The following is a 72089-nucleotide window of genomic DNA, read 5'->3' on the forward strand; positions in this document are numbered from 1 at the left end:
TCCACCCATTCCAGGAAGTGTTCAACATTTGACATTTCCTGTTTCACTATGAACTTGCCACAGAGTTCCCACAATATTCCATGGGATCTCGTCTGTCAATCCAGGAAGTGTCGATCCAGGAAGTGTTTGACATTTCCTGTTTCACTGTGGATTCCTGTTTGGGCCACAGTGTACCATGAGTGAGCTTCATGCTGCTGCGCAGTGCCTTGCTCATATCATCATTATTTTATTATTAATATTATTTTCTTCATCATCATAACAAAAGTTATCTTCACGATTACACGTCGAAGGGCCCCTTCACACATAGTGCAAATAAGTACAACTCAGGGCGAACCATGAAATCATCACGCCAATGGGGAGGCGTGCACGATGCCGTTGCAACAATTTGTACAGGCAGAACAGAGTGCAAGCAGCTGCGCCATGTGTAACCACACTATGTGTGAAGGGGCCCTTATTGCAATTCAGGTTATATGATTGATTTCACTGTCCATTCATGACTAGGACAGTAGAGCGCATTTGTTTTTATTTCTCCTCCCCTTTCCACGACAGCCAATCACAGCTCTTAGAGGACTGCATCATCCCTAGCAATGGTGTCAACCCCGTCTCCTCACAAAGATAGGACTGTCTTGCTCAGATTCATTGCCAGGAAATTTTAGTCTAAGTTTGGAGCTCTTTGAGAGTGCTTTGAGTTGCTTCGCGGATACGGGCCCAGTATTATAGAATTAAAAGCTACATTTAGGGTTGACATTAACCCTTTGGGGCCAGAGGGCATTTTTTGGACAGTTTACTCACCTGACATAAATGTTTTATTATTGCTGTTAACAGCTCTCCCTGCATCCCACAATCAAGTTTTATGTCTCTTTTTTTCAGGACAACCTGTTCTTTCATAATATATATGCTTTTGTTGTGTTTTATAAGTGTAATAAAGGTTTACAATCAGAAATAAAGGAAAAAGTAAAGCGGAAAATAATTTTCCACACACATTTATTCAAAACACACAGCAATCTATAATAAACAACTGTTTTGATGCTTTTTAAAGGTAATTTGAGGTTTTGTGTGAAAGACTGTACAGCAAAAAAGTTCAAACAAACACAATGCACATTTTGAACAATATATACAAAATGGTATGCGTTTTGTTTGTCTTCAACTCAAAGCAATTTCTGTCTGCTATTACACAAAGGTCACATCACAAATTTCTATTTCTACTGTGTTTTGGAGTCTTCTGTCTGACTCTGCAAGCAGCTTTCATTTCAGAATTTGGTTCCTTAAGCCCTGTTTACACATAGATGGTAAGAGCTCCTGGAAGCATCCCGGAAGAGTGTTTGGCACTTCCGGGCCGTCTTAGGGATCAAACGCCGTTGTTAACCCCGGCATTAGGGGGCGTGGCTTAGTTCCGACTTCACTGGGAATCATCAAAAAAATTATTCAACATGTCGAATAATTCCGGGAGCGCTCCCGGAGAATTCGCGTGATGACAGAGACAGGTTCAGGTTCAGGTAACTTTATACGACGCGAACAACAGCGTTTGATACTTTTTAATCGCCGTTTCAACCTGTCCCTTCCTGTAGTGCCGCAGTTTACACCACCGTTATTCGGCGGCCAGCGTATTATCCCTAATCAACAGCGTATAAAATGGAGATAGAGCCCACATCGGCGTACACAACAGCGTTTTAACCGGCGACAGAGGCAGACAAAACTGCGGCGCTAGCGGACAGTACGCCGTTCTAAACGCCACCTCCCTGTTAAAATGGCATTCCAAATGGCCGATAGGCAGCGGTCAGTATAAAAACGCTAGCACGCTGCATGCAGGTCTCTCTCGCGGCCAGCTCCAGATATTTTTGCAGAGAAGCTCCAGTATGCCTCCTAAAAGAAAGTTGGCAGTGGCAAGGACTTAAAGAAGAAGGAAACCAAGAGGTCTGGTTCAGAAGCAGAGGGGAGGCCTGTGGTGGAGACGGAGAAACATGTTGAGGAGGGGGAAAGGAAGGAGAAGAAAAGGCTGAGGATGATCTCCCTCCTCCTGCAGTGACAGAGGCATGTATTCCTGCTGCTTCAGCCTATTATACTCTGGGGGCGGTGCCTATATGCAAATGATCCTGGAGTAACGCAAGATTTGCCTGGATAAAAACCTGGGTATTAACCAATGGTACACAGGGCATTATCAGCGGCAGCAGAACACCGCCGTTCTCATGCGCATCTTAACCTGCGATTGTAAAGGATAGAACTGGATATTAACCCCCATTGCCTGATGTGTGCCGGATGCTACAGCGTCAAAATGCCGCTTTATTCGGCGGATTTAGCGGCGTTTTATCCGCCTATTTGCGGATAGTACGGCGGTCAAAACGCTGGCGAAATGCTCCACCCCTTTCCACCGCGAAAATAGCAGGAACTACCGCGAACTTCAGTCTACGTACTACCCGCCGACAAAACCGTCTACGTGTAAATGGGGCTTTACAGTCTGAGGAGCGGCCCCTCTCCCTCACCTCATTGATATGGTAAACAGTGCTTTATGCCAGAGGGAGCGAGCCACAGAGTAATCCAGTCACATTCAAATGCAAACTAGTGGAGCAATCCTGATAGTTACACACTCTGTTTGAGCACATGAGATTGTAATGCGAGGTTCTCCGTCTGCTTTCACTTTCGCTGTGCATAATGGCGCAGGGCACATTGGAGGAGTTAGGGGGCTATTCAAATGGGCCAACTAGTAAGATAAGATATCACTCCTGAAAACGATCTTTGTTTTATCATGTGAGGTAAATCTGCCCTACGATTGGATTTTGGAAAACCATGTGATGGTGAACCAATTCCGATTGGACACTCACATTTCGCACGTCATCACACAGCTTCTATGAGGAGTACAAAGATGGCTGACGGTGGATCAAAGGTCCGCAGAGTTAACTTTTCAGCAAAAAAAAGTAAGTTTCTATCTCATACCATTAAAAAGTTATTTATAATTTAGTAAAGCTTGGTCCCAGCCATCATATACGACGGCGTCGGCCACAGAGAGTTAAAATTGTAATAAATGTGGTGTTTTTTTAATGTTATAATTCAGATATGAAGCTTCATTTTCAACAGCAGAATCTAAACACACTCTTACAGGGATGATTTCAGCAGGGGTGGTGGCCAAGTGGTTTGTGCACTTGGCTTCAGTGCAGCAGGTTCCCAGCTCAAATCCCACCCCTGCCACATATCTCCATGTAATGTGGATTTGCATCAGGAAGGACACCGGCATAAAACCTGTGCCAGCCAAAAGGACTTATTTTACTTACAGGGATGATTTCAAAGAGCAAAAACACCCACCCCGTGTCAACCTAGGACGAAAGAAACATTCATATAAACAAAAAGAGCAGAGTTTTGCTTTTCTGAATGCTGCAGCAATGTTGAGCAGTGTTGCATCTTCACAGCAGCATGCTGCACTAAAATGTGTATTTGCAGCATCTACAACAGATTACCGGATTGCTGTTTCTACTACGCTGTCATTTTAACATTATCAACCAGAGAACGCTTCAGCGTTTGTCATGAGACTAATCACTCCTCTTTCTTGTATGATGACTTTGTATGTTAATGGCAGTTTCTGGATCATTTTTCTGCTTTCAGTTTGATGAAAAATAGCGTTTGAGGTACATTTAATATCCTTGTCTGCCTTGACGTGAAAAGACAACCCAACATTGCAACAATGCGGCATCTTGATGCAATAATCTCAAATTAAGTCATGAATAATGTATGAAAAGTCATGAAGAAGAATTAATAATTCAATAGATAAATAATTTACAAAATAATCAAATAAATAAATAATGACAGAGCATAAATAAAGCATCAGAATAAAGCTTTTCACCAGGCAGCCTGCATGCAAGAAGACCCGCACATATTATAGCCACAGAAAAAGCTCAGTGTGAGAATGATTTTCATATTATAAAACTAAGTTTGGCTTCAAGCTAAACAATATTATATGTCCCTTCAACTTTTCACCAATGTTGTATGTCATATTTGTATTTTTTGCCTCTGTACACCACCACAATGACTTTGGAAATCAATCAGTCACTTTCACTTTACACCTTTTTCAAGGGGTTTAACAAAAATATTTGGTTAACCACTCAAGAATTATGGCCATTTGGAAATATTGTGCATCCATTTTCACAGCCACATATCTATGAAATCCACAAACCAGTTTTGAATGAGGTTGGTTTTTAGCACCAACAGTATGGAATAGTTTACTACTAAAAGTTTGAGGTTTTTAAAACCAAACTGAAGACTTTACTGTTCTTGCCTGCCTACAGTCTATGATGGCTTGTCATTTTTACTTTGTTTTAAATCAGTAATATAAATATAATATAAATGATCAAGTTGTACATGTGGTGTTTTATTATAGAAAGTTCTAGGAATTTGATAATAAAACTGGGCTTTTTGACCATCAGATTATGACATGTTTAGCATAAGTCAAAACATTGCACATCATACATACCATCCCAACTACAAAGGATCATGTGGGGATTCATCTCTGCTGGAGGCCCTAGGCCAGGGGTGGGCAATCATGTGCCATGAAGGGCTGAAACACTGCAGTTTTTCCTTCTACCAATCACCTCAGCAGGTGATTTCATTAAAGATAAGGTGTCTCAGCAGGTGATTTCATTGACTATCAGGTGTTTATGTTCAGGGGAGAAGCTCATCAGCAACCCACCTGCTGAGGTGACTGGTTGCAAGGAAAACCCGCACTGTCTCGGCCCTCATTGCCCACCCCTGCCCTAGGCCAACGATGAAATGAAGCCCCTTGTAGAGATGTGTAAGAGATGTGAAAATACCATATTACACATCTGCTTTTAGCTTTGCAGTTGTGTTTGTGGCAATATGTAGACTTCACAAAATACTGACAAGAACAGCAACTATATGTTTTTACTTAATTTCCTGATATGTTTTTATTTTCAAATCTCACTTAGTCCAGTTATAAGGGAAGGGGTGGCAGGAGCCTATTGCAGTGGCCATTGGGCAAGAGCCGAAGTACCGACTGGACAGGCATGTAACTCATCATTTTAAGCTGTTTTAAGTCATAAAATTCTAAATTAACATTGCTTATTTTGTATGTCAGTAACATTGACTCAGAGAAAAACTTGAGCACTGCGCTCAGAGTGCAAACCTCTGACAACTCTAGTTTCCAATTCCACAAATTTTTACCTTGGAAAAAAATTTTCAAAAACATCACAGTCCTTTCAGATGTGACTTTTCATAAGCTATACATGAAAAGGACTTCTCAATGTTAAAATCAAATTTCCGCTAAATCCACAATATGGATCATACTTAGTCTATTCATTGAGAGTGCCAGTTTGCACCTCACTGTCACAAATTAGAGTGATTGTGGCACTTTTGATTGAGATATAATGCAAAAATGTTCACCAAATAGGATTTTCATTAATAAATTCCAGTGTCCGCAAAATGCATAGTCCGGACCATATCTGGTTCAGACTTTGTCAGGCGATAGTGAGTGCCAGTATGCACCTCACTATCAAATATGAGAGTGATTGGGGCATGTTTGATTAAGATATAATGTAAAATATACATTAAATGGGGTTTTTAATGTTAAATGGCCACAAAAACTGTAATCTGGATCAGATTCAGATCAAACTGGATACAGTCAATTGATACAGGATACCATCCTACATAATCAAATATGAAAGATATTTGACCTTTTTTGGCAGAGTTAGGAAATTTGGAAAAATTGGTTCAATGTTAAAGATAGAGCTTTTTCCAGTGTTCCAACATTTTTTCTGACTTTGATCTTGAAAACTTAATCAGCTCTTGCCAGGATATGAATCTTCAGTAAAAATTTCATAATGATATATGAAAAGTTGTTAAATGATCACCACAAGGTACTGTGTGTATAACCAAGTCAGACTTTTACATTCATACAACCCCAATTCCAATGAAGTTGAGATATTGTGTAAAATGTAAATAAAAACAGAATACGATTTGCAAATCCTCTTTAACCTATATTCAATTGAATACACCATAAACACAAGATATTTAATGCTCAAACTGATAAACTTTATTGTTTTTGTGCAAATATTTGCTCATTTTGAAAAGGATGCCTGCAACACGTTTCAAAAAAGCTGGGACAGTGGTATGTTTACCACTGTGTTACATCACCTTTCCATCTAACAACACTCAATAAGCGTTTGGGAACTGAGGACACTAATTGTGAGTGTCATGACTGGATATAAAAGGAGCATCCCCAAAAGGCTCAGCCCTTCACAAGCAAAGATGGGGCGAGGATCACCACTTTTTGAACAACTGCGTGAAAAAACTAGTCCAGCAGTTTAAGAGCAATGTTTTTCAACATTCAGTTGCAAGGAAATTAGGGATTCCATCATCTACCATTCATTATATAATCAGAAGATTCAGAGAATCTACACGAAAGCGACAAGGCCAAAAACCAACATTGAATGCCCGTGATCTTCAATTCCTCATGCGGCACTGCATTAAAAACCAACATCATTGTGTATAGAATCTTACCGCGTGGGCTCAGGAACACTTCAGAAAACCAATGTCAGTTAACACAGTTCGTCGCTACATCTACAAGTGCAAGTTAAAACTTTACCATGCAACGCGAAAGCCATACATCAACAACATCCAGAAACACCTTCGCCTTCTCTAGGCCCAAGCTCATTTGAAATGGACAGATGCAAAGTGGAAAGGTGTGCTGTGGTCTGATGAGTCCATATTTCAAATTGTTTTTGGAAATCATGGACGTCGTGTCCTCCGGACAAAAGAGGAAAAAGATTGTTACCAGCACAAAGTTCAAAAGCCAGCATCTGTGATGGTATGGGGGTGTGTTAGTGCCCATGGCATGGGCAACTTACACATCTGTGATGGCACCATCAATGCTGAATGGTACATACAGGTTTTGGAGCAACACATGCTGCCATCCAAGCAACATCTTTTTCAGTAAAAGAGTGTGGGTACTCAACTGGCCTGCTTGCAGTCCAGACCTGTTGCTCATTATAAAGCACAAAATACGACAACGGAGACCCTGGACTGTTGAACAACTGAAGTCGTACATCAAGCAAGAATGGGAAAGAATTCCACCTACAAAGCTTCAACAATTAGTGTCCTCAGTTCCCAAACGCTTATTGAGTGTTGTTAGAAGGAAAGGTGATGTAAAAAATGTGTTGCAAGCATCCATTTCAAAATGAGCAAATATTTGCACAGAAACAATCAAGTTTATCAGTTTGCATATTAAATATCTTGTCTTTGTGGTGTATTCAATTTAATATAGGTTGAAGAGGATTTGCAAATCATTGTATTCTGTTTTTATTTACGTTTTACACAACGTCCCAACTTCATTGGAATTGGGGTTGTATATCTAATTAGCTATCTCCCTTAAAGAAAATTGCTAATGTTTATCTTATTAGAAACCAGCATTTTGCTTAATGGCTAAAACAAAGTATTTTGGTCCATATCCAGAGTGTGAATTATACAGGGATGGTTGCCTAATATTAGTTAGATAGTGCTAGGTAAGGCAAATGTAAATGTTCAGTAGCTAAAGTTATTTAAACTACATTTTACCCTTTTTTGGGGGGAGGTAAGGGATTACAAGTCTTAATTGTGGTGTCAGATCCCCCATTATGCCACTTATAATATCACGCTCATTTTTTGATGGCGTCATGAAAAGTGATTTAATCTATTAGTTTGTGATACCATCCTGAAATGGAATAGATTTTTGTTATGGTGTCACAAAAAAAATTTCATGATGGTATCATGAAATTTGGGCTGACACAGACTGGGGGTGTTGGGGTTATTGTTAGGTTCAAAATTAGTGACTGAAGGGTGACTGTGTTACAAAAATGCAACACATTTCATGGCCGTATCAAAATAAAAAAAAAAAATGTGAGACTGAGCTGTTATGCCATCTAATTCAAAGCATGGCGTATCTCTACTGGTATTTATTATTTAAAGCATCAAAGGATAGGATTTAATGATGTCACAAGTCACCATGTTTGAAGTACTACACTCACAGATCTTTGCTTATAAGTCCAGCCATGTGCCCAACTTGCCTTAGCTCTATTGATGTTTACTTTGCCAGCCAGAGTTGGAGAAATACTGAGAAATTTAACTACAGGATTATGTGGTGAAGACTCCTTGGCCCGTGCTGCTCTCTGCCCATTGAAGACACTGGTTTCTCCGTGCCATCTGCCTATGCACCTTACCCTATCAAGAAACAATCAACAGAACCATCTGCGGCCTCGTCACCAGTTCTGTTATCCCTCCAAACCAAATAATGACAAATTGGGAAAGACAGGGTGAGTAAGTCACTGTTGTGTCGATCAGAGGATGGCATTGAACAAGGAAAGCTGTGAAAGTAAAGAATGTTTGACTTCTGGCTATAACTGAGCTTTTAAGACACTAGAAAAGCATTTCGTGGATTTAAAAAGTTTGTGAATAAAGAAGGGCACTGCAAAAAGTTTATATTGTGTTTTTTTGGAACTCATTTATTGGAACTGCTTCTGGTGATAATGATGGACATAAAAGTTAAAGCAGTGCAGGTATTGTTTGACTTTGGATATTCTTTTCAAACTACAGCTCAAAAATCCAACAGCTGCTCTCTCTCAAGCCATTAAAATTCATTCAGTCCTCGTGATTGCAAACAATGTGGATCCAAACAGGGAAAAAAAAGTGGTGGCAGACACAAAGATTAATTAAAAAAAGAAAATGCTGTACAATGGACACATGGATTGTTTCATTAGAAGCCAGTTGTGTGGCTGCAGAAATGCCAAGAAAATATGTATGAGGGTCTAGGATGGACAAGCGCTTAAGATAAATCAGTCAAAAAATGTGCAACAGACAAAACCAGGCAATGTGGAATGGAGGAGGCCCCTAATGAAGCCAGCTGGTCCCAGTCCAGACAAGCAGAGGAGGGGGGAGGATTGATAGAGGGAGAGACCCACGGGGGTGGGTGGAGAGAGAGAGAAAGAGAGAGGGTAAGGGAGTAAGACATGCAGGATGTATGGCCGCCCAGGCAGCTCTATTGTATCAGGAGCTACCAGTAGGTGTATTTCTTCCAAACTCTGAGGAAAAAACCTAAAGCCATGCCAAGCAGCGCGTCTGCTAATCATGAAGCAATTACTAGCCTAATAGATGTTTTTGTTATTTCACTTCTCATTGCTTCACAGCCGCCATGTTGGGAGGCAAATCATCAAAATGTAAAGAGGATTCACAACCCGCCGGCTGCTTTCCCCTCTTCCAACGAATATGATCTTATCCAGTTTCACTATACAGAACTCAACTCGAAACTTGTGTCTACGGGATGTGACCACAGGGAAATATATTTACACGTGTCCTCCATGACTGTGTCTGCAGCACACTTGCTGATTTTCCGTTACAGATTTGAGCCAAAGTTAAGCGATGTTTTCAGAATGTCGACAAAACAATATGGGTTGGGGCGGACTTTTCACAGAGCGCCCTCTGGTGGCCATTTTTGGCCAATGAAAACTTCGCTGAACTCAATACAAATACATGTAATTTTGTCACTTTTCAAAAGGGGTCAGACTCGTCAACAAAGTCAATTTATTGTACAATGGGTGATTTCAGGTCAGCTCTGTGTATAAATCTCATCGTTCCAGGCAATGAGAGCTGTCAGAAGCAAGCGTGAGACAAAACCAGCTGATTTCAATAGACAATCAATGCATCCCGAGCTTGTTTTCATCAGGTGGCCAGTCGAGAAGTATGAATTCTCGCCTTTGGATTCATCATGTCGCCAGGAGTGACGTGTATCCGCCCCAATCCATAGCAAAATCCCAGCATTTCCATTGAATGCAACTGGTGGGTTTTGACCTCTCATGATAACTGTCATTCTAGCAAGGCTCTCATGAGAACTGTAATTAAACCCTAAACCCACAAACAACAATCTTGCTTTTATCAGTATACAAAATGTTGCGCCAATTCACTTTAGGCCAGTCAATATTTTCTTAGGCAATTTTTAATCAGAAGAATCACAATCAGAAGATTCTGAAATTTTAACTTGTTCATCACATGTTTTTTTTTTTTCAACAATACAACTATGTGAGGGCTTCTTGCCAATAGCTTGGCTTTATATAGGCATCTTCATTGTTACAGTACTCACAGTGAACTTTAGACCTTCTTTGATCACCCTGGACCTGATCAATGGCTGAGTCTTTACCATTCTGGCTATTCTATGAACCATTTGAACGGCAGCTTTCTGTTTTCTTCCATTTTTGTTCTGGTGTTAGTTGCCATTCTAAAGCATTTGAGATCAAACAAAATCATAAAATTGTGAATTCATGTGTATTTCTGGGAGGAGAGGAGCTCCAAATGGTACATGAGTTCAAGTACATTGGAGTGGTTCTTGATACTGCTCGCTTTCAAGAGTCATTTCAAGAAACTTTCTAAAACTGTTAAATTTAGCCAACAAAATGTCAAATACATTTGATCATCAATGTCACTTGAGGCAACCAGGATGTTTTTGCTGGTTGAATCATATCAATCAAAATGAATCATTATATAAAAAAAGAATTAAAAATATTTGCCAGAAAACCTATTTCACACCACCACTGTCACATTCTGGAGACTTACAATCTTCTGAGTTTTGATCATTTCAAATACTTTAAATATGCTTGTTCGATCTATTCCATGGACTCGCACCACCACTATTAAAGGAAATCATAAAACTAAGATCTACTTCTGACAGAGCCATTCTATCTGTGGTCAGAGGAGACTGAAGTGCCCTGTAGGTGGACCACCTTTGGGCAGTCTGTTCTTTCAGTCAGAGGCTCTAACATCTGGAACAACATCCCAATCTCTACAAGAGAATGTCCCATGTTTGCCACTTTTAAGACTCATCTAAAAAAAAAAGGTCTCCACTGTGGGTTAGGATCATGTGACCTGCTGCATTTTTATAAATACAATGTGCTACTTTTGTAGACAATAACCATGTTTTCATCATGCCATGTTATGTGTGTAGCCTTTCACATTTTTGTGCATTTCTGAACTTTTAATTAATTGTTGTTAATTGTTTATTGTTGTTGGCATTATACACCTTCCCCAGGGACAACAGTTGAAAACTCTTAATACTGACACATTTACAGAAATGTTTATCAGTGTACTGTCCCTGTGAAATAAACTAATAAATACATAAATTTTAGTTGAGCAGTCTATAATTTTCTGTACTTCTTTATATGGTTTTCCCCTCTACAATCAAACATTTGAATCAAAGTTCACTGTTCTTCTGAACAATGTCTGGAATGACCCATTTTACGCAGACAAAAGCACAACAACCACCATGTACACCTGTATGGGCGTAATCAGGGTCACGGAAAGAAAAATGCAGACACTGCTATTTATTTATTTTGCACTGCCTAATATACACTTTTTCTTCACTTTCTGTAAATTAATAACAAATGTGACTAATTTTCCTTCATGTTTTGAGTTGGAATAGAATGTGCAGTGTTCCCAACACAGGTGAAAGTAAGTCACCATCAAGTCACTCTCAAGTCATGAATCAGCATAGCAAATCAGCAAAGTCCCAAGTCATAATGACCATCAATTGTTTGCAAGCTGACTTGAGACTTGCATTTGCATGTATGAAAACACACTGTGTTCCCCTAATTATGTTCCTCTGTTCCCAACTTGGTGCACATATGCAGGTAGATCCCATAATATCTCCCAAAATGTTAGAGAGAGAGAGAGATTAATAGTTTATGGATTTCGGTTTACGGATCAGTTACTGCAGAAAAATCTTGATTACAATCCCTATCACTGCAAAAAAAAATTTTTTTTTCCTCTGGGGGGGCGGGGGTCACTACAGCCGGTGAGTTGGGAAGGTGATCCAAGCAGCTCTCACTTCTGGTGTCAAGCGCCTGGCCCTGCTGGGTGTGTCCCACTCCGGGGACAGTGTCAGGTGAGGAGTTTGACTGGGACGGTCCACCTGTCAAACGGTTAACGTAGGTGTCAAACTCAGGGAGGACAAAAACCTCCCCCTCTGGTAAACGGCTCAATAATCTGAAAAGAAATGTAGAAAAACAAGTATTCATATTTTGCAATTAATAGTTTGTGGATAATTCACGTTTCGGAGGTTAAAGGTCTTTTTTTTTTCTTTTTTTTTTAGCTTTTTCACTAAAATATGCATCAAACATGGCATACATATAGAGGTGGGTTCTGGAACTGCCTAGGTAAAGGCAAATTTGCCAAAGGTCAAACTTTGAGGCTGAGGGCATGTGTTTATTGGGCTACTCTTCTCAGGTCTTTTTTATAGATTTCTACCAAACTTGGTTTGTCAGTGGATGCTCAAGAATTAATTTTGCGAAGGTCAGCATATTTGAGTTTCACCCCAATTTGGATCAAACATGGCACATACTTTGGTGATTCAAGAATTGGCCTGGCATGCAAGATCAGTTAGAAGTTAATCATTTGGGTGAAAGTCAAGGACACTGAGGGTCAAATGTCAGATTTCAATCACCTTTACTGTCTTCATGCCCATGTGTACTATTTCCTAATTTATCAGTTCTACAGATGCCAAACTACATATCCCATCTGACTCAATGGGAGGTCTAGGCCTGCCTGGAGACATGATATCAGTCTACTGTAACTGGTACTCAGATTGGGACACATTGTGGGAAATGTTTTGAAAGTCCTTTTTCCTCATTAATTTCTGGATTCTGAGATGTCTATGAATGAAGCGATCTGGAGTAGTTTCGACATAATCCTTAAAAGACTATAAAGTGAAACTTGATCCAGAATCCGGATCACAATCACCTTCAGAATTTAATGGAGTCTTCCATGCCCCGATATCTATCTGTGGTGCAAATTTGGTGATAATCTGTTTAGTAGTTTTGACGTAATCATTAAAATATATCCTTGGCAGCCGTAATAAAATATTGCAAACATTGTGTTGACTAATAAACACCAATGGCAGCCTAAAGGTTGTGTAAGCTGAATTTATTTATTTATTCCTAAATGTGTTATGTGCAGACGCAGGTTGAGGAGTGGACCAACGTCTGACCAAACCCAGCGCTAAATAACCAGAAAGCGGTTCCACAAACAAAACGATTTTATTTCCCCTCTAGTGCAATAATTAGTGTACAACATAAATATTTAGTTTGTCTGGTGGAGTGAAGGACGGCGCGCTCTCCAGCGCCCAAAAGGATCGAAGCCTCGGCGCTTCTGGACTCAGATTCACCGCCAAACACCCCCCAGGTGGACACGACAAACTGACTCTCTGAAGGATGGAAAAGGTGAGGTAAGTCAACAGAGCTACAGCAAATATCCTTCAGAGATACACACTATCAGCAACACATTCAGGTCTGAATTTAAGCTTTATGTAAATGAGCAGCTTCTCACAACAGGTGGAGGATCATCAGTCTGTACGCCACGGCAGTGAGAAGCAAAGTGCACAATTCTCATCAATGTTCAAATATACTGCGTAACAAAATGCCAAATTACTATTAACGATCATTCAGACAATAATCACCTCTGATGTGTGCTGACAGCATGTGTCCCTCACCCGTCCTCCTTCACAGGCACGATGTGTCAAACCCTGGCGCGGTCCTCAGCGTCTCACAAATGAACATCACAAGGTCGAGTTCCCGGCAATTCTGCTTGAACCACTCATGGCTTAAATGCAGAACACCATCTCATTATCTGCTTCGGCTGAAAGTCTTTAAGTTTACACGTGAGCATCATCCACAGGTGCTGCGAGTCAGTAGGCCTGCACGTGAACATCCTCCACAGGTGCAGCTAATAATGCTGATGAGGGTGAAGGACTCTTCTGCCAGCACCGTCTCCACAGACAAAAACCAGTTTGCATACCACCTGGAGAGCAAAGAAAAGAAAACAACACAAAAATGTCCAGCCAAACCCCCCAACACACAACAGTACCCCCCCATCAACGGGAAGCCTCCCGGCGACCGAACAGACCAGGCCCGAGAACAGCACCTCCCTCTGGGGTCCTCGTCAGGAAGCAGACGGCGTAACGCTCCCAAGGTCCACTGCAGACAGCAGGACAGGGCACCGCGGCTGGAAGGCCGGCTGGCATCAACAAAAAAAAAACCAAAAATCCCATATACAACCCAACATACAAGAAAAAACACAAAATCCACCCAAACCCTCCCCAGGGGACCGTCCCATCCAACCCCGGGAAGAAAAGAAAAACACCTAAATCCAAAAACCCAACATAGCCCCCACAACACAATACCAACATAAATTCACAAAGAAAATAACAAACAACCCCCCCAGAATGACTTGCAGAGCCCAACACCCCCCAGAAGACCTTTACCGCCAGTTCCAGGAGTAACAGCCAAAGCCAGAATCCCACAGAGGTCCCCAGGTATTCATGGAGCAACAGCGCCCCCCAGAGGACCGTACCATCAACCCCAGGAGGCACCCTCCCCACAACCCAGGAACCCCAGACCCGGCCACACTTGGCTAGTCGGCCCCACAATCAATTCCCCCCCAGAGGACCGTCCCATCGACCATGGAGGTGGAACCTGGAAGGAAACATAACAACACAAAAATCCAACCCCCAGCGGACCTCAATAAAACACCCCGGGGGCAAAATAAAACAACTGTCAAACCCTGTTACCCCCCCCAGCACCCCGAAAGACCCCAGAACACTCCCAGAGCCTATCGTTATCCCAATTTTGGCGAACGGCACAAAACCGCTAAGCTGGGGAAGGAAACAGGAAAAACTAACCCGGTCCCATCCCCGAAACGCAGCGGAAAACCGGAAAGACGTCCGGTGCCCCAACCCGACCATACCACCAGCCTGTCGGGAGGAGTGGAACTACCGAAATGGCGAACGGCAACAGATCGGCCCACCACTCCGACTGAGGTATGTTCCCGCTGCACCACACCCCGGTAACACCAATGACGAACGGTCAAAGGCCCACCGGGGCTGGAGAGGAACCGGGCCCTAACCAAACCCAAAAAAACGCCCCTGACAACCCCCCCCCCCCCCCCCCCCCCCCCAGGTGCAGGCAGAGGTCTTCTGAGAAATGCTCAGCGTGACCAACCTGCACCACCCCGCAACCCAAAAGACAAAACGGTCTCAGAGCAAAGTGAGGTTGGGGTTAGGGAAGCAGGGAAATAAAAAACAACAAAACGACCCAATCCTCAAACAGAAAATACCTAAGTCCAAATAATGAAAACGAACGATTACCTGAGTCCAGCCGAGCTCCGAACTGCCAGTCGTTCACTCCTCCGGAACGCCTCCAAATCCCAAACAATTTATAACCCCTTACAAAAAAAAACAAAAATAGCCCAAATAACTAAACAACCAAAGGTTTTTTTGTGTGTGTGTGTCCATTTTTATGACTGTCCCAGAACACCTGGAGATACGTCATCACTATCTTTCTTGACGCTTATGTGACCGGGGCAATATGGCGGCTTCAGCTCGTCCGAGCTGCATGGGCTCATCCGCAAGAGGAGTCAGAGGTCCCGTTGGAGGAGTCTCAGTGGGGCGAAGAAGAGGCAGCCCAGATCTGTGTCGGGGAAAACCCTGAGACGAAAAAACCCGCTCTGATGTCTGTCCTCTCTCACGTCCACGCTCCTTTATCCGATCATCTAGACGAATAACCAAAGATATTAGTTCATCTAAATCTTTTGGTTCGTCACGGACTGCTAGCTCGTCTTTTAATGGATCGTTCAAACCATCTACAAACACTCCTCTTAAAGCTGCGGCATTCCAACCGGACTGAGCAGAAAAAATTCGGAAATCCACGGAATAATCTGCCGCACTCCGCCTCCCCTGCCTGAGATTCAGCAACCGTTGGACAACGGTATTTGTTTTCACCGGATGGTCAAAAACCAAGCGGAACTCCCGAGAGAAATCCTTAAAGGATCCTAATAATGGAGAGTTATTACTCCACAACGCAGTGACCCAAGCTAAAGCGTCACCTCGGAGCAAATTTATCACATATGAGACACGACTACCATCAGAAGAGAAGGAAGCCGGTCGCTGAGCAAAAACCAGAGAACACTGCATCAAAAATGGAGCACAGGCTTCAACGTTTCCCGCATAAGGCTCCGGATGACAAATGATTGGTTCGGAAGCCGAATCTCTGGGTGACGGAGTTATCTGCACCGGTTTCGATGGTGCCGCAGCTGGAGCAGCAGGAAGCGGAACGGCTTGCGCTGCAAGCTCCATAATGCGGGCATCTGTTTGTTTCATTTGATTTGCGAGATGCTGTAATTGCTCCCATATTTTTTCCAAGTGTTCTTGAACTCTTTCGGCAAACGGAACCGCTTCTGCTGCTGGGTCCATTTTGGAATGGCCGGGAACTACTGTTATGTGCAGACGCAGGTTGAGGAGCGGACTAACGTCTGACCGAACCCAGCGCTAAATAACCAGAAAGCGGTTCCACAAACAAAACGATTTTATTTCCCCTCTAGTGCAATAATTAGTGTACAACATAAATATTTAGTTTGTCTGGTGGAGCGCCCAAAAGGATCGAAGCCTCTGCGCTTCTGGACTCAGATTCACCGCCAAACACCCCCCAGGTGGACACAACAAACTGACTCTGTGAAGGATGGAAAAGCTGAGGTAAGTCAACAGAGCTACAGCAAATATCCTTCAGAGATACACACTATCAGCAACACATTCAGGTCTGAATTTAAGCTTTATGTAAATGAGCAGCTTCTCACAACAGGTGGAGGATCATCAGTCCGTACACCACGGCAGTGAGAAGCAAACTGCACAATTCTCATCAATGTTCAAATATACTGTGTAACAAAATGCCAAATTACTATTAACGATCATTCAGACAATAATCACCTCTGATGTGTGCTGACAGCATGTGTCCCTCACCCGTCCTCCTTCACAGGCACGATGTGTCAAACCCTGGCGCAGTCCTCAGCGTCTCACAAACGAACGTCACAAGGTCGAGTTCCCGGCAATTCTGCTTGAACCATTCATGGCTTAAATGCAGAACGCCATCTCATTATCTGCTTCAGCTGAAAGTCTTTAAGTTTACACGTGAGCATCATCGGTGCTGCGAGTCAGTAGGCCTGCACGTGAACATCCTCCACAGGTGCAGCTAATAATGTTGATGAGGGTGAAGGACTCTTCTGCCAGCACCGTCTCCACAGACAAAAACCAGTTTGCATACCACCTGGAGAGCAAAGAAAAGAAAACAACACAAAAACATCCAGCCAAACCCCCCAACACACAACAAAATGCCAGGAGTAACGACTACACAACAAAGCCAGGCAGATGATTTTTGGTTGAGATGATCTCCTGTGAGCTATTGAATGCTCCATGTGTTCATATCTTTAATAGACATTTGTCATTTTATAATTTCTGCAATTTTCTCCTTGATGCTTGCAGAACACTTTCTTCATCAGCAGCAGAATTACATTTAATAAACTTTCATCTACAACTCACCATGCTTAAATGTCTAAGCCTGACACCAACTGAGACTCAAAGAGCATCCTATTATGTTTTTTGTTTTGTTTTTTTTGTTTTGTTTTTTTTTAGATGCCACATTATGGTTTTAGTGGGGGTGGGGGGGGGGGGTGAAAATCAAATGTAAATATGAGGCATCCTGGTAGATTTAGTGGAGTTATTGGCTTTGCAAATGTTTGAATAACTCCTCAAACACTTCCTGCTCTCCACATGGGCTTCAGTGTCTCATCACAGCTTTGGAGCTAAGTGATCGTTTGGCTAAACGAGGAGCCCCCATCTCCACGTGTTTGCAGGAGGTGTAATGACACCATAGTCTCAGCAGGCTTGTGCAAGGCTGCATTGGAGAATGAGAAAGACTGCTGGGCCTGCAGCATGCTGCAGCCTCAACTCATTCTGGTCCTCCTTTGGACCCATTACGCCGCAGAGCACATCTATGCTCAAGCAGCAGCAGTGCCTCCTCCTACAGACCCATTAGTTTACAGCATGTGGACAATAAAAAATACACAACAATGTGGTTTCCAGGTTCTGCAAGATGGTTCACTTCACCCGTGGTTGTTAGGAAGCAAATATTTTGCTTGTAATTGTTAAGATTTTGTGTTGCTATGAATGAGTGGTAATGGAAAATAACAGGGTTTTTGAATGACAGTGGGATAAACACAAGTACTGTGAATTAACTTTTTCATTAAAGACTTATTTAGTTTTGTGTGACCAGGCAGCATAGCAGTTCATTGCTGTCATGCGGAAACAGAATTGCACCACAGACCAAGGGAATGTTGTATAAAGTCCAACATCAATTTTTTTTTATTTTTTTTTATTTTTTTTTACATGGTGCTGTATTCAGATAGCCACAGGGGGTGCACATTAACCCTTCATGCCACCATGAAACTAAAGTGAAAAGAAAAATTAACTATAAAATGTAAAATTAACAAATAAATGTAAAATAATTTAATTAACATTTTTTGTGCCATCCTTGGTTGGCTGGAACTAAAACTGAACTGACAAGAGTTTCCACAGGGGTCTGAGCTTTAAACATGGTTTGAAATGAAAACATAGGCTGTTGAAAATACATAAATAAGATGTGTAACAACCCACGCTTTGATAGAAAAAACAGCAGACAGTGTTCCACACCCTAGCAGAATCGGTTTCTATTTTGATGAAAGTGAACAGTTTTTATCTTATTTTTAACAGAGCTGCAAGCTGCATTGCAGTTTGAAATTTTCTCTGGTCCTTATCCTTTCACTCTTTTAGACTTTTGCATGTTAGGTGAACCAGCTGTGCGTTACATGCCTTAATGCCTGGACCACAGATGGTCATTATTGAATTTCCACAATACTGAAAATGAACTTCCACGCATAACAGTTGATGGGCCACGTGTTAATAAATGTTTTATGGCAGCCGCTACACTTGGAATGGCTTCCAGCATTTTATCTTAAATTGACAAGTCTTGTGTTGACCTTGTCTCTTGAGCTTGTGTACTTTGCGCACACTGATTCAGGTCTTCACCACAAAAAATGTCTCACTTCTGAGTTTGCCATGCTAATAGAAATGCACCAGCACACTTGTATTTGAAAGGGAATGGCACATTACACCCTTATTGGTTTATTTCATGTTATGTCCAAAATGCACCCACAAATAATTAGATGACTAAATATAACCCCTTCACTCACTGCACTCTACTTTGCCCTTCAATTTCATGCCACATAAATAGCAGTATAGAATTGGACAAGGCACAAATGCAACAATCAATTTCAATTCATTTCATTTATATAGTGCCAAATCACAACAAAGCTGCCTCACAGTGCTTCACACAAGCAAGGTCTAATCTTAAAAACCCCTAGAGCAATGGGGAGGTAATGGTCTAGTGGTTAAGGCATTGGGTTTGAGACCAGATGATCCTCGGTTCAAATCCCAGCCTGACTGGAAAAATCACTATGGGCCCTTGTGCAAGGTCTTTAATCCCCTATTGCTCCCGGTGTGTAGTGAGCGCCTTGTATGGCAGCACCCTGACATCGGGGTGAATGTGAGGCATTATTTGTAAAACACTTTGAGCGTCTGATGCAGATGGAAAAGCACTATATAAATGCAGTCCATTTACCATTTACAGCAAGCACACAGGCGACAGTGGTAAGGAAAAACTCCCTATGATGATACTGAGGATGAAATCTCAAGCAGACCAGACTCAAAGGGGTGACCCACTGCTTAAATCATTCTAACAGTTACAAAGATTTTAAATTATTTTCATACTTTATCCATATTTCAAAAACAATAAAACAGCAACAACTACAACCTGTGTATGCATCTTTCTTTTTAAATGCATCTTGGATCCCTAAGCATTTTTAGATTTAAAATTTGCAACTTCATTTAAGGGCCCTGTCCCACTGGCGGTTAGGAGGATTTGCGTATGGAATGCACACAAAAGTGGCCCACATCCGCCAAACCACCACAATATCCGTGTAACATTCCTGTATGAGTCGGCCGACATCCGAACACGTCCGTGAACATCCGCAGAGGCACGCATGTCCGCAGCCAGGATTTTTGAGCGGCTCAAAAATCCTAATGCGGATGAGAGCCGCATCACTTCCTGAACACATACTGAAGACATACGCAGGACATACACAATCAACGCGCCGCATATCCGCTGTCATCCGCTGATATCTGCAACTGCCGGGTGGGCGCGGCTTGGCAGCGGACCGGGACAGCGTGCAAAACAGATATAACGCGTGCCCAGCACGGCCACATCACGGTCGCAAATGGTATGTCGCACATGCAGACAGAGTGGGCATGGATGAAGCGAGTGCCACACGGCCGCTGTGCATCCGATATGCGATCATACGTGAATGCATTACAAAACACATAAATACCAGCCAGCACCAGCCCAGCTGTGGATACTGATCCCGGCAGGCCCGTTTGCGCTTCCTTTGTGTCCGCGATGCAAATGCGGCACATGCGCGCCATCACCGCAGTTCCCGCCACGCATGTGCACTGCGTCCCCATTGTAGCCGTTGTGCTGCCGTGTTCTTCGCTCTGCATCCGATCCTTCTCCTCTATCCATGTGTTTTATACATCCGTGTTTGGCCGTTGTGTTTCCGCAATGGCCGCGATACATTCCACTACATTTACCAGCTGTGCCCCTCATGGGGGCGCCTCCGTGGTCGCCTTTGCTTCTGTTCCCTGTTATATCTGCTTTTCTTCCTCATGTATTCGCTGTGCGCTCATGATGTCTACGTGATCCACCCCGGGACATTTGTCATTTCCGTCCACCTTTGTTGCGGACGCTCAGCTTTTGTCTCCTCATTTCATGCGCAAATTCTCCTAACCGCCAGTGGGACAGGGCCATAAATGACATTGTTCCAAAGTGTCTGTATTTGTGTATGTCTAAAAGATATGGGAGTGATTGGCGTTCATACCCACATCCTTTTACAAAGTTTTTAGAAGCTGAAGAAACAGGAAACAAAACCAGAATAACATAAAAAACACAGTCCATTATTGAGATGACCACGCAAGCAATTGTGCTGCAGGCAGGGGGACATCCAGCACCCTGGGAAGCAGGGCCAGCCTCCATCCCTCACATCATTTGTGGGCCCATCCTCCTGGTAGAGTATATTCCAAAAGCAGACTGCAGTGTGCTGTATCAGCTTCAGCCATGGCATCTTGTAGTGCCCTGTGGTGTGCAGCTGTCAACCTTGTGAGATGTCATTAGTACCTCGGACAGAGAGAAAAAGAGCAGAATAAGTCATCTGGAAAAACTTCAGCTAAAGTACGAGTTCACATCAACAAAACAGCACTTTATTTTATTTTTTTACACTGTGTACCATACATACTCATCATCAGGCTCTTTGTGCTAAACTGGCATCCCAACATAATGCTTAATGTGACATAAGCAAAGAATAGTGTGGTGTGTGTGTGTGTGGGGGGGGGGGGGGGGGGGGGTGTGCTTAACCACACAGCGACCCTGTACTTAAGGTAACATCCAATACTATAGATTGATCCAATGTTCAAAAGGCACTGATTTATGATACAACAGGCCAGTTAAGGCTGACATCCCAAGATCTATCACCAACACCCCACTGACTGAGAATGATATTCAGCATTTCATTGTGTTTTGACATTTTAAAGTCAGCTGGCAAAAATATGGCTCACATATCAACTAGCACCTTAGGTTTGTACTCTTTTTCATGTGTTTGACACCTTTCAGAATTGGATGGTTTATAGATAACCAGGCCAACCAAGAAATTGTTTGTGATACCTCAGTTTAAATGTCTTCTTCCCCTATGAATTCACATCTTTTTTTTCTGCCAGTCATCCTGCGAACAATGAAATGATGTTCGCCCGGGCATCCTACTACAGGGGACACGAGGCTTTTAGGTCAAGACTCCATTTTTAAACAGTCTTCTGAGACAAGTAGTGTTGATTTGTTTGTTTAATTATGCTTGTGCACTTTTTCTTACATTGGTCAAAATAAAACCAATGACATACAAAATGTATATATTTGAAGCAAACAAAAAAAAACAACTTTTCTTTCTTTTAACATATTTGATGCAAATTGGTTGCATTAAAATTAAGCATGCAATTTCAGTAAAAATAACTTTAGTTTTTGTCTTTTGTGAAGAGATTATTTGGGTCTGCTTTATTCTGGAATTTATCCAACACTTGGACAACCTTTGGCAAAAATCGACAAAAACAAATGCAACAAAAATCTACAATCTGCTTGGGATCTCAAATAGTTCAGTCAGTATTGAGAAAAATGAATAACCATCTCCCTGAACCACTGAGCTAGAAAGCACAACACAAAAGCTCTAATCTGTACTTTTCACCAGTGGACAAAACCTCGCACTGCTGCTCTGGCAAAGAACTGGAAACAGTTTGTTGTGGCACTCACCCGAAACTCATGCCCATATTCCAGTCAAATCTGTCAGTCTTTTCTGTCCCCAGCATTTGTGTCATTTTTCAGTGAGTCTGATCCTGTGTTTATCTTTTGTTTCTGGACTTTGATTTTGACTGATGTTCAGAAATATGTAGAATATATAACAATGTATATTTACACTCAAGTGATACTTGCATCAAATTTTTAAATTAGAATAATTTGTAGTTTTTCCTCAAATTATATTTATGTTTTAAGGCTTCAACCACATTGTAATTGGAAACCACAAATGTGCATCATCCAGTTAAAGCTGGAGCCTCTACATTTGATTCAGAAATGGTTTAGTGTGATAGTTATGCCAAGATACTATGAACTGGATGTCCTTGATTTGATCTCTCAGGGAACCATCCCTGTTTTGACAGGTATAGTATTCATTTTAATTAACACTGAATCCATCAATAAATTATATGTATTTCAAACTGAAATGTTACATTGGGGGGGGGGGGGGGGGGGGCATGTAAAATGCAATGCATCCCAGCTGAATAAAACTGATTACTGCAACTTGTTGTCTGCTGTGATGGTCTGCAGCCAAGACCCATGTTATTTTAACTTTAATACAAAATGCAAGCCTCAAAAAAAAAAAAAAATCCTGAGCTGACAGACAGAGCCAGTATCAAATATTCAAAGAATGGTATTTTCAAAGCATGCAGTATTTAGGATCTGCTCAAATCATAAAGACATGTTAATCACATCTCAGTCAGTCTGACATTCAGGAGAAATATCTGAACCTCAGGAAAAGGTGAATCAGTGTTCCGTGGTGAACTGTTTTGGGGAAAGTACATTACAGTCTCTGTGAACAATCATCATGAAGATAGTAGCCACTGTGCCAATGCATTGTGGTCAGAGGCAGTGTTGGTGTACTGGCATAGTGAGGCAGCAGAAAGCAATTATCCAGCAGACCACCAAACTTGAAAAAAAACAAAACAGAAACTTAAGTCTGTGCCATAGTTTTTGCATTTTTTTTTTTTCTTCTTCTTCTTCTTCTTTGGGTACAGTGGAAGGGAGTACCAAAACACAACTGACCACAGGGCAGCCCATGGTGGGGGGAGAGGGAGGAGGGGGAGTGGAAGCAGGTAAGAGGGGTTGGTCTGTCATAGTTGGGTTCTGATGTGACCCCAAATACAGAAAATCAGCAGGATATGTTCAAACTGTGTTTCTTAAGCAAAGCCAATTTTAGTTTAAAGGTCATATAAAGGTGTTCACCATTCAAATCACAAAGTTACCAGAAAAAAACCTAACTGCAGGGTCAAAGGTCACAAAAGAAAATACAATTCTAAAAAGCAGGACAGCTGACTCAGAAACCATAAATACACAGAAAACACTAGGATAAAAAAAAAAAAAACAACTACTAACCAGCAACCAGGACAAACAGAGTTTAAATAGACTGGGAGGTGATTACAATTGACCACAACGAGTTCAGGTGTGAGCACAGACAGGAAGAAAGCAAACCAAACAAGAACAGAGAATACAGTGTCCAAGTAAAACGGGAAGTAGGGTAAATACAAAACTGCAATACTTGATATAAAAAAAACACAAAGGACAGACAGCAGGTAGATGAACCACAACAACACCTGACAAACCAAGCTGGACATGTTACAGGAACAAGATGCTCAAATACTTCCCATAAATGCTGTACACGGGATCAGTTTCCTCACCAGAAAACTTGTCACTTCTTACATGGACTCAGTTTCCCATTTAAATAAAACATGTCAGATTCAAGCACAGATGACACTAAGCTGTTGTCAGATCCATTGTGATATACATAACTATAAATGGTAAAAATATGAAAACGATGGTTAAGTGCTCACATGGTCAAATGAGGGCATAAAACAAGCAATTTTGAGGAAATTTGAAAAATCAAACACATTTCAAAAACATTGTTTATCACACACTTAATAGTAATAATTTCAATTTATTTTCATTTATATAGCGCCAAATCACAACAGAGTTGGCTCAAGGTGCTTCACACAGGTAAGGTCTAACCTTACTAACCCCCAGAGCAAACAGTAGGAAGGAAAATCCCTCTGAGGAAGAAACCTCAAGCAGACCAGATTCAAAGGGGTGACCCTCTGCTTGGGCCATGCTACAAACATAAATTACAGAACAATTCACAGAACAATTCACGGACGAATATACAAGAAATGCTGTTGGTGCACAGGACAGGAGGGTCGCCAGCACGAATACATCTCCCATCTCTGGATGGAGCTGCACCTTAAACAGAGAGAAAAAAACAGAATCAGGCATCAGAAAGACAAGAAATACTGTATAATTTGGCAGCATTAAACAACAAGAAAACAGAAGAAATACTAAGCTGAACACCGGCCACTAGCCCTAAGCTTCACTGAAAGACCCAGAATATAGGTAAAGTTGAGGCCACGGCACACTCCATTTCCTAATAAAATGAATTAAAAGAGTAAAAAGCGTAAAACAAAACTGTGCTAGCCATACGAAAGGGAAAAGAAGTGCATCTTAAGTCTGGACTTGAAAGTCTCCACAGAATCTGATTATTTTATTGATGCAAGGAGATCATTCCACAGAACAGGGGCACAATAAGAGAAAGCTCTGTGACCCGCAGACTTCTTATTCACCCTAGGGACACAAAGTAGCCCTGCACCCTGAGAGTGCAAAGCCCGGGCCGGTACGTAAGGTTTAATTAGGTCAGCTAGGTAGGGAGGTGCCAGTCCGTGAACAAATTTATAGACTAGTAGCAGAACCTTAAAATCTGATCTCACTGGGACAGGAAGCCAGTGAAGAGATGCCAAAATGGGTGTAATGTGGTCGAACTTTCTGCTTCGTGTCAAAAGTCTGGCTGCAGGATTTTGAACCAGTTGGAGAGCCCTAATGCTAGACTGCGGTAAACCAGAAAATAGAACATTGCAGTAGTCCAAACTAGAAGAGATAAATCCATGGATCATGGTCTCAGCATCAGCCATAGACAGGATGGGATGAATCTTCGCTATATTTTGCAGGTGGAAGAAAGCAGTCCTCGTAATATTTCTAATGTGGAGGCCAAAGGACAACGTAGGATCCAAAATTACCCCAAGGTTCCTCACTTTGTCTGTGTGATGTATGACACATGAGCCTAGGCTAAGCGTTAACTGGTCAAATTGATGCCGATGTCTCACTAGACCAAGAACCATCATTTCAGTCTTATCAGAGTTTAAAAGTAAGAAGTTTCTGGACATCCACCTTCTCACTGCTGCAAGGCAATCTTCTAAGGATTTCATGTGAACGAGATTACCAGCAGTTATCAGCATGTATAACGTTGTCACTAACGTATAACGTATAATGTATAACGTTGTCTAACCTTATCACTAAGGTTAGAGGTAGTGTTACTGTACAAAACACAGTGAGAACGACTGGTCAAGTATGACGTCAGCCATGCAAGGGCATTTCCAGTAATCCCAAAATGATTTTCCAGCCTATAAAGTAGAATATAATGATCCACGGTATCAAATGCAACACTGAGACTAACAGCAACAGAACTGTAGCGGTGTCCAAATCCATTGTAAGCAGAAGATCATTCACCACTTTAGTGAGAGCCGTCTCTGTGGAATATTTTCTAAAAGCAGACTGCGGTGGCTCAAAGAGATTATTCTCAGTAAGATAGTCAATGAGCTGCCGTGTTAATAATTTTGATTTAGCATTTATTTAACCAGGTTAGTCCCATTGAGATAGAGATATCTTTAGCAAGGGAGACCTGGACAATTATAAAGTTGACAATTGACCTAACTTGCATGTCTTTAAATGTGGGAGGAAACCAGAGCAACGCAAACACGTGGAGAACATGCAAACTCCACACAGAAAAGTCACAGGTGGGAATCGATCCCATGACCTTGCTGTGAGGCAACAGTGTTAAACACTAAGCCACCATGCTGCTAAATAAATATGGTAACTGCATACGCATGGCCTTTTAGCCATAAATGACAGTTTAAAAAACTCAGAGTACTTTATCTAGCAAACGTTTCAATGAGAAGCACTCAAGGTAGATTTTTTTTTTTTTTTTTTTTTTTTTATCTTTTGGATTTCACCATTTCCAGAGCCTTGGGGAGGAAAAGTACATAATTACATAATAAAAGCTGAGTCATTTAAGAACTTAGTTTTTGAGTTGCTCAACTTAAAAACATGAGAATTCAGTCATGTTTTCAAGTAGAGTAAACCAAAACTAAACAGTGTTGTCTTGAGTTTTTAAGTTTTCCCAACTTGACAACTTGTTTTACTGAAGCAGTCCTCTGCAGCCAATGAACATTGTGAGCTTTATCAAACTAAACATACTTATGATAAAAAAAAACTGCATTAAAATATTGAACAAAAGGCTCTTAGAAATTTTGGAGTTTGATGCAAGTTTAAGGACAGCAGTTCTTCAGTGTATGCATCAAAATATTCTCACCAGACATCCCATCAGAAAAGTTACAAAAGAAAAAATAAATAAGTAGGCTTTGTTTCAGCAAGGACAGTAATAAAAAAACGATCATGAACAAAAGTGAAAAAGTCTGAAGAATGTTTTGAATAGGAATGACAAGCAGAACAAAAATAAGCAGACATCATTGTGGGAATGTCAGCAGAGCAGACAGGAAGGTGTACCACATCAGTGCCTGACATCAGATACAGAAAACCAAAAGAGACGCTGCTGGGAAATGATGGAGTTTGGGTACTTTGTTGCTCAGAGCGTGAGGTGCATTCATTGTCCAACTTGGGAAATTGTGTCCTTCAGAATGAAGGCCATAGTAAGCCCCTTGAAGTCCCAAGAAGAAGAACCATACTGGTGTGTTTTTGCCTGGATACTGCAGCGTGGAGAAAATCTATGACTATGCCATCCATTGCAGGCTACTTCCAAAGCCAAGCCTGTCATCCATTTACAGCTTGGGGGACTGCATATGAAGGGTGTAGTCCAAGGACACAGACACGTACCCTGCAGCACACACCTGGAAACAAATCCTGGCCTATATATTGGTAGTCATATTCCTATCTCGTATGGGATTTTCGTCAAAAGAAAACCTGAAAGTTCAGCTACAATTTGCCAGAAGGTACATCTGAGTTGCAACCCAAGATTTGATGTTTTGGTGAAAGAAAACCCTCCTCTATACCACTTCATCATGAAGCTGCATAACTGAAGATACAGAATGCAAAACATGCACTATGCACAATTTCTCCAATCACAGTCAGAAAAGCCAGTAACTTCTTCTGGGTTGTCTGGGTGTCTTGGTGGCTTTCCTCACTCGATCTTGCACAGTCACTCAGTTTTTGAGAACTATCTACTCCTTGCAGATTTACCATAGCGTGCCACACTGTTTGTATTTCTTCATAACTGATGTAAATAAAGTTCAAGACATATTCAGTGACTTGGAAATGTTCATGTATCCATCCCCTGACTTGTGTGAAGAAAACTGATTATTTACAACTATTATACCAAAGTGTTCCATTACGTATGCAACCCATCATCTTGGCTTTTATATTTTTAATTCATTTCTATCAAGTTGTAGAGATTTGATTTCAGTTTGTTTTTAAGGAAGATAATTTTAGAAATTTTTCATTTTTGTATTTTTTTTTGGGAGGGGGGGTATTTATGTGTTGGGAATGACATAAACAAATTTAAATATGTGAAATACCAAGTGTTCCGATACTTTTGGAGGGTACTGTATCTGCCAGCTCTGCAAAACATTACACTACATATAGTGTAGTTCACATGGTAACAACTAAGTTTCTACAATGATTAAACACACTTAAATATGTAACAGGTGAGGGGTGTGGTGTCACGGTGGCTAGACAACTGGCTTTCTGGTCAGAAGGATGCCAATTATGTACAGCACTGATGCTGATAGAAGATACCGGATTTCTTCACTGACAGGATGCAAAAACATCTCCAGCATTGGCCTAAATGTGTTGAAAGGGAAGGTGAGTACATGGAACGCAATGACACTGACTGATAGAGAACATTCCAAGCTCTAAGTACATGTATGTTACTGTTACTGAAATAATCACACAGGTAGGGGCACATTAACACCACCCAAGCCCCCTGCGGTACAGAGATTCAGGAGGCCCACCAAACCGTCTGCCATAGCCATGTCATAGTGCATATACATATATATGTGAGCACATACCGTACACAGGAATAAAGGCTACGCGACTAACACATATCTTACATATAGTCTGAAAAAACAATATTTTCTTTAAAAAGCCGACTCATGGTAATCTTTGGCTCTGTGCCATTTATTTAATCTCAAAAAGCACAAGACGATGATGCACACAACGCAGAGATGTAGCATAATTTCATCACTTCAATAAGCTATTTCATTCATGAAATTTACCAGCTCTGCCATGAAATAATGAAAATAAGAAATAGGCTATACATTGAAATATAGCCCAAAGAAAAGAACAGAGCAGAGTGATGTGTTCAATGCAGAGAGATGTGCTACGGTCATTATTATCATTATTTAGGGCCCCTTCACACATAGTACGAATAAGTACAACTCAGGGCGAAACAGCTTGTATGAGCGAACCACGAAAACATCACACCAATGGGCAGGTGTGCACAATCCCGGTGCAACGGTTCATGCATGCAATGGTGTCTTTTGAACAGGAACACAGTGCGAGCAGCTGCACCACATCACGCCACTGATGTGGAGAACAATAAAATAAAAAAAAGCTGTATAATTAGTGAATATCACTGGGTTGGTATAAATAATATACAAATTATGAATGTTTATGAGTTCAATGGTACAAATATTTCATTCAAAGAGGCAAAACCGAGTTGAATGGTTTGTTTCAGGGCGTGTGCACAAGCACGTGTGGGCGCGTGCACGTGCGTGCGCGCGTGCAGGAGGACGAGCACGCATGCATGTGTGCATGGGTGTGTGCATGCGTGTGTGCATGTGTGTGTGTGTGTGTGTGTGTGTGTGTGTGTGTGTGTGTGTGTGTGTGTGTGTGTGTGTGTGTGTGTGCAGAGTGCAATGGTACCAAACGTACAGAGCCAAATTTGCACTCTAAGTGGAACCAAACTGAACTCTAAATGCAATGCAACACAAATGGGATGAATTAATCCATGTCATGTGACATACAAAGCACCAATCAAATGACAAGGATCCACTCAGTCGTTATATAACACATAAAAGGGGATGCAATACAGAACCCTGCAGTTAAATAACCCTGGTTTTAAAAAAAAATGTCAATCCCGGGATTCAAACCCATAAGCTCTGATTACCAGACAGAAACATTACCACTGTGCTACCATCACTGGCCTGTAATGGATGCAGAAAAATGCCTGAAATCAATAAGGACATGGATGAGGTGCGCTGTGTGCGGCTACTGCAGCCCGGCAAAAGAAGAAAGATGTTTTACATATTTCCACATGAGGACAGCAGGCAGAGATACAAGCCTCACTAAGTTCATGTCCTTCCAAACATGGAGCGTGTTCTCAAGCTGGGACGTCCAGGAGCAGACATCTTTACAGTCGCGGCTGTGAGCAGACATGCACCCCCCTGTCCGTTCAGCACCCAACCAACGTGTCACTCTATGTGTTATGTGGTCATTCATTTTCGTTATTTGTTATGTAATTGCCTATGTAGGTATTGTAATTATTTATATAACTGTCCTGGCAGTGGTTTCTGTGTTTGTAATGTGTGCACTGAGCAGTAATCCAACTGTCAGTGTGCTGTCATCAGCTGACAGTCCCCTCCCCGTGCTGTGTGTGATCAGACCTCACAGACCCTGGCAGTGAGGAAACACAAGCAAAATGGTGATGACATTATTACCAAAAATCGATTTTTGAACACTTTTAATCTATTTTGAATCATTAAAGATATGAAACATGAGTGTAACAAATCAATTTTTTCAACACCCCTAATTATTATTATAATTTGTAAGAGCCCCCCCCCCCGCCTAGATGGTGGAGGCCCCAGGGCTGTAGGCCAAGCTAGCCATGCATTAAAGCGCTACAGTGCACAGGAGGCAAAACCTCTCAGCCGGTTGTTGTTGCATAGCACAACTTTCCTGTTCTGCATTGGTATGGTAATATTAACAAACTGTAAACTGAAAATAAATGTCAAACAAGCATATATATATATATATATATATATATATATATATATATATATATATATATATATATATATATATATATAGTTAGGTCAGCTTGCAAACAATTAGTGGTCATTAAGACTTGAGACTTAACTTGGGACTTACTGATTCTTGACTTGAGAGTGATTTGATAGTGACTTGCTCCCACCTCTGATATATATAAAAGAGTATGAAGATAGTGATGCAGCAGTAATATGTGAATTATTCAACTGATCTATAATGTTAAAACTGATCCACTGACTGATTCATAGTAAATTGGGGTTTGTGTATCAATGCAGTCATATCGATTGCTTTAGAATTGATGTTCGATACATATCGGTTCATTGTTACCCTTCTGATCTTCTTTTCCACATCCATAAAACAAAGAAAAGTTAAAATAAATCTGAAAACAGTAGTAATGATGATGAAACAATTATTTGATTTCACATTACATTAATACACTCTGTGCCCAACAAATGCATTCTATATACACTCAACAAAAATATAAACGCAACACTTTTGTTTTTGCTCCCATTTTGTATGAGATGAACTCAAAGATCTAAAACTTTTTCCACATACACAATATCACCATTTCCCTCAAATATTGTTCACAAACCAGTCTAAATCTGTGATAGTGAGCACTTCTCCTTTGCTGAGATAATCCATCCCACCTCACAGGTGTGCCATATCAAGATGCTGATTAGACACCATGATTAGTGCACAGGTGTGCCTTAGACTGCCCACAATAAAAGGCCACTCTGAAAGGTGCAGTTTTATCACACAGCACAATGCGTGTATTGAATGTTCATTTCTCTACCATAAGCCGTCTCCAAAGGCATTTCACAGAGTTTGGCAGTACATCCAACCAGCCTCACAACTGCAGACCACGTGTAACCACACCAGCCCAGGACCTCCACATCCAGCATGTTCACCTCCAAGATCGTCTGAGACCAGCCGCTCGGACAGCTGCTGAAACAATCCGTTTGCATAACCAAAGAATTTCTGCACAAACTGTCAGAAACTGTCTCAGGGAAGCTCATCTGCATGCTCGTCGTCCTCATCGGGGTCTCGACCTGACTCCAGTTCGTCGCCGGAACTTCGCACAGCCATTGAAGAGGAGTGGACCAACATTCCACAGGGCACAATTGACAACCTGATCAACTCTATGCGAAGGAGATGTGTTGCACTGCATGAGACAAATGGTGGTCACACCAGGTACTGACTTTTATCCCCCCCCCAATAAAACAAAACTGCACCTTTCAGAGTGGCCTTTTATTGTGGGCAGTCTAAGGCACACCTGTGCACTAATCATGGTGTCTAATCAGCATCTTGATATGGCCCACCTGTGAGGTGGGATGGATTATCTCAGCAAAGGAGAAGTGCTCACTATCACAGATTTCGACTGGTTTGTGAACAATATTTGAGGGAAATGGTGATATTGTGTATGTGGAAAAAGTTTTAGATCTTTGAGTTCATCTCATACAAAATGGGAGCAAAACCAAAAGTGTTGCGTTTATATTTTTGTTGAGTATAAAAAAATACCTCACAAAACCTGCCCATGGTGTTTCTGCTCAGACCAAATTTAATTTCAAGGCAATGTGTCCATTCAGAAAATAAAACAAGCCTTTCAGTATGTTGAGATTCATTCCTCCTTTGCTCTCTTTGGCTTATGCGAAGTAACATGAAGGCAGGCAAGCTGACGGTTTTCCTGCAGAGCGCTAACATCTCTATTGGTCGTCCCCGGGGACCGGCACTTGTCAGTGTGCAGATCTGCATTTACAGTGGATCCCTGCTCTGACTCTGAGGGAAATCACTTTGTTTGTTTGATGTCAATCCAGTCAAATCCTACGGCACTGCTGTGCTCCTGCCTCTGTGACACGTCCCTGCTCTCCCCTGAGACGACAGGGTGCATTACGACATTGCATTGAATGGTGCAGGGTGCACTGAATTGATACCAAGTCAAATGTGGCATTTACCACATGGCCACAAAGGTGCACCCAATGTTCCCTCATAGTGCAAGACATATGTCTCATCTGAGTCTCCTGAATCACTCATTTGACACAGAGTCAAGCGATTATCAAAGATTATCAAAAAAATCTTGTAGCTAATACATCCAGTCATTGTCTCTTCAACATCCAGGTCTCACAATGACAGAACATTACTGGAAGCACACAAAGAAAATGCTTACATTTGATTGCCCAGCAAACAGTTCACAAAAGTCATATTTCCAACTTCTGAATAACAATTAAATCTCTGATTTAAATCAATCTTCTTTCTTCTTCTTCTTTTGGCTGATCCCGTTAGTGGGCTCCACAGAAGATCAATCGTCTCCATCTCACCCTGTCCTCTGTATCTTCCTCTGTCACACCATCCATCTGCATGTCCTCCCTCAGCACATCCATAAACCTCCTCTTTGGTCTCCCTCTTCTCCTCCTGCCTGGTGGCTCCATCCACAGCATCCTTCTCCCTATATACCCTGGGTCTCTCCTCTGCACATGTCCAAACCATCTCAATCTCACCTCTCTGCTTTGTCTCCAAACCATCCCACCTGAGCTGTCCCTCTGATATGTTCATTCTTAATCCTGTCCATCCTCATCCCTCCCAAAGTGAATCACATTATCTTCAGCTCTGCCTCCTGTCTGTTTGTCAGTGCCACTGTCTCTAAGATGCACAATATAGCTGGTCTCATTACTGTCTTGTAGACTTTCCCCTTCAATCTTGCTGATATTCTTCGGTCACAAATACTCCTGTCACCCTTCTCCACTCACTCCACCCTGCATGCACTCTCTTCTTCACCTCTCTACCACATTCTCCATTACAGCTGATCCCAAGTATTTAAACTCACCTACTTGCACCAACTCTCCTCCTTGTAACCATACTATTCCACCAGGCTCTCTCTCATTCACACACATGAACTCAGTCTTGCTCCTACTGACTTTAATTCCCCTTCTCTCCACCTCTCCAGCCTAGACTCAACCTGCTCTTTACACTCACTACAGATCACAATATCATCTGCAAACATCATAGTCCATGGAGACTCCTGTCTGATGTCATCTGTCAACCTGTCCATCACCATTGCGAACAAGAAAGGACTTACCAGAGTAACAACACCTAGACCAGAAATTTCACATTCACTCAAATAAGTAGAGGACCTCCCCCAGCCCCTTAATTTTCTGTTTGAATTCCAAACGTTAATGGTGGAAATAATGGCAAATCATTATTACGGCCAAGGACTGAAAGAAGACCAGTTTTAAACTTGGATCTGCATCTTTCTGCAGTACACAGATGTCTTTGTGTCATAAAGTAGAAACTTAAAGTTTACCTTGAATTAACTGTTCAAGGCCACCCAAGGCCAAAGGTCACAAAGGTGACAAAGACAAAGCTAATACATAACTTTATATATGTGTCTCATAACATAGTTGTGTCTTTCACTAATTCCTCAAAATAGTTGATCGAAATGAGTTTAATTTGTAATGTAATGTAATAGGGCATGTGACCAAGAGAAGGGCCACATAGGACTTCATATTGGTGTTAAATCTAATATTTGCCTGTGACCTTGACTTAACTAGAGTCCCTTTATTCAAAGAGTAGTGACAGCTAAGAACATGGCGCCATTTTGGGGACAATTGTGCTGAACTGCTGAATGAACCTTTAATGTTTTAAACATTTTTTTTTTTTTTTTAATCAGTTAACCACATACAGCAACACATCCAGGTACAGGTGCTATCAAAATAAATATAAAAATAGTTAAGCTATCATATTTCCAATTTATGTTGATTTATTTAATTAATTTAAAACCTGATTTATGCTTTTGCAACTTTGTAACTCCGTGTCATGCAATGATGTGCCTGACAGTTTTAAAATTCTCCATCACTGGATTATGTTTTATTCTGGATTAATTTAACCCTCAACAACCTTTTCTTTCTACAATCATCACCTCCAGTTCAAAGGTAAGATGTACAATTTCCTCTTTTTTCTGACTTGCCATATGTATATTGATCCGAAATGCAAAAACTATTAAAATATGAGCGGAAAGAGCAAAAGCAGAAAAGTGTGAAATCACAGCCTTTTGTGGTGTCTGATTTAACAGCTGCATGTCCAGACTGTGGGTCCGTGTCTGAGCACGGTGTGAAAAAATAAATAGTCGACCTTATAATCAAATAAATGACTTCATTCATGACTTCAATGACTTCACTGCCCTTGAATCTGTGAGTGTCAGAGCTGAACTTTAATTTGTACCTCTGTTACTGTGCATGTCCAGACTGCTCTGGGCTTTTAATGGAAATAATTACGATCGGACGGGACATTTTTTCCGATGTGAGCGAAAATCCGTTATGCAAAATCCATTATATACAGTGTTTATTACATGGAAAACCATACAAAAACATTGGGACTTTTTTTGTAAAGGTGACTGCGAATATCTGTTTCATACGATGATGAGTTAGGTGAGTTTTATTGTACATGGGACTGAACAATAAATTTACCTCTAAAAGCTTTGATGATGATGATGTCGGCTTCCATCCCACACGGCTGACTTTATTTTCCCAAATTTTTATTCTGTTTGGATCTGAAGGGAATCTGTACATCTTAAAGGCCTTGTTGTGTCTATTTGTGCATCCAAATCCACAGCAACCCGACATTTTAAGCGAATAAATATACTCAACAAAAATATAAACGCAACACTTTTGGTTTTGCTCCCATTTTGTATGAGATGAACTCAAAAATCTAAAACTTTTTCCACGTACACAATATCACCATTTCCCTCAAATATTGTTCACAAACCAGTCGAAATCTGTGATAGTGAGCACTTCTCCTTTGCTGAGATAATCCATCCCACCTCACAAGTGTGCCATATCAAGATGCTGATTAGACACCATGATTAGTGCACAGGTGTGCCTTAGACTGCCCACAATAAAAGGCCACTCTGAAAGGTACAGTTTTGTTTTACTCGGGGGGAATACCAGTCAGTATCTGGTGTGACCACCATATGCCTCATGCAGTGCAACACATCTCCTTCGCATCATCTGTGAAGAGAACACCTCTCCAACGTGCCAAACGCCAGCGAATGTGAGCATTTGCCCACTCAAGTCGGTTACGACGACGAACTGGAGTCAGGTCGAGACCCCGATGAGGACGACGAGCATGCAGATGAGCTTCCCTGAGACGGTTTCTGACAGTTTGTGCAGAAATTCTTTGGTTATGCAAACCGATTGTTTCAGCAGCTGTCCGAGTGGCTGGTCTCAGACGATCTTGGAGGTGAACATGCTGGATGTGGAGGTCCTGGGCTGGTGTGGTTACACGTGGTCTGCGGTTGTGAAGCTGGTTGGATGTACTGCCAAATTCTCTGAAACGCCTTTGGAGATGGCTTATGGTAGAGAAATGAACATTCAATACACGAGCAACAGCTCTGGTTGACATTCCTGCTGTCAGCATGCCAATTGCACGCTCCCTCAAATCTTGCGACATCTGTGGCATTGTGCTGTGTGATAAAACTGCTTCTTTCAGAGTGGCCTTTTATTGTGGACAGTCTAAGGCACACCTGTGCACTAATCATGGTGTCTAATCAGCATCTTGATATGGCACACCTGTGAGGTGGGATGGATTATCTCAGCAAAGGAGAAGTGCTCCCTATCACAGATTTTGACTGGTTTGTGAACAATATTTGAGGGAAATGGTGATATTGTGTATGTGGAAAAAGTTTTAGATCTTTGAGTTCATCTCATACAAAATGGGAGCAAAACCAAAAGTGTTGCGTTTATATTTTTGTTGAGTATACATAAAATAGCTGGATTTACATGCAGATATGCAGATTAACAGCAAACACTATTTTGGCCCCAAGATGGCACCACGGGTCACACAACTGTTTTTTCGGCTCATCAGTTCACTAGTCTATGAATAAACGGACTCCAGACTTAACTACCCCCACCGAAAAAATAAATCAATAAATAAATAACCCTCAGTCACTCCAAGGAGTTTTGTACAAGTGAGATATTTTGATCACACACAGATGGACAGATGAACAGACACACAGGAATGAACACAGTACCACTGCCTGTACTGTCACTTTGGAGAGGTATAAAAACATTAAAAGCCCCTTACATATATGCAAAGACGTTATTGTAAAAAAAAGAAAAAGAAAAAATCCTGTACTGTTAAAAATACATATTTTTAATTTTTATCAAATGGCTTTTTTGAGTTTATCTAGGCTGTACTTCCTTAAATTTTCATCATTATTTCTGCTTAATTAATAATTTGAATGGTAAAATTCAAATAATTGGATTATTGGTGGACTGGTTCATGATAGTTGTGTCGGTTACCGAAAACATAATGCTTGGGAAAAGACTGATGTGTGCAAAAATTCTGAATTTAAATAAATATGAGAATATAAGAACAACTAGCTGCGTCGTGTAAAAAAAAAAAAAAAAAAAAAAATCCAATTGTTTGTTTTGGATGGCATGGTATTTAAATCATTTGGATTGTTGCCTTACAGTGAGAAGGTCCCAGGTTTGAATCCAACCTTGTCCTTTCTGTGTGGATAGACTCCAGTGCACCAAATTATTCATTTCAGAAAATGAATAATTTGCTTGTTTTGGTTGTAATCAGCATCAGTAGTATTAGTACTATTTGTAAATGCTGTTATCTGGACAGGGCGGACACTGCAGTACTTAACACACGGCGGACGTCTGTCTGTACGTGCTGAAAGAGTTTAGCATATGATGATTACTTTGTGACTGACAGTTGTAGTTGTCACCATGTACTTATCGTAAAAGTCGACAAATGTACTGTCGCTGGGAACCATTCATGTTGACAGTATGAGGTGCCGCAAACAATGTGAGCCACCAACTGCAGAAATAATAGGCATTGTGGAGCAGTGCATGAAACAGGTGCAAAGACACCCACTTTTTCCTCCCCCATCCCCAACGAGCCCCTTTATCACACACAGCTGTTTCTCATCAAAGGCACCCACAAACCTCTCCACTCCGAGTATGTAAACCCAGATAAGCACCCATTCAAGCTGAGAAGCTCTGCATGCTGCACCTTGCTATTGAGCTTTTCTTTCCTTTACAATAAAAAAAAACTTCAACTAGGGTTGTTTCCCCCTCCCCAATGAGGTCACACATGCTGTCGCGCCATGAGCAGAACATGGAGGTAGGGCGCCTGTGATAGGCAGTTGTAAATTGACAAGAAAAAGGGATAATACCAGAGTGGTATTTGGATTCAGCAGGAAAAAAGCGAGTGATTGAATAACAGTAATTAAAGCAGTTATTCGTTCTGCGAGCACCTGCATGAGGGATGATATTGCTCCTTAATTCAGCTCAGTTTAACTTCTCTCAGCCGGTGGTTCCAGCATCGCCTCATTAATCGCTGATTGGCATCGAGCTGTTCACGGGAACAAACTGTTTACTCTGTCTTGCCTGCTTTCTCTGGGCTGCATGCAGCGGCGGCCTCTCAAACGCAGCATTAAGGTGTATTGTACTGAATGAGGCCAGCGATACACTTTTTACACGCTCCCTTGTGGAATATGAAATACAGACTCTGTTGCTGTACCACAGTAGTAGGAGATCTTTTACTTCAGCAAAAAGTAGTTATACCACATTGTAGAAACACTCTGTTACAGTTAAATGTCCTGTATGGAAAATGCTGCTTCAGTAAAAGTACAAAATGTTAGTGTCAAAATATATGAAAGAGAACGGCTCATTTCAGAAATACAGTCATCTCCGTAGGTTTTTGGACAGTAACACAAGTTTGGTCATTTTGCCATAGAAAATGATGTTACTTGGACACATTGTGCAGCCGATGTACATTTTTAAGTAAGTCATTTTCCTTTTTCTTCAGTGTAGTTGTGTTGCCAGGTATCCTGAGGTTGCTGGCTCACCTTATGTTCAAAGGACATCATGGTCTAGTGGTTAAAGCAATGGGCTCGAGGTCAAGAAATCCTTTCTTCAATTCCCCATCAGACTGTGACATCATAAAGGAGCCTTGGGCAAGTTCCTCCTGGTGTGTAGTTGAGTAATTTGCATAGCAGCTCACTGATATCAGTGTGTGTGAATGTGAGGCATCAATGTAAAGTGCTTTGGATAAATGAAGAATTGTTAATATTAACCACAATGAGGTTGAAATACTGTAAATCAAGATGGTCTTTGAGTGTGGACTTTTAGCTATAATTCAAAGGATTTAAGAAAATAACTGCATAAACTACAACCCCTGGCAAAAATTATGGAATCACCGGCCTTGGAGGATGTTCATTCAGTTGTTTAATTTTGTAGAAAAAAAGCAGATCACAGACATGACACAAAACTAAAGTCATTTCAAATGGCAACTTTCTGGCTTTAAGAAACACTATAAGAAATCAAGAAAAAAAGATTGTTGCAGTCAGTAATGGTTACTTTTTAGACCAAGCAGAGGAAAAAAATATGGAATCACTCAATTCTGAGGAAAAAATTATGGAATCACCCTGTAAATTTTCATCCCCCAAATTAACACCTGCATCAAATCAGATCTGCTCATTGACATTGACCCTATGTGTCTTTTTGCAAGGAATGTTTTTGCAGTTTTTGCTCTATGGCAAGATGCATTATCATCTTGAAAAATGATTTCATCATCCCCAAACATCCTTTCAATTGTCCAAAATATCAACATAAACTTGTGCATTTATTGATGATGTAATGACAGCCATCTCCCCAGTGCCTTTACCTGACATGCAGCCCCATATCATCAATGACTGTGGAAATTTACATGTTCTCTTCAGGCAGTCATCTTTATAAATCTCATTGGAACGGCACCAAACAAAAGTTCCAGCATCATCACCTTGCCCAATGCAGATTTGAGATTCATCACTGAATATGACTTTCATCCAGTCATCCACAGTCCACGATTGCTTTTCCTTAGCCCATTGTAACCTTGTTTTTTTCTGTTTAGGTGTTAATGATGGCTTTCGTTTAGCTTTTCTGTATGTAAATCCCATTTCCTTTAGGCGGTTTCTTACAGTTCGGTCACAGACGTTGACTCCAGTTTCCTCCCATTCGTTCCTCATTTGTTTTGTTGTACATTTTTCGATTTTTGAGACATATTGCTTTAAGTTTTCTGTCTTGACGCTTTGATGTCTTCCTTGGTCTACCAGTATGTTTGCCTTTAACAACCTTCCCATGTTGTTTGTATTTGGTCCAGAGTTTAGACACAGCTGACTGTGAACAACCAACATCTTTTGCAACATTGCGTGATGATTTACTCTCTTTTAAGAGTTTGATAATCCTCTCCTTTGTTTCAATTGACATCTCTCGTGTTGGAGCCATGATTCATGTCAGTCCACTTGGTGCAACAGCTCTCCAAAGTTTGTTCACTCCTTTTTAGATGCAGACTAACGAGCAGATCTGATATGATGCAGGTGTTAGTTTTGGGAATGAAAATTTATAGGGTGATTCCATAATTTCTTCCTCAGAATTGAGTGATTCCATATTTTTTTCCTCTGCTTGGTCTAAAAAAGTAACCGTTACTGACTGCCACAATCTTTTTTTCTTGATTTCTTATAGTGTTTCTTAAAGCCAGAAAGTTGCCATTTGAAATGACTTTAGTTTTGTGTCATGTCTGTGATCTGCTTTTTTTCTACAAAATTAAACAACTGAATGAACATCCCCCGAGGCCGGTGATTCCATAATTTTTGCCAGGGGTTGTATATAGGAATTGCAGCTATTTATGCAATCTCAGAGCTCATAAATAATTGGGCTAATTAAATATGAGGGCTGGTTATGAATACAAATCATCCTCTTTACAGCCATGTGTCTTTGAGCAAGACAAGAGATGGATACATGAACATTTCCTGCAGAAGAGAGAGTTCTAATACAAGAAGACAGATCAAATCTAGACTCTAGCCTCCCATGTGTCTTCTGGGCATCTGTAGCTGACATTTCCCATGGTGTTTTAAAGAAAATCCTTCTCTATTCAACTCCACCGCAAAGCAACATTGTGGCAGTACCTCAGTGATGAGGAAGATCGTCTCTTGTTTGATTCCCGGATCAGAGCTCTACATCCAGTATTGATCTAGAGACACCTGTGCATGGGTCTGTTTAATGTGGTGATGTCATTGCATGACGACAAACACACGGTCCTTGACAGATCCATAGCCTGGGTTGATGGTTGGGAAATCACAGACGATAGGGGTCTGAGGTCCTGCAGCCTACATCCACTTTCACAGCTGTTGGGTTACAAGCCATCACCTCCTCCTCCTGATCTGCCATTGAGGACTTCTTGTTTCACCAGAGCCCTGTCAGCTGTCTCATGTTCAGGGGTCCTGATGGGCCTTCATGGCTACCATAGCGCCCACAGGGCATACAAGGTCCCCACCATATTTCACCCCAACACCCCATCCCCTATTTGATTTGTTATCCGGGTGTCACAATGTGGACGAGGGGTTGGATTTTAACACCCACGAAGCTACATTACTGTTGATGTAACAGAAAAAAGTTGCAGTTTGGTTTGGCTCTCCATTCACAGCCCAGACACCTGTAACTCCTTCAGAGTAGTCATGGATGTCTTGGTGACTTAAAAAATTGTTTCAAAATGCCTATTAATTCCGATGAGAATTAAAACTCCTGAAAACAGAAACTCTGCACTACAAGCATGTCTTTATTGATTCATTTAAACTCAGCTGTGATGGCATAGGGAGGCATTTTCCAAATACTTATGGACCTGATCATATGTGTGTCATGAACCTTCTTATATATACATTGCATCTAAACTTTGGGCCATTTAAATGCCACAAATATATTACATTGACCTTTAGATGATGTTTTTGGTGATTAGTGTAATGAGTGATTGTGCCACTAATAGGTAAAGTGGGTTATCACATAAAAACAAAACTTTTGAGATAACAATATTGTAATATTCCCAATATTACAAGCTTTAAAACTGTATATAATTATCATGATTTATTTTTTCTTTGACATCTAAAATTTGTCACTATTTGTAAAATTATGTTTAATTTTCTTTGTTTTTTTCTAAACTTTAAAGGCCGCTATCTCAGACAACTTTTACCTCGAAGCAGCTCATTTGGAATCTCCACAGAACATCATCTCCATCATCACAATTTTGCAGTCCTAACATGCTACAAAAGAATTGCAGTTTGGCTGTGCCCATGTTTCAGTACAAACAAGAAGCCTGCTTAAATGGTGTGCATGTGACAGATGTGACTCTTTATCATCTGATGATCTAAAAGCAACAGGTTATGTAGAACATGTGGTGGTGACTTCTTGTTGAGGATTAGAAGCTAGAAACTAAAAGCAGGTAATGTAGGGCAACATTAGAAATAGCAACAGTTGACAGTTGAGGTAGGTGCAACTCCAACTGTTATATAACTTTGTACACATGTCATAAATACAATATGTGTCCATGTTGATTGAAATGAAATCTATGTTTTTAGATGATTTGCCACAAACTCAGTAGAATCAGACAGAACGTATGTCATGGCTACATGTGAGCAAAGTCTCATACCAGAGCCAGAGCACAATGGGATGGCTGTAAGGAAAACCTCCTATTGCCATTTTGTGCTTGTCCCACACCCAGACTTTTGATCTTTAATGATAAAAATGAATGGTAAAGAAACGTTTTATCTAATGTTTTAAAATATCTCTGAATAAAATATCAGTAAAATAATCAAAACATAATTGGGGTATTCAATGTCATACAACTGCTGTGATTTTTTAAACAAAATGTAGTTGTCCCACACTATTGCCGTAATTTCCACCACAACACTGTAATGTCCCTTTAAACAGTTTGTATGAAAGATTGTTTGGGTACTTTCTATGGAGATAAACAGTGACATCAGAGCACATGTATATAGCGCCAAATCACAACAAACAGTTGCCCCAAGGCGCTTTATATTGTAAGGCAATGGTGTGGTGGAAATTACATTTACAACGCCAATAGTGCCCGTAGTTAAAGAATCACCCTTAAGTTCTCGAGTTTAAAAGCTCCAAAGCAGACTGCAATCATCTTGATCCCAGTCAGACAAGAGTATGCGGCATGAGTTCATCCCACCCTCTTAGCAATCCCCAGTTCATTCAACGCTGACACTAATTAGCATGTCCCACATATTTCTATTAATTCATGATACGTCTCTTCTTGCCATTCCAAGTTCACATACCGTATATCAATATAACATCATCATTATGACTAACACTCTATAAATGTTAGTAGTAGCATCATAAGCACATTTATTAATTAATTGTAAAATAAATATAAATGAATTATAATACTGAATTATAAGATGAAGTAGGCATAGTTAAACATCAATAGCTGTGTAGTCGACTACTAATAAATAAATAATTAATTAATTATGTATTATCTCAATAAAGCAACAAAGAAAAAAGCTTAATAAAGGTAAAGCAATGACTTAATAGGTAAGTTAATAAATGTTGAAACATTAACTTGTCTAAGTGGATCACTTGCAAAATGGACTGAATGCCAAACAGCTGTTGACTCAGCTTTTACATATTTCTGAGAATGAGAAACATCACAGACAAACTTAAGACACCAAAAAGGATGTTATTAATATTCTAAACCATATATGTAGAATTTCAAGAGGTTTCTCAAACTTGCTTATAAATATCTAATTACTTATCAACATATGCTTGTTATGCTAATTTTAACAACTGTACTCACCAGCCACTATATTAGGTACACCTGTTCAATTGCTTGTTAATACAAATGGTTAATTAGCCAATCACATGGCAGCAACTCAATGCATTTAGGCATCTAGATGTGGTGAAGACGACTTGCTGAAGTTCAAACTGATTATCAGAATGGGGAGAAAGGGGATTTAAGTGACTTTGAACGTGGCATGGTTGTTGGTGTCACACATGCTGGTCTGAGTATTTCAGAAACTGCTGATTTACTGGGATTTTCACGAACACAACCATCTCTGAGGTTTACAGAGAATGGTCTAAAAAAAAGAAGATATCCAGTGAGGGGCAGTTGTGTGGATGAAAATGCCTTGTTGATGTCAGAGGTCAGAGTAGAATAGGCAGACTGGTGGAATGGGCGACTGTAATGCCATCATGTCAATTTGGACCAAGAACTCTGAGGAACGTTTCCAGCACCTTGTTCAATCTATGCAACAAAGAATTAAGGCATTTCTGAAGGCAAAAGGGGGTCCAATCCAGTACAAGCAAGGTGTACCTAATAAAGTGGCCAGTGAGTGTATATAGGCTTCTTAACACATTATATCATTCATAAACATAAGGGCTTAAAATGGCTTTATTACAAATTAATTAATGCTTATTAGATGTATGACAAACTCCTGGACAGAATTATCATTCAATTTTCAGAGATGAATCAACAGTGATGAGGGCAGCGTGATGGTCAAGTGGTGACTACACTTGCTTCCAAAACAGAAGGTTCCCAGTTCAAGACCCCATCCTCATTATTCATTTAATGTGGAGTTGCATCAGGAAAGCCATCCGATGTAAAACATATGCCAAGTCAAAATGCAGAGGAGGAGAAGCTGAAAGAATTTATTATTATAATCACCATTATTATAATTCCTTCCCACTGTGGCCAAGTGCTTGCTCATAGGGGGTCGTTTTGACCGTTGGGGTTTTTCATGATTGTTGTATGGCCTTGCCTTGCAATGTGGAGCGCCTTGGGGCAACTGTTTGTTGTGATTTGGCGCTATATAAGAAACAAGTTGATTGATTGATTGACCAGTGAAGAGATCAGCTCTGAAAAACAATCACAACACTTTGCAAGGCTGCTTCAACAGCACTTTTTAGTTAAAATTAACCCTGAAAACTTTTCCTCTGAGATTTTAACACTCCAGTTTTTGCTGTGCACCCTGCAAGGGATTGAGCTACAAAATTAATTACCTGCAGTACAATCAGTGCGGCATCGTGTCGCCGTTATCAAGCCATTGCTGTTGTTTTCACGTTTTGGAGCGCGTGTGTCAAAAGTTGTGAGGGAGTAGAGAAACAATGAATGAGCAGCTGTGGCAATATCTACAATATTTACTCTCCTCCACCGAGTGCAGTTGCTCAGGCCTTTGAGGAGCAATCAAACATCCGGAGATGGTCGGAAGATTCTCCCTTTAAGCCACAAGGTTTTATTTGAGAAAGAATACCTTCTGTTCAGAGGATTTGCAGCCATTTCATTTGAATCCATCTGTTTTTAAGGTGAGAAAGAAAGAAGAGGGGGAGTGAGGAAAAAATAAAACAAACAAAAAGCAGGATATTGAACAGAGCATGTTTGTGCATCATATTGTGCTTGATGTAATGTAGGTCAGTGTTCTGCACGGCGCCAGATAAGACGCGGGGAACAAGTGTTGTGTGTACTTACAAGCAAATATCTGTCAAAATAGCAATTGACAGATCTACAAGAGCCTTCACTCCCTCTCTGCATCACTCGCTTCCTTTTTTTTTCTTGGCCAGGGAAGTGCTTCCTTCGTCATTAGCATTTTTGAAAAAAAAAAAAAAAGGGCCAGAGATTTGGGCCTGTCTGCTTCTACTCGCTGCTGCAAAGCCAGTCTGGCCCAGGTTGTTATCTGTGCACTACAGAGGTGCAGCTGTTTAGCAAATGGATTTGCAGATTTTTAAAGGGAGATGAGAAAAAAAAAACAGAAGGAGAAGAATCAGGTATTCACAACAGCCGTTCCCAAACTGGCATTTTTTGTGTGTATTTGTGCACCTGCGTGGACATATATATATATATGTGTGTGTGTGTGTATTTTCTTAGAAATCTTTACCTTTGGTTTTCTGAGGCCCACATTATTTTTGGAAATGGCATTGGACATGGGGGGGGGGGGGGGGGGGCATGAAAAATGCTTATTCTCTTTTTCCACACATTCTTTTATTTACTTTCCAGTCTCCCGTGGGGACTTTTTCTTTTGCCGTGCATTTTCCTTCGCCTCTCCAGTTGCCTAACTGGACCGGGGATGGCTGGGAGTGGAAGGAGGCGCTGGCGGGTGCTTTAGGTGGGGTGGGGACGCCGCTGTCTTCGCCACATGCTGCTGGCAAAGTGTGTCTCTTTTGTTTCATTCAACCCCAGCGAGGCTGACGCTCTTTTACACACAAACACATATTCACAGGCAAGGTGGAGGAATTCTGGCTCCTGTCGAGGGGCCCCCACGGGAGCGAGAAAAGGGCCCAAAGCCATTGGAGGCACTGAGGGTGGCTGGCTTTCCTAAGAGGAGGTACGTGTATGTACACACACACATACACACACATGCACACACTGCAGCAGGAGACAACTAGGAGGTGTCGTTTAACAGCACGTTGGATGCTGAGATTGTCACGCAGAGAAGAGGGAGGTGAGTCAGATGCTCACAGACCATGAATGCATGTCACCCATGTGACCACGAGTCCTGCAGCAGCTGGACTTCTTGATGGTTTTCACAGTGTTTTCCTGCACATCCGAGTAATGTCTTTAGTTTGGCCTGAAGTCTTTCTTCAGTTATAAAGAAGTCTGTTGAATGAGAGGATTGATGACTTAAAAAAACCTGGTAGCCAATAACATACAAGTATTTTACATAGTATTTTTATAGAAACTTTAAATTAATTTAAAGCAAAAACAAAATTATTTAAAATTCTGTTGTTGTAATAAAATTCCTAAGGCCCACCTGCTATATTCTTAAAATATTCAGATAATTTAATATTCATCCAACGTTAGTATTTTGTTTTGTTTTCTTTTATTCTCTAAGACTCCTGTTAATTGCGGCACATTCCTCAGATTGTATATTTGCTTTATTATTAATATATACTAATAAATAGCCTTTGGATACTTTGCTTTACTACATGTATATACTATGATTTATTACTGTTGTATATGTCGGTTTATTACTTACAGTATGTATACTTTGCTTTATTATTTGTATGTACTGTGATTTATTAATTGTTGATAAAATATCTTATTTTTGTTTTCTTGTTTTAAGTTGCCTTTTAAGATGCGATTAAGGGACAATGGATGAAAATTACTTTTGGGGGTTACCTCTAGCTTACCTCCATGTTTCAGTCATAAGCAGAGGCCCTGACAAATGACGCAATAAATAAAAATGAAAATAGTTACAAGAGCACATTTAAGTTTATTTAATGTAAATAATATTATTCACCTTGTGAAGTGTTTTTACTTTTGTTTCTTTATAGCCCACATTAAATGCTGTCTTCCAAAAATTAATCTACTCATTTAAATCTTGATTATCTTGTATAATCAGACAACTATATGTTGTTAATGTGACCAATTGTTTCAGTTTTGATTGTTGTAAAATTAGTTATTTGGTGTGGTAAATAAGATTGAAATTAGTTAATACCTCCAGATTGGTAGAAAGCAGATACACACACACACACACACACACACACACACACACACACACACACACACACACACACACACACACACACACACACACACACATCTACCCAGAACTACTGTTGTGTGGGCCGCTGAAGAGGAGGTACTGCTGGCCCACCACCACCAGAGGGCGCCCTGCCTGGAGTGCGGGCTCCAGGCACCAGAGGGCGCTACCGCATCATGGGAGTAATCTGGGTGACAGCTGTCACCCATCACCAAACACAGCTGTTTCTACTCAGCACCGAGGTATATCAGGAGGACGGCGTCTCCACCTCAGTGCCGAGATATCGCCTAAGACCAAGGTAACATTCTCTGCAGCATATTCTGTGATTGATAAACTTGTTAAACCTTTCAGGACTGGTGACTACTAAGAACCTCCTTCTTTGGATAAGTACTCACCTTCCTGCTGAACTTTGCCAAGAGGTGGAGGCGGCTTCTCCCCTCTCTGTACTGGGTGCGTTCATCCACTCCTGTGTGTTGTTGCTCTCTCCTGCCAGCAGTACCGGATCCGACGAGCGGAGGCAGTGGCCACCTGGGAATTCGGGACTTGGCGGTTCCAGTATTTCCAGGGTTCGGTGGCAGTGGAGATCTGGGTGGTTCCGGTTCGACTGAGACGGACGTCTCCTATCTTCGAGCCTGCCCACACGACACCAGCGGATTCGACCCTAAACATTGTGTTTGTTATACTACTCGTGCTTGTTTCAGTAGTAAATCTTGTTTTTTACTTCCTCCATTGTCCGTTCATTGCGCCCCCTGTTGTGGGTCTGTGTTCCTACACTTTCACAACAACTACATCACACAAATTACATGATATGTGAAATTTGCATCAACATGTAGAAAAAAAACACAAAAAACCCTATAAATTCATTGTTTGAATTAAGAAGGAATGGAGTGCTGTAACATTTAGTGTGTCTGAGACAAAGGTAGTAACAAAGCAGCAGGGTAACCTCATGCATCGTTCATCATCATTTTCTCCCACTTATCCGGGTCCAGGATGGTAGCTCGCCCCACACTTCCCTATCCTCGGCCAAGTCCTCCAACTCTTCCTGATGGGATCCCAAGGCATTTCTAAGTGAGCTGGACATTGTAATCCCTCCATCATGTCCTGGGTCTTAACCGGGACCTCCTGTCCAGTTGGACATGCCTGGAAGACCTTCCTAGTGAGATGGCCAAGGCACATCCTCAGCATATGCACAAAACAGCTCAGCTAGCTCCTTTCGATATGAAGAAACAGCCGATCCAATCAGAGTCTTTCTTGGTTATACAAGCTTCTCACTCTGTCCTTGAGTATAAGCCCAGATGCCGGTGGAGCAGTCTCATGTTCTTTTGGTCATTACCCAAAGTTCATGTTCCTAGGTGAGGATATAAGCATAAATTGACTGGTAATTCAAGTGTCTTGCATTCTGGCTCAGCTTTTTCTTCACCACGACCATCCAATATAGTGTCCACAGGACCTCCGATGGAGCCCCAATTGTCTAGTGATCTCATGCTCCAACTAAGGAATAACACCCCGAGATACTTAAACTCAACCACTCTGGGCAATAACTCTCAAGATGGACAGACGGTAGTCTCTAAGCAGTCTACATAGTTGGTCCCATTCGCTCGGCTGTCCCGAGTGTGTTGCACAGTTCAAAACACTCTTGGCGCTGTGGAGATGGGACGCACATCTGACGGCGGTCTATGTGTAGTTTGTGCATCATCTGATTGGAATCTACATATTTTGCATCCATAGTTTAACAACGCTCAAGGAAAATTTAAGAATTTTAATCAGAGGGCAAACATTTATAGCTGTCTGATATGCTTCTTATTATAAAGGTTTTGCAAAATAGAACTAATGTAATGATCATTTCAAATTTCATGGTGTTACTCTGAACATGCTTTTAATCTAGATTGTGCATGATAATTTAGTACATCTAATTTATATTTTTGAACATATAGATGTTAAACTTTGTTGTTACGTTTGTGGCCCCCTCCCCCAGGCCCTGAGTAACATTTAGAAATAGTGAATTTAGAATTATTGCAGCTTCTGTAATAACAAGTGCAAATCAGTCCCTGCATGTAAGTTACTCATGCTGTCATTCTTTCTTCCCACTCATTCATTTGAATTAACATGCCTTGAATTTGCATGTGTGTTTCTGCCAACAGATTATGCTCTTTTTATCCAATACTGCATTAATTTTTCTTTGCTGCAAAAACACAATATATGTCATTAAAGGTTTTACTTTGTCAAATCTGTGTGTCAGTTTATGTGAATGAAATCATGTCAAATATTTTGCCACCCCTTCACTCAGGATTGTGAGTCATAATGATAGCATACTATTTGTACATATGTGTGTCTTTTTCTTGAATTTGTGTGTTTGGTTTAAAAACATGAAATTGGAATTGGTTAAACATTAATAGGGCAAATTAACCTGAATATGGCAAAACAGTGACAGCGCAATTGTAGTTTTTTGACAAGCTAATTCTGTTATCTGCCAAATTTACGGGCATGTTGACATGGAACTGCAAATAATGATTGTTTTTGTTGTTATTATTTCATTAATGTGTTTTTATTGGTATGAATGAATGAATGAATGCATGAACGAATGAATGAATGAAAACTTTATTTCAAACATTTAATACAACAACAAATACAAGATAGATCAGTGAAAACAACAACAAAAAAGTTCCTAATGTGTACCCAACATGTCCAAAAAGGGGTAGGGTGAAGCATCAGCTTATTTATCCCTACCCCTTCTTCCCCACAACCAATAATACCCTTTGCCACATATACACATAGATTCCTACACACATAATATATAATATATATAATATATATATATATATATAAAAACACCTCCGTGTTGATAACCATTTGTAAAATCCAGGCGGCTTTTGATGGCTTTCAGTGGAGTGAGTATATGAGAAATTGTTTAACAGCTGGACATGTTCCAACTTGTCCTTAAGGCTTCCAACAGAGGTGTTTTTCCTGTGGCGGAGCGTCACGGCGGCTGCGTCCCGACGCGCGGACCCGTCCGCACGTCTTTCATTAAAAAAATCTCCTTTAACAGTGGAATATCCGGATAAAATGCTGAAACCGACTTCTTCTGAAACTTCTCTGTTCTCCCACGACGTCCTGGATCAATAGAGCCTGAAGTGTGGAGGTTTTCAGCTTGAAACAGGCTGATGACGCCGCCTGAGAGCGCTGCGCGACGTCTCGCACCGTGGGAAGTCCTTAAAGCGACAGTATCACCTCAAAATCTCTCATCAGCCGTTAAAATTTTCACTGAAAACCAGCTTAATTTTTCGAACCATGTCCACTTCGATGTGTCTCACAGGTTTAGAAAAAATTTTGATCAAACAAAGCGCCAGTCTCTCAGCAACTTCTCAGACAAAGGAATTCCGACGAGGGGCTGGACGACTCCTCCCACAAGGAGTGCTCACAGGCGAATGACGTCACCGACAGGCATGGAAAAACTCACGCATGCGCACGAGGGTTCAAGCATGTCTGACGTAAAAACATATGAATGAAATCCATATAGTTTTTGAAAAAAATAAAAAGGACCTATACTTTATGGACAGACCTCGTATATATATATATATATATATATATATATATATATATATATATACAACCCCTGGCAAAAAATTATGGAATCACCGGCCTCGGAAGATGTTCATTCAGTTGTTTAATTTTGTAGAAAAAAAAGCAGATCACAGACATGACACAAAACTAAAGTCATTTCAAATGGCAACTTTCTGGCTTTAAGAATCACTATAAGAAATCAAGAAAAAAATATTATGGCAGTCAGTAACGGTTACTTTTTTAGACCAAGTAGAGGAAAAAAATATGGAATCATTCAATTCTGAGGAAAAAATTATGGAATCACCCTGTAAATTTTCATCCCCAAAACTAACACCTGCATCAAATCAGATCTGCTCGTTGACATTGACCCTATGTGTCTTTTTGCAAGGAATGTTTTTGCAGTTTTTGCTCTATGGCAAGATGCATTATCATCTTGAAAAATGATTTCATCATCCCCAAACATCCTTTCAGTTGTCCAAAATATCAATGTAAACTTGTGCATTTATTGATGATGTAATAACAGCCATCTCCCCAGTGCCTTTACCTGACATGCAGCCCCATATCATCAATGACTGTGGAAATTTACATGTTCTCTTCAGGCAGTCATCTTTATAAATCTCATTGGAACGGCACCAAACAAAAGTTCCAGCATCATCACCTTGCCCAATGCAGATTCGAGATTCATCACTGAATATGACTTTCATCCAGTCATCCACAGTCCATGATTGCTTTTCCTTAGCCCATTGTAACCTTGTTTTTTTCTGTTTAGGTGTTAATGATGGCTTTAATTTAGCTTTTCTGCATGTAAATCCCATTTCCTTTAGGCGGTTTCTTACAGTTCGGTCACAGACGTTGACTCCAGTTTCCTCCCATTCGTTCCTCATTTGTTTTGTTGTGCATTTTCGATTTTTGAGACATATTGCTTTAAGTTTTCTGTCTTGAGGCTTTGATGTCTTCCTTGGTCTACCAGTATGTTTGCCTTTAACAACCTTCTCATGTTGTTTGTATTTGGTCCAGAGTTTAGACACAGCTGACTGTGAACAACCAGCGTCTTTTGCAACATTGCATGATGATTTACCCTCTTTTAAGAGTTTGATAATCCTCTCCTTTGTTTCAATTGACATCTCTCGTGTTGGAGCCATGATTCATGTCAGTCCACTTGGTGCAACAGCTCTCCAAGGTGTGATCACTCCTTTTTAGATGCAGACTAATGAGCAGATTTGATTTGATGCAAGTGTTAGTTTTGGGGATGAAAATTTACAGGGTGATTCCATAATTTTTTCCTCAGAATTGAGTGATTCCATATTTTTTTCCTCTGCTTGGTCTAAAAAGGTAACCGTTACTGACTGCCACAATCTTTTTTTTCTTGATTTCTTATAGTGTTTCTTAAATCCAGAAAGTTGCCATTTGAAATGACTTTAGTTTTGTGTCATGTCTGTGATCTGCTTTTTTTTCTACAAAATTAAACAACTGAATGAACATCCTCCGAGGCCAGGGGTTTTTGCCAGGGGTTGTATATATATATATATATATATATATATATATATATATATACACACACACACACACACACACACATAAATATACACCTACACATACCTACTTACATACAAAATACTATATATTTACAAGCAGAAGCAAAAAACAAAAACACACTAACCCTCATTACCCTTCCTCCTCCCTATACCTAGAAAAAAACATATTTTTCTACCGCTGTTTGAACTGGTTCATGCTTGGACATTTCTTGAGCCCCACTCCCAATCTGTTCCACATCCTCACCCCACAGACCGAAATACAGAAACCTTTTAATGTTGTTCATGCACACTGATGTTTTAAATTAAATTTCCCCCTCAGATTGTAATCCCCTGATCTGTTAAAAAACATATTTTTAATATTTGCTGGAAGTAAATTAGATTTGTACTGGTTGAAAATGAACCAAGTCTGTGAATTTTAAGATTTTGGATTGTAAAAATAGTGGATTTGTATGATCTCTATAGCCAGTATTATGAATCATTCTTATAGCTCTTTTCTGCATTACTGATAGTGATTGTGTTGTACCTTTATAAGTATTACCCCATACCTTTGCACAGTACTGTAAATATGGTAAAACCAGTGAGCAGTAAAGAATGCGGAGTGAGTTGTGGTCCAGAATATGTTTCGCTTTGTTTAGAACTGAAATGCTTCTTGACAGTTTACTTTGTATATGTTTCATATGAATCTTCCAGTTAATCTTATCATCTATTATCACCCCCAGAAACTTATTTTCATGTACCCTTTCAATATCTACCCCCTCGACTTGTAACTGAACCTGTACGTCTGTATTACAATAGCCAAATAACATGTATTTTGTTTTACTTAAGCTTAATGATAATTTGTTTCTGTCAAACCATATTTTCAATTTTCCCATTTCTATACTGATCCTCCTCAGTAACTCCTGCAAATCCCCCCCTGAACAACAAATGCTTGTGTCATCTGCAAATAATACTAATTTTAATATTTTGGAAACATTGACAATATCATTTATATAAATTAGAAACCGTTTTGGATCCAATACTGACCCCTGTGGGACGCCACAAGCAATGTCCAAGCATGATGATGTATATTCACCCAACTTCACAAACTGTTTTCTGTTACTTAAGTAGCTTCTCACCCAGTGCAACACCAACCCCCTAATCCCATACTGTTCAAGTGTATTGATTAATATGTCATGATTGATTGTATCAAAAGCCTTTTTAAGGTCTATAAATACATACATAAATATATGTGATGTTGAACTATGTGCTCTGAATCCATATTGACTATCAGTAAGTAATTTATGTTTATTTATGAATTTGTCTAATCTATTATTGAATAACTTTTCTAATAATTTGGAAAATTGTGGAAGCAAAGAAACAGGTCTATAATTTGTGAAGTGGTGTCTATCCCCAGTCTTATACAGTGGCACAACCTTAGCTATTTTCATTTGATTGGGAAATTTACCGGTTTGAAATGATAAGTTACAGATGTATGTTAATGGTTCTGCAATCCATTCAATTACCTGTTTTACCACCACCATATCAATTTCATTTAAATCTGTAGATGTTTTATATTTACAATTATTCACAATGTCTATAATTTCTTTTCCATCCACTGCTGTGAGGAACATTGAACAGGGATTTCTTTCTATGAGATTATTATCCCAATCCTCAGGTTGGGAATCGGGAATTTTTTCTGCCAAGCTTGGTCCAATATTTACAAAAAAATTATTAAAACTGTTGACTACCTCATCCTTATTTTCCTTCTTGACATTATTATCAATGAAATATTGAGGGTAACTCTGTTTTTTGTTACCATTTTTGATAATGCTATTTAATATATCCCATATTCCTTTAATATTGTTTTTGTTATTATATAATGTTACTATAATATTCCTTCCTACATACCCGTATAATATTAATTAATCTATTTTTGTATTTCTTATATCTATTTTCTGCCTCTTTAGTCTTTAATTTTATGAATTCTCTATACAGTGTATTTTTCTTATTACATGCATTTCGTAACCCTTTCGTCATCCATGGTCGATCTTGGATTTTTTGTTTTCTGTAGTCTTGTTTAATTGGACAATTTTTATCATATAATGATGTAAATATTTGTAAAAAAAAAGTTTCATCTGCACTATCAACATCACTTTCACTGTATACCTTTTCCCAGTTTTGCTCCCGTAAATCCTTCTTTAGTGTGTTCAAGTTTTCCTCTGTCCGCACTCACCTGTATTTTATTTTCTCCTCTGGCTGATTCCGCCAATGGTTTCTATTATAAACAGTGAAAACTGGTAGATGGTCACTAATGTCAATGATTAATAATCCACTCACAGTATTATTCTCAGTATCATTGCTGAATATATTATCAATTAAGGTAGCACTATTGGATGTAATTTTGCTTGGCGTGGTGATTTTTGGATATAAACTCATACTGTACATTATATTGATAAATTCATCTGTTATTTTATGCTTATTTGGATTGAGCAGATCAATATTTAAGTCACCACAAATGAACACAGTTTTTTGATTAGTTTTTGAGAACGTTTTCCCATACAGTCAGTGAATGTTTCAATACTAGACCCTGGTGCTCTATATATACAGCTGACTAATATATTTTTGCTTTTTTCTTCACATATTTCAATAGTTATACATTCTAATAAGTTAAAGTCATTTCAAATGGCAATTCTAATAGTTGTCATATTGTCTACTATTTTATAATCCATGTTCTTATCCACATACACAGCCACTCCTCCTCCACTCTTATTCTTACTGTTTACACAAATAAATTCATATCCATCCAGTTCAAAATCCATTCCTTTATCTTCATTGATCCATGTTTCTGATATAGCAATTATGTTAAAAAAAATTTTTAAATTGACTTAAATATTCTTTAATGTTATTAAAGTTTGCATACAGACTTCTGCTGTTGAAATGGATTATTGATCATTTGTTATCCGTTTTAATGATCCGATTAAACTGTTCATCTGTATAATAGCAACAACTGTCATTGATATTTGAGAAGAAATTATTGTCCAGGTCTATATCGTGCTCCAAGTCCAGTACATTGTGGTCTGTGTATTTAAATGTTCTCCGTTCTACTTTTCCATGATCAGCAATCCTTTGAGTTATATCCTTCTTGTCTCCAGATGTAGATGATGTAGTAGATGAATAGGTTCCTCTGGTCTGTGTCATGGTGTTGTGATGTGTTTGTGTCCTCATACCTTATTGGTCGTATTTGTCCAGATCCTCGATGTTCCTGATTACCATAACCTTCACTTGTTCTGGTGTTCCATTCAATTTGATAAATGTTTTGCAGTTGGATGTCCATGTCTGTTGAATTTTTCCATGCTTTTTTAAGAGACAAGCTTTCCTGGCGATGTCTGCGTTTCTTTTGGTCAGATGTTCATTGATGAATACGTTTGTTCCTTTGAGTTTCCGTCCCTGTTTTAACAATGCCATTTTATGTTTTCTGTTGACAAACCTCATTATAACAGCTTGCTTGTCTCCATCCTCTCTCCTGGGCAGGGGGTGGCACGCTTCAATGTTATTACAGTCTATTTGAATACCTTTAGATTGCAGGAAGTCAGCCACCTGTTGTTCCACTGAGCTGGCCTCCTGCTCACTGGCCTCCCCTCTGCTGTCTTCTGACACCGCCCGTGCGTAGGATCGAGGTTTAATATGAATTCCTGTAATAATAACGTCGTTCATCCTTGTGTACTGTTCCAACTCCGCAACACGGTTCTTCAGGTACACCAGACGCCGGTCTTTCTCGGCATTCTGGATCCGGAGAACCTTCACTTCTTCCACCAGCTCCATAATGGATTTCTGCTGCATTTTAACAACAGAGATTTCCTCAGACAAAAAGTCCAGGGACTTCTTGATATCGTCTCCCTCCTCCGCCGTCAGTGCCTTCTTCGGACCCATGGTCAGATAACTCTGCGCTGGCGCCTCGGGCCTCTGTTAAGCCGCTCTGGTGGAACTGCGCTGGCACCTCGGGCTTCAGGTAGAGCCGCGCCAGTGGATGTGCGCTGGCGCCTCGGGCCTCGGTGAAGCCACGCCGGTGGATGTGCGCTGGCGCCTCGGGCCTCGGTGGAGCCGCGCCGGTGGAACTGCGCTGATGCCTCGGGCCTCAGGTGGAGCCGCGCCGGTGGAAAACAATCCTGCTGTGGATCAGCAAACTTCACACTAATAATGTGATTATTAACTGTCAGATGACAATGTAAAACCTCTTAAATCATTCTAAAGTCGGTTGTAAGCAGAAACAAGGCAGTTTAAGCGATCTCACAATCTCACTTACTCACTCATCTTCAGCCGCTTATTCCAATTAAGGGTCATGGGAGGCTGGAGTCTATCCCAGCTGTCATAGGGTGTGAAGCGGGGTGCACCCTGGACAGGACACCACTCGGTCACAGGGCCACTTTTAGACAAACAAACACAGTCACACCCGCATGCACACCTACGGACAAAGTTTCCAATCCACCTAACATGCATGTCTTTGGATGGGGGAGGAAGCTGGAGCACCCAGAAGGAACCCACGTAAACACGGGGGGAACATGCAAACTCCACACAGAAAGGCCACAGGTGGGAATCGATCCAATGACCTTCTTGCTGTAGAGGCAACAGTGCTAACAACTAAGCCACCATGACTGTGAAATCCACTATGGTGACAGTGTAGTGTAGGAAGGGAAATTTTTCAAGTTAAGACTGTGACCTGCTTCCACAGATGTACTCATCAGGAACATAGAGGGACATGTTTTGCAAATTTAGTTCCCATTACTGCATTGGACAACAGTAAAATTGAGGGTGCCTGCTAGCTGTTTCTGCAATGTAAAATATTCCATGTCTGCTACCATCAACCCGTGTGAAACTTCACAAACCCAAATCTAATCTTAGGCATCTTACATATATTACTTTGGAGCCATCAGTGAATCCCAGCAGTCAAAATGTCAACCCAAGTGAGGTCCTTAGATTGGGTCTCATTAACATACATAAGGTCACTGTACTCAAAATCACTCATGGTAAATTATCTAATTATGGAACACCGCCTAGATAAGATTGGTTTATGTGAAACCTGGCAGCCTGTCCAGTGGCGTACACATTTAGAGATATATACTTTATTGATCTCACAGTGGAGAAATTATGTTTACACTCCAGTTACCTCAGACAGCAATTACTCCACAATTATTACTTGTTTACCGTAATAATGGCACACATCTGAATTAAAGACAGCACATACACATTTGACATTGTTTATGTGCACTAAGTTTGAAGAAGTTCGTTATCCGAATTGAAGCAAGTGGGTGAAGGCCACGCAGCAACCCTGAGATGCGCCGCCGTCAGCTTGGGGGAAGGGGGAAGGAGTGTCGTTAGCAGGTGCCGGAAAGGGGAGTGTTGCTGGGGGATAGGAGGCAGGTGGGGGGAGGGATTGGAGCATGCTTCAGTCCTGTGAAAAGCAGTTTATTGTCTTTGTGAGTTGAGATAAGAAACAGCCAATGTTCCCCAGTCCGAAACAAATCCCTCTGGAGGAAAACAGTCGGGCGATTTGACCTTCAGGCTTGATAAACCTGTAATGTTATGGTCTGAGCAGTGAAAAACACTTTTTAACAGTTCCACTTGCACAACCAAATCCCAATTATGAATTAAGAATATTCATAATTATGAATTAAGAATATTCACCGGCTTCTGAAATCTTCAACTTCAACTGCAAGGCACGCATTTGCTCCAAGATGTCATCCAATTTGCGTCTGAGTTCAAGAGTCATCGCAGTCCGAGAATGTACTGCCTTGCCAACCTCGTTAATCATGACGGACAAGCGAGGAGCCGTGGTTTTTGATGCCAATTTTCCGGTAGATCAGGGCAGCACATAAGCCAAAAAGTACCAGCCCTGCTACCACAAGACCCAAAAATGAATAAATCCTCGATGTCCTCAATGGAGAAAGGCGCCAAGCATGCCACATGCCAGGAACTCCAGGAGTCGAGAACATAGCCCGCAGGATACGTTCCATCTGGGCAGGTAGGATCCCCCTGTCCTGACCTTCTTGTAGAAAAAATGGTGTCAATAGCGTTCAGAGACCAGCTGATCAATTCCATGGTTAATCCAATAGTAGTCCAATAGATCCAGAATTCAATATAATTTGAGGAATTCACAGTCTGGTGAAGTAGGGACTTGAAGGTTAAAAGCAGAGAACAGAGATAAGGGAGAGTGGAGGAGATGCGACCGCCCTCATCGGAGTCCCAAGCTTAAGTCACATCACATTTAGTCACATCCTTCATGATACAAAGCAAGGTGGAGGTGTTGCTTTCATTTACAAACCTGGGTTTAGCTTAATGGCTAAAATATGATTTGTTTGAACATTTAACTCTCTGCTCTGCCCAGGATACTATGTATAGCAAAGGTCAGAAGAATAAAATCAACCATGCTATTCTGTCACCCTATATAGGCCCCCAAGCCCATATTCTGAATTCTTAGATGAATATGGTGAGTTTATGTCTATGTTGGCAACCCGTGCAGATAACATTCTGTTTGTTGGTGACTTCAGCATTCATGTAAACAAGCCTTCTGACTTCCTCTGCTTATAATTCATGGACATTATAAATGTTTTAGTATTCCAGCAATACATTCACATTTGTGAAAATACCCTGGATTTGGTCCTCATTCATGGTATCATCATCTTAAACATTGGCATGGTGTCCCTTGCATCAGTGGTTTCAGATCACTCATTTATTAAGTTTGCAGTGTCTTTAATATTATATAGGAATATTATGCTGATTTTCTACAGAGCAACGATTGAGTCCATGTTACGGTATGGTATTACTAGCTGGTTTTGTAATTTAACGGTTAAATCAAAAACTCAAATATTAAATCTGATTAAGATAGCTGGCAAAATCATGGGTATGGTGGTACCTGTAACTCCCCAAGAGTTGTTTGAACAGGCAGTTCTTAGATGTGCTGACAATATTTTAACAGATGAGTCTCATGTTCTGCACTCTGAATATACTTTACTTAACTCAGGAAGAAGGTACAGGGTTCCTCTTTGTAAATATAATCGATATAAATATTCATTTATTCCATTATCAGTGAAGCTCATAAATCTGCAGATAGTCCAGGGAAGATAGCTTAAGGGTATGAATTGCGGAATTTGCACAAGGATGTTAATAATGTTGTGTATTTATATTTTATCCTTTGACTTACTGTGTTGTTTTTAATGTATGGGTGCTATGTATTGGATGTGTTGTTGTGTAGCAGACTCTGTCCAAGGCAAATTTCTCCTTAGGGAGACAAATAAAGACACTTTGACTTTGACTTTGCCTTGTCCACTGGGATGAGATATATTTATCATCACAGTGACACAAGAACTCCTCAACTACAACTGAATTTGGAGCTAGACTACCTGATATCTTATTGTCACTTTTGGCACATGATCATTCAGTCGATAGCTTTGTTGTGAATTAGCACTGTATAAATAAATAAATTGAATTGAAATTTAATTGAATACATCCTGCTGATTACTTCTCAGTTTTAGAAACACAGAGTACCTCTGCATCCTGAGCAGAATATGGACAGTCCAGTCTCATGGTGTTTTTTTTTTTATGATAGTGTCATGAAATGTGCTTTCCCCCACCACCCCTCACCCCAGGTTTCATGATACCATCACGAAAATGTAACACATTTCATGATGGTATAACAGACTACTATAAGACTTTTTGAGACATCAACACATTTTTGCCATGTGATTGGGTTGGATATGGTAACTGGACTGCATTTATATAGCACTTTTACACATTTTACAGTGATGCTTTGCATTCACCCACACACACACACACACACACGGATGTCAGTGTGCTGCCATGCAAGGCACTCACTATACACAGTGATTAAGGACCTTGCCCAAGAGCCCTTCGTGACTGTCTGGTCTGGCTGGGGTTTGAACCGAGGATCCTCTGGTCTCAAGCCCAATGCTTAACCACTAGACCATCACCACCACCAGGATGAGAGGCTGCACAACCTTGTAATCTCTATAGACCAACAGGCAGCCAGTGAAGGAAGGCAAACAATAGTTTGCATTTGGAAATGGTCGTACACTTTGATGTGCAAACTAAAAACAGCAGATGTTCTCACATTTATTTCTACTATGTAATAGGCTGGTCGAATTGACCATATTGAGTAAAAAATTCTAAAGCCTCTCATTGTTATCGATGTAAATGCTTTAGCAATACCTTATCATAATTGTTTTTTAATGTAAAGATCAAACCATTTAGCGACCCCTCATGCCCTATAGGCAGGGATATTTGATGTATTTCTCCACACAGTTATTCAAGTTTTTCTTTACTTTGCACTGAGTTATTACATATTTCCAAACCTCTTCAAAGTGAATATTGTATGAAACACCTTTAACCTTTGGATTCCTAAAAGTCAGACTGATTATTGCAGTCCTGGGTGCCACTCAATAATTAACTCCAACAGTGTATTTACAGGATGATTAATGACAGCAGGCTCCAAGCGAAGCAAATTAATTCAGATTGAGTTTCTTAATGTCAAGTTTTAGTTTTTAAAACTAAGAAATAAGATATTCCAAAAGTTAAATCAACAGATGTACTACTTTGCATTTGTTATCAGTATAATTGAATAAGCTATTGTGCTGATAAATGCTTAAACGCTTTAAACTGTAGCTTAGAGGACACTAGGTGTTCTCTGTAATGACTGAACTCGGTTCCAAAATTAACAAAGAAATCTATTCAAATAGAAGAGAAGAGGTGTGCAGGTGTCTTAATTTTATTCATCTTCGTCTTTGCTGAGCCATTAGCGGTTTTTGTCTTTACCCAACCGTTGTGTGGGCGGCAGAGCTAACAATTAAACTATTGTTAAGGCAATTGAGAACTGATAAAACTGTATTTAGATGGTATGATATCCAAATGATGCTTTGCTATAATTACTATTAAACCATTTAACCTTGGAATAGTTTCAGGATGCTGAAAAAGGCAGCCGATTAAGTTAAGGAATTAACAGAAGTCAAAGTTTGGGGAAAACAGATAAAATAAGGATTTTTAAATTGCTTTTAATGAAGATGAATCAATTACCCAGCAGCATTTCATCTTTCTGTTGAATAAAGTTAATTTCACCTTCGCTGTTTTGCTACGTGGGCTGCCGTGGATCAGGGGCGGCGAATGCGGCGTTGTCAAAGCGGTGACGAATGGAGGCAAACAAAAGTTTTTTTGGCTTTCGTCAGCACGTCTAACAGATGCTTCCTGTCCGCGTGTTCCTCCCGTCGCCAGGAATATCAGGCTGTGAATCAGGAGAGGGTATCTATAATTTAACGGAACAAGTGAGAGTTCATATGCTGCAGCAGGAAAGAGCCACAATAGGAGTGCATCTCGGTGTTAGGGATCGGGGCTCGCCTGGAGCCAGTGTCTCCTCACTTTAAGGAGAGTAGGAGTGAGGGAGAGAAGATGAGGAGAAGAAGAGGGGGAAAAAAACACTTGATCTTTGCTGGGGTGGAAGAAGAAGAACCTCCACTGTGGCATAATGACTTTGCAGGGAAACAATAAGAAATAAATACCTTGGAGCTCCTCTATTAGTCAACACTTAAAAATCGCTTTTCCCTCTCTCCCGCTCCCCTCTCTTTCTGCTTCTTAATGAGCCTCTTGGAGAGGTAACTAGGGCCGACGCTCTGCTCGGCGGCGCTCACGATGAGGCGACTGTTCTCTGTCATCACACAGAGGCTTGAGATGTTAGGAGGGTGGATTAGCTACTTTATTGCGTGTGGAGTGTTTAACATGGCACCCGGCACGGCGCTCCTTCCTGTCGTCACCAGACAAACACTCACCGCTATTAATTTCATTTTCTTATCACAATCACCTCCACCCACAGCCCACCCCCACCTCCCGCCTCCCGCTCCTCGGCTCCTGTCTTCCCTCCAAAAATCTTCAATTTGGACCTTTCCTGCTTTCAGGTGTCAGCGCGCATTATTGCAGCTAAGAATTATGAGGTAAAGGAGCTAAATGAAGATGAAGAATTGGAAAATGTTTCCAGTTGGAAGAATGTTGATTACCCGGCCGCAGTCCTGGAGGATTCATCACTATTTATCCTCATATTTTGGGCTGCCGCTCCCTTCCCGCTCCCCTCTGTGCTTCTCCTGGGGCCTTGGAGAAGCAGCTTGCACCCAGCGCTGCCAAAAGAATTTATTAGAGCAAATGGTATTGTAAGCCCTATGGAAGGCATACCTTATGTGAAGATTTAAAAGATATTAGGAGGATGGCGCACACAGGAACCCAGGTGTGCCTGGTAATAGCCATTGTCTTGTGTGTGTGTGTGTTTGCATGGGGTTCAGTATGTGTTTGTACAGCTCCAGCCTTGAAGACGAGAGGAGGAAAACTAAAGACTCTGATTCTGGCAGGCCAGAGTGTCGCTGCAGTTCATGCATCGTATCCAAAAACTGTTTATGTTATTGGTAGGCTCTATTTGCTGGGTGGAGCCTATCACATAACACTGCTACTGATTTTAAAATATGCTTTGAAATTTGCTCAGATCTCCAAAAGTAAAATATTCTCTTTGAAATTTTGAAATAAGTCCTCCTGTTTTGTGTTTTTTGATTTTGAACATTTTGCCAAGCCTGTAGAGCACCCAGTCTTTATTTGGTTTGGATGTGCTTGCCTTTGAGTACTTTTGCATGGTTCTGCACATTCACAGCTGAAACAAAGTAATACAAATAAAAACATCTTTTATTCCCTGCAGCACATGTCTGGAGCAAATGTTAAATGCAAATGGGCTGCTTGTATACTTCATGAGAAAAAATAATTAAAGCACTTACCAAGTCCTCTGGATGTAAAATTAGTCCAAAAGGAGAATAAGTCCATAAGACGACCAAGCTCATGGCTTACTGACATTTCAGTGTAAATCCACACCTGCTGTGTGATCACTTTTCATGAAAAAAAAAATCATCCACATTTGCATTTGTTTTTCCATTTTGTGTTTCCCAGTAGTTGGCAAAGCTTTTATTGAGTTTCTGATGGTTTATTTCTGTCTTCTGCATTTCCCTCACACACACACATGTGCATACACACACACACACACACACACACAAAGACATCCACTCTGCTGGCATTCCAATCAAGCAGGGAAGATTTGGACATTTGACATTGTCCGGCTTGAACGATTGTCTCTGCATGAAGGATTATCTCCAAACAAGATCATCCTCTTGGTGAGAACTTTCGGCTAGTGGTGGAATGAAGTCTCTGTGACATTCAGTCACTGATCTATTAATAAAAATGAGGAAAATTTGATCATGACGCAGTAGTGTGTCATTACGGCTCAGAACATTACACACTCACTCATCTTCAACCATTTACTTCAATTAAGGGTCACAGGGGGCCTGGAGCCTGTGACCCTGGACAGGACACCAGTCGTCACAGGGCCACATATAGACAGACAAACACATTCACACAACCTAGTCTCATGGCAAGTTGTGATTCAGCAGCACGAAATATACATTAATCTATTGGTTTGTGATATTGTGACGAAAAGCGCCTCATTTTCGTCACAGCAGCACAAATTAATTCTAATTCATTTCGTGATGGCTGCACAAAATTAAAAGTGAAGCGGGGGGGGTGGTTGGGGTGGTTATGGTTAGGGTGGTTTGGAAGGAGTAGGGTTAGTAATAGTGAGTTTTAAAAAAAGCCGTCACGAAAAGTTGACTCATTTTGTGACGGGAGCACGGAAAAAAAAAAACATGAGACTGGGCTGTTCACACCCACATGCACACCTATGGACAATATAAAGTTTCCAATCCACCTAACCTGGATGTCTTTGGATGTGGGAGGAAGACGGAGCACCTGAAGGGAACCCACGGAAACACGGGGAGAACATGCAAACTCCATGCAGAAAGGACACAGGTGGCAATCGATCCCATGACCTTTTCACAGTGAGGCAACAGTGCTAACCACTAAGGCACCGTGCTGCCCAGAACATTATAACAGTGTAAAAATGCTTGATTCATATTTGTCATCCAGGCATTATTGTATAGTGAGCAAATTTGAAAATGAAATTGTCTTGGATCCAATACAGTAATTAGTAAAGGGGTCATACTGTGCCAAATCACTTTTTCCGAGGTCTATTAGAAAAGAAACCGACCTTTTTATTTTTTCAAAAACTATATGGATTTGAATCACGTGTGATTGTGTCAGACAAGCTTGAACCCTCGTGCGCATGCGTGAGTTTTTTCACGCCTGTCGGTTGCGTCATTCGCCTGTGGGCAGGCGAAAATTCAGACGGTTTTCTGTGAAAATTTTAGCGGCTGATGAGAGATTAAGGAGTGTTACTGTTGCTTTAAGGACTGCCCACAGAGCCGGATGGTGCGCCGCGCCCCGAGCCGCCGTCGTCAGCCTGTTTCGAGCTGAAAACGGCGCCACAGCAAAACACCTCCGTTGAAAGCATTACAGGACAAGTTTGAACATGCCCAGCTGTTAAACAATTTCTCGGATACTCACTCGACTGAAAGCCATCGAAAACCGCCTGAATCTTACGAATGGTTATCAACACAGAGGTGTTTTGCTGTGGCGCCACGCCATGAGCGGCTGGGTGCCGACGCGCGAATCCGTCCGCACGTCTTTCATTACAAAATCTCCTTTAACAGTGGAATGTCCGGATAAACTGCTGATCCCGAGCTCTTCTGAAACTTCTCTGTTCTCTCACGACGTCCTGGGTCAACAGAGGCTTAAATTTGGAAGTTTTCAGCTTGAAACAGGCTGACGACGGCGGCTCGGGGCGCGGCGCGCCGTCCGGCTCCGTGGGCAGTCCTTAAAGCGACAGTAACACTCCATAATCTCTCATCAGCCATTAAAATTTTCACAGAAAACCGTCTGAATTTCTCGAATGGTGTCCACTTGGATGTGTCTCACAGTTTCTGAAAAAATTTTGATCAAGCAAAGCGCCAGTCTCTCAGCAAGTTTTCAGACAAAGGAATTCCGACGGGAGGGGTGGACCAGTGCTCACTCAAAGCCTGCCCACAGGCGAATGACGCAACCGACAGGCGTGAAAAAACTCACACATGCGCACGAGGGTTCAAGCTTGTCTGACGTAATCGCACGTGATTCAAATCCATATAGTTTTTTAAAAAAACAAAAAGGTCGGTTTCTTTTCTAATAGACCTCGTATCTATCAATTTCATATTTGATGTTTAATGGTCAACATTGTCAAAGTCCTACAATTTTATGTTTTCTCGTATACGCATTTTATGACAGACTGTGCTTTCTCACCACAAGCTAACCATGCCGCTGTGAAATGGAACTGCACCAAACCCCACCCTGTCTGCTCCAAGGTCACTACGCACAGTGCTTTAAGCCACGATAATGAATATCAGCCCCGGCTTCCTCCTCGTGTCATTGCTCATGTCTGTAACTTTATGCTCAAAACTTTGACTGAACAATGTAGTAAAACTAGTCTGGGCATGAGAAAAGAAAAGAAAAGAAAAAGTTCATCAAAGTTAATTTTAAGAACAGTCAGGTAAGCATGTTCTCCTCTCATTTGGTGTCTACACCAGTGCTGCTGTCAGTCTCTCACGCCACTGGTAGTGGGATGTTGGCCAGCAGGAGTCGCTGTGCAATAGTAGTCAGGAAACGTCACTCTCCAACAGCTAAAAGGATTCTCTAGTCACAAGGCCAGAGCTCTGGCTTTTAGCCTTTTGATTAGACAGTCTGTCTCCCATGCCGGACATTGTGAGTTCGCATCCCGTGGTGACCGAGTGCGAGGAGTCAAACACAATGCAGAGCAAGCCGCTACACTAGTCAAGTCACATTTATTTATATAGCACTTTTACAACAAGCAAAGCTACCCAAAGTGCTTCACAGGTACAGAATAAAAAATGTAAAAAATGCAAAAATACAAAATCCAAACACTAATAAATACAATAAAAATGTAATACAGAAGTGTAACTCCACCTAGGTAGTGAAGGCCTGTGCAAAGAGATGGGTCTTCAGTGAAGACTTAAAACATTTAAGGAGGGTGCAGCTCTAATATTAAAAGGAAGGCTGTTCACAATTTGGGAGCAGCTACAGAGAAGGCCCTGTGTCCTCTGGTTTTTAAACGTGTTCTTGGCACATTTAGAAGCAGCTGATTGGTGGACCTCATCATCCTTGAGGGAGCATAAAAGGACAACAGCTCAGAAAGATAAAGTGGAGCCAAACCATCCAGGCAATGAGCAAAACTTTAAAATCAATCCGTTGCCTGACTGGGAGCCAGTACAAAGTTGACAGAACAGGCGTGATGTGTTTACTGTGCCTGGTGCCCGTCAGCAAGTGAGCAGCAGAATTCTGCACGAGCTGTAAGCGGCTATGGGAGGATTGGTCTGCTCCACAGTACAGGGAGTTGCAGTAATCAAGTCACGATGTGATAAATGTGTGGACAACATGTTCAAAATCCTTGTGGGGGACATAAGGTTTCACCTAGCTAAGGACTTGCAGTTGAAAAAAGCTATCTTGAACCACAGCATTGATCTGTTTGTCCAACTTAAATGAGCTGTCTATTAGAACTCCAAGGTTTTGTTTTTTTTTACCACAGACTGGCAGAAAGGTGCCAAGGAGGCAAGAACACAATCAGTGGATGATGAGAAATTAGGATAACCAAACACAACAACTTCGGTTTTGTCTTCATTCAGTTTTAAAAAATTTTGAGCCAGCCAATTCTTCACATCCTGCAGACAAGCCACCAAAGTCACTGTGCTGCCTGATTTAAGGGGCAGATAAATATGCAGGTCATCTGCAAAGAAGTGGAAGGTAATATTGTTTTTTTTTAATTAAAAAAATATTACAGAGAGGCAAAATAAACAATGAGAACAAAACCGGGCCCAGGACCAAACCCCGGGGAACTCCACAGGTCAGAGGAGCTGAACCAGATATGTAAGACCCCAGATGTACAGATACCCACAACTCTTCAAGGCAAGAAATTAAAATTTTGTGGTCAACTGTATCAAAGGCAGCAGACAAGTCTAGGAGCACAAGCACTGCCGAGTGCTTGAACTGCTAAAAGGAGATCATTAAAAACTGTAGCAAAGTTAAATAACATCTCTTAACTTGTGTTGCTAAAAATACTTCAAATTAAAAGCATATCAATGCAAAATCAGGCCAAACATCACAACAAAGATATTTATTGTAAAAGTCACAACATCATTGTTCCATGTGATGGAATCCAACTTGACAGGACTGAGAAAACTAGTTAAGATCTGTTCAATTTGTGCACCTAGCAGAACTTTGCTTTACAAAAGATCTATGTACATCAGACTTATAAGTATCCTCAAGCTTGTGATTCTCTAGTGTCTTTGCCATAAAAAAACACAACACTTTTTTTGTTCATTTTTTTCTCCCCCAACCCCCGTTAATCACACCATGTCCATTCCAAAATCCATGTTTGCCTAAAAAACTAAACTCATAATGATTTTGGGCTGCGGCTGGAGCAGTTTTGGTGTTTAAAATGCGTATTAAGTGTAGTATGGTAGCAGCACCTTATCCACATTATGCAGCTCAATTATTCCGTGAGCAACACCTGCAAAACAAATTTGGCATTCAAATTTGCTAAGGATGATCAAACAACGCCAAAACACTGTCATTATTTCTCCCTCGCATACGGCAGCGAAGGGGGGAGGGGGGTTGGAAAAATGAACAGTTTTCCGTGGATGCAACAAATTATCTATTCAGCTGGAAAACAAACTTCATTTTATAGGCTCCATTCACCTCATTTTCCAAAAGGTATTGAACTGACACAACAGACGCAACAACACAAATCGATTCTGGAACAACAAAATCTCATATTACTAAAAAAAAAAAAAAAAAAAAAATTTAATAAAAATCTGCACTTTCATAAGCATTTTTTCCCAAATATTGTGCAAGGCCTCACAATGAAACAGCTGCTTATTTAACCCTTAAGATGCCACCGTAGACACGGCTTCTCTGTTGTTTGACAGTTTAAAAGTTTGTTTCTTTGTACATCTGGTGGTGAAAATATAACAACATTTATCCACTAAGCTAGCCGTGCACTCTCACGCTGGATAAAAAGAAATCAGGGCTAATGAATTGCACCTCCCGGGATATAATTCTGTAATAGCTATAATCAGGCTGCTCAGACTACATGAATATACATGGCCAGCATCAGCTGCAATCCTGTTGGTGGTCAATATTCTTGAAGTTGTGCCAGTCGAATTCCTGCTTCCCCGCTCTGCCTTAATGTTATCAGGTAACACACACTGGTGTTAAATCCCACAACAAAATAAAAGCATCTTTTGGAAGCCTTTGTCATAAACAATGCAACTCTCACCAAAAGCCCTTTAAGTATTCGTGTTTTAATGTCATTACGGCACCACGAAGCGCGCAGACCAGGCGGGAGGAGGAGAAAAGGCGAAGCCCGGAAAGAGAAGACCTCAAGGTACGTTTTCTGTGAGCGGAGACAAAAAGGCTTGAGCAATGGTTAAAAACAAACGGGATGGGTTTATTATGTCTACTCAGTGAATAGAGGAACAACAGCCTCGGTAGTCCTCGCTGACAGCTTCTAAAGCCGCAGATTTGTGCCCATTAGTCACACATTTTAGGAAGAAGGTGGCTTCTAAAGTGCATTGATGGGGATTACAGTTCTATCCTTTCCTGTCTTTCTTTCAGCGCCGAAACACGCGGCAGATTCCTGAGATGCCAGGAGGTTCCTCAAAGAAAGGAGTGGGGGAACTATTGTATTTGTTTTCTAAAATGGCAATCCATAGGGTATTAAGGGGCTTAATCTGTGATTAATATTTTAATTATATGAAATAGGCGCTGAATTTTGAAGTTTACATCGTCCCACACCACAGGAAGGTTTATTTACACACTGTCGGGGAGCCGCAGATGAATGCGGAACACGCTCTGCTGAGATTACATGGTGGCACTTGGGTGCGATTACACCATGAGGGATTTGAATAATCTCAGTTTATTGAGTTTGAGATATTTTGTAATCATAGATTAGTTTTAATGGGGACATTCTTAACTACTATGCTTTCCAAAACTAGGATTAAAGCAGATAAGAATTTGTGTCAGCGAATCCAAAATACTACTTCAGGCATTATTAGGCCTTTTACACTCCCAGCAAGAGGATTCATCACTTTGGTGTAGTCTGAATTTTACATATGACCTTTTTTCTTTCTTTTTTAATGCGGTGAACATTGTTCTATTTCTAGTGATGACCTGTTTAGCTGTATCACAGCCTTTCTTGTTCACTCCAGTGTACTGTAATTTCACTTTGCCTCTCAGATGGTCTGAGGGTTGCTTTGTGTTGTCAAAGTGAAGATGCAGAATAAACAGCTGGAAGGAAGAGAAACACGTTCAAACCAGAAAATATTTTATTGAAAAACCTTTTTTTAAAAACAGATTCTAATTTTTTTCTTGACTATGACTTGCATCGAGTGTCTTTTCTTGATATTTAGATTATGTTAACCAATGGGAGCCTTATTACCACACTGTGTAAGAAAATAAAATCACAACAGACTTCCAATACCCAGTAGTGCTCGCTGTACAGCCTTAAACATGGCTTGCCTAAAATTCAGTTTTACAGATTAAGACACCTTTGTTATTGTGATGAAGATTTCATAGAGAAAGACCAGCAGAAGAAACACTTTTTAGAAAGAGGTTATTCTAGTAAATGCATAGGGGTGATTCTTAGACTACGGGCACTTATTATGTCCTTTGATCATATTGTATGAAAAACAGAAAAAAAGGGGAAATTTCACACTTTTATAGTTATCTTTGCAATGAAAGTGTTTTAAGAAATTTGTTCTAGTAGTCTATGATGACTTTTTCACCTTTTTTCAGCATCATTATATGCAAATATTGCCGTTTTGTGCTTGTCCCACACCCAGATTTTTGATCTTCAATGATAATGAATGGTAAAAAAAAACGTTTTTTCTAATGTTTTAAAATATCTCTGAATAAAATATCAGTAAAATAATCAAAACATAACTGGGGTATTCAATGTCATACAACTGTTGTGATTTTTTTTAAACAAAATGTAGTTGTCCCACACTATTGCCGTAATTTCCACCACAACACTGTAATGTCCCTTTAAACAGTTTGTATGAAAGATTGTTTGGGTAGTTTCTATGGAGATAAACAGTGACATCAGAGCACATGTATATAGTGCCAAATCACAACAAACAGTTGCCCCAAGGCGCTTTATATTGTAAGGCAATGGTGTGGTGGAAATTACATTTACAAGGCCAATAGTGCCCATAGTTAAAGAATCACCCATAGATGAGGGTTATGTTATTGCCTTATCAAAACTGTGATCTGATCTATTGAAAAAAGTGTCAAACACGAAAAACACAGTGTCTTGTATTAAGAACAACATTTCAAGGATCCACCTCTTTTTGGATGTAAAGAGGTCCCGATTTCCACAATAAATTGTTCAGGGCCAACATATTTCCCAATCTGAAACAGACTTTTTTGATTCCCCTAAACAAGGTTATGATCACTATGGCGACTGCTCCCAGTGTCATAATACTTGGATAACCAATGATATTATACATCCTAGAACGGGTTGCATGTAATAAATCTCCAGTGAGGAGAATTATTACATGCAACACAATTTTTTGGATTGTATTTAACAATTACAGTTGTATGCAAAAGTTTGGGCACCCCTGATAATTTTCATGATTTTCCTTTATAAATCATTGGTTGTCTGGATCAGAGATTTTAGTTAAAAACAGTGGTCCCTCGTTTATCGTGGGAGTTACGTTCTAAAAATAGCCTGCAATAGGCGAAATCCGCGAAGTAGACAGTGTTATTTTTTTACAATTATTATAGACGTTTTAAGGCTGTAAAACCCCTTACTACACACTTTATACACTTTTCTCAAACAGGCATTAACATTTTCTCACTTTTCTCTCGTGTGTAAACACTCTAAAAGTTCAAACCTTAGTAGAAAAATAAGACCAACCTGTTTTCAGGCCCAAACATTTGTTTGAGAAATAAAAATAGAACGTTTTCATATAAATAATTATGATGGCTTTTAGAACTAACAAATTTAATTTTAACGATCAACCTACGAGGTTGGACACATAAGAAATTATTAATAGTGACTGACCAGTATTTTACAGTTCCTCTGATCGCGCCTCTTCGTCATGGCACCGCTCCGCTGTCACGTCTTTTTCCACTGAGTCACACCTCGGTGCAGGTGTCTTCTTCCGAGTGAAGAACACAGTTATGGGTAGTTATTGGCACTCTTTTTTCTTCTGGGCGAGAAGATTCTTATAAACAGACATGCAGAACACAATGCGTGTACTCTCCCTTCACGGTGCCGCGACTGGCCTGCTTGATGGGGACGCAGAACACAATGCGCTGTAAAAAAAAAAAAAAGCATGTAAAATTGGACTAAAAAAAACCCGCAAAACTGCGAGGCTGCGAAAGGTGAACTGCGTTATAGCAAGGGATCACTGTATATCATATAGCAGATGAACACATTGATATTTGAGAAGTGAAATGAAGTTTCTAGTATTTACAGAAAGTGTGCAATAATTATTTAAACAAAATTAGGCACGTGCATAAATTTGGGCACCCTATTCATTTTATTGATTTGAATACATTTAGCACTAATTATTGGAACACAAAATTGGTTTGGTAAGCTCATTGACCCTTGACCTCCTTACACAGGTGAATCCAATCATGAGAAATGGTCTTTAAGGTAGCCATTTGCAAATGTTTCCCCTCTTTGCATCTCTTCTAATGAGTGGCAACATGGGAGCCTCTAAACAACTCTCAAATGACCCAAAAACAAAGATTGTTCAACATCATGGTTTAGGGGAAGGATACAAAAAGCTATCTCAGAGATTTCAGCTGTCAGTTTCCACTGTGAAGAACATAGTAAGGAAATGGAAGACTGCAGGCACAGTACTAGTTAAGGCCCGAAGTGGCAGGCCAAGAAAAATCTAAGATAAGCTGAAGTGAAGGATGATGAGAACAGTCATAGTCAACCCACAGACCTGCTCCAAAGACCTACAACATGATCTTGCTGCAGATAGTGTCTCTGTGCATTGTTCAACTACACATCACCCTTTGCATAAAGAGATGCTGTATGATGCTGCAATGCAGAGTAAGTCTTTGCTGCGTACATGCCACAAACAGGTGAGGTATGCTAAAGCACATTTGGACAAGTCAGCTTCATTTTGGAATAAGGTGCTTTGGACTGATTAAACTAAAATTGAGTTATATGGACATAACAAGGGCCGGTATGCATGGCTGAAAAAGAAAACAGCATTCCAAGAAAAACACTTGCTACCTACACTAAAATTTGGA

General features: G+C 40.6%; 1 long non-coding RNA gene across 1 annotated transcript; it reads right to left on the reverse strand.

Moving 5' to 3' along the window:
- Positions 1-17772: 17772 nt before the first annotated feature.
- LOC117514013 lies at positions 17773-40708 on the reverse strand. Its single transcript, XR_004561772.1, has 3 exons — positions 40592-40708; positions 30994-30997; positions 17773-17783 (listed from the first exon to the last, which is right to left on the reverse strand). It is a non-coding gene; the product is annotated as an uncharacterized LOC117514013 (long non-coding RNA).
- Positions 40709-72089: the final 31381 nt, after the last annotated feature.

This window comes from Thalassophryne amazonica, chromosome 7, assembly GCF_902500255.1.
Source record: "Thalassophryne amazonica chromosome 7, fThaAma1.1, whole genome shotgun sequence".
In the NCBI taxonomy this organism is placed as follows: Eukaryota; Metazoa; Chordata; class Actinopteri; order Batrachoidiformes; family Batrachoididae; genus Thalassophryne; species Thalassophryne amazonica.